The sequence below is a fragment of the Schistocerca cancellata genome, chromosome 4, assembly GCF_023864275.1.
Source record: "Schistocerca cancellata isolate TAMUIC-IGC-003103 chromosome 4, iqSchCanc2.1, whole genome shotgun sequence".
Taxonomy (NCBI): domain Eukaryota; kingdom Metazoa; phylum Arthropoda; class Insecta; order Orthoptera; family Acrididae; genus Schistocerca; species Schistocerca cancellata.
The window spans coordinates 114,782,276-114,854,364 of NC_064629.1; positions in this window are offsets into that span (position 1 = coordinate 114,782,276).

Sequence of the window (72,089 nt, forward strand, 5' to 3'; positions counted from 1 at the left end):
CTATAAAAACAACATATATTCCATAAACTGATATGTTGCGGAACACAGCTCGCTCTATTCATCCATGAGATCCAGGTTCCTGTAGACAAAGATGCCCAGGTTGATGCCGTATTCCTTGACTTCAGGAAGACATTTTACCATTTTACTCCGTTCAACATTTAGCGAACAAAAAATATCACACCAGATTTTTGACTTGATCAAGACTTCCTTGCACGTACACCTCAACACACTGACGGAACGAAATCGACAAATGTGAAAATAACTTCAGGGCTACCCCCAGGAAGCGTGATGGACCGTTACTATTTACAATATATATAAATGAGCTATTGGATAACGTCGGAAACCGTCGGGGTCTCATCCCAGATGATACGGTTGTCTGGAAGAAGTTAACGAAGTGAAGTGAACTGCAGAAAGACCTACAGAGGCTGGGAGTTGAGCCTTAACGTAACTGAATGTATCGGAGTGTGTACAAATAGGCGAAGAATTCCACCACCGTTTTACTACACCATTGGTGGCACTCACTGGAAACAATAACTACCGTCAGATACCTATGAGTAACCGTCCGGAGCGCCCTAAAGTCGAAAACAAACTGTAGGGAAAGTAGATGCTGGGCTGCGATTCATTCGAAGTATCTTAAGGAAGTGTAGCTCATTTACAAAAGACGTTGTTTACAAAACACTTGTTCAACAGATTCTTAAGTACGTCTCATCGGTTTGGGACCTTTGAGATGTTGGAATAACTGAAGAGACCCAGAAGATCCAATGAAGATGAAAATTCGAGAGAGTACGTTCCAGGAATAGCTGGGCAGCATGTTACTTCTGTACACATATGTCTCACGAAGTGATCACGACGAGAAAATCCTAGAAATTAATACTAATACGGAGGTTTACCGACAATTATTATGCCAACGAGCCATTCACAAATGGAGCAGGAAAGGGGAAGAAGGTAGCGGTACCTGCCATACATCGCAAGGTGGATTGTGGAGTATAAACGTATATATACACTATGTGATTAAAAGTATCCGGACACCTGGCTGAAAATGACCTACAAGTTTGTGGCACCCCCCATCGGTAATGCTGGAATTCAATATTTTGTTGGCCCACCCTTAGCCTTGATAAGAGCTTCCAGCCTCGCAGGCATACGTTAAGTCAGGTGCTGGAAGGTTTCTTGGGGAATAGCAGCCCATTCTTCAGGAAGTGCTTCACTGAAGAGAGGTATCGATGACGGTCGGCGAGGCTTGGCACGAAGTTGCCTTTCCAAAACATCCCAAAGGTGTTCTATAGAATTCTGGCCAGTCCATTACAGGGATGTTATTGTTGTCTAACCACTCCGCCACAGGCCCTGCATTATGAACAGGTGCTCGATCGCGTTGAAAGTCGCCATCACCGAATAGCTCTTCAACAACGGGAAGCATGAAGGCGCTTAAAATATCGATGTAGGCCTGTGCTGTGATAGTGCCACGCAAAACAACAAGAGGGCAAGACCTCTCCATGAAAAACACGACCACACCATTACACCATCGCCTCCGAATTTTACTATTGGCACTACACACGCTGGGAGATGACGCCGACCGGGTATCCCCCATATCCCACACCCTGCCATCGGATCGCCACATTGTGTGATTCGTCACTCCGCACAACGTTTTTCCACTGTGCAATCATCCAATGTTTACGCTTCTTACACCAAGCAAGGCGTCATTTGGCATTTACCGGCGTGATGTGTGGCTTATGAGCAGCCGCTCGACCATGAAATCCCATTTTCTCACCTTACGCCTAACTGTCATAGTACTTGTAGTGAATCCTGATGCAGCTTGGAATTCCTGTGTGATGGTCTGGATGGATGTCTACGTATTACTCATGACGACCCTTTTTAACTGTCAACGGTTTCTGTCAGTCAACAGACGAGGTCGGCCTTTACACTATTGTGCTGTACGTGTCCCTTCGCGTGTACACTTCATTGTCACATCGGAAACAGTGGACCTAGGGATGTTTAGGAGTGTGGAAATCTCGTGTACAGACGTATGACACATGTGACACCAGATCACCTGACCACGTTCGAAGTCCGTGAGTTCCGCAGAGCGCCCCACTCTGCTCTTTCACGATGTCTAATGACTACTGAGGTCGTTGAAATGGCCTACCTGGCAGTAGGTGGCAGCACAATGCACCTAATATGAAAAATGTATGTTTTTGGGTGTTTCCGGATACTTTTGATCACATAGTGTGGATGTACAGTTTTCCAGTAAATATTTGTGTTTCATCCATCCCTCCAACAACTAGTTCTATGTGTTGATTCCATCTCAAATCGCGCACACAAGCACTCCTAGATGTTTAACGGTTACCAGCGGCTACTCGGTGCTTATGTGTTCAGCCAATAGTGTTCCCTTCCGACTATTTAAATGCAGATACGCTTCAGAATCATTCCCTAGATCAAGCTTTTATTCTCTGCTGATTTTTCTGCACTTCATTACAATTTTTTGCGTTACCAACATCGTGTATGCAACAGCGCCATGTGCGAACTGCCTTATGGAGTTTCCGATGCTACCTATCAAGTCATTTATAAATGTTATGAATAGTTCCGGTCCTGTTCCCTGTTGCACGCCCGGACCTATTTCCCAGTCTAACCATTTTTCTCTATTGAGAACGACGAATTGATTTCTAATTACAAGGAGTCCTCAGTCAAGTGAGAACCTGGCCCGATGTTCTTCAAGCTCGAGTTTCGTTCACTAGGTGACAATTCGGAACTGCACAGAGTGCCTCCGGAAGGCAAGAAACACGTTATCATTCAGGAGGTCGCTTGTGCCTTTTGAATGTAATAAACGAATAGGACGATGCTTCATGTTCTGCGGTTATTCCACCTCATATCCTACTCATCAGGTAAGCAATGGTAAACTGACAAAAAAAAATTCTGGAACCTTGTTGGCGCTCTATCTCTGTTGGGAGCACGTGCAGCACACAAATACCAAAAACAGAGTAACGTCTTCAGGAAACATTTATGCAGTGAGCAGAGTCCAAATCCGAAGTAAGATGCTCTAAGGTCTACAGCTACATCTACATTTATACTCCGCAAGCCACCCAACGGTGCGTGGCGGAGGGTACTTTACGTGCCACTGTCATTACCTCCCTTTCCTGTTCCAGTCGCGTATGGTTCGCGGGAAGAGCGACTGCCGGAAAGCCTCCGTGCGCTCTCGAATCTCTCTAATTTTACATTCGTGATCTCCTCGGGAGGTATAAGTAGGGGGAAGCAATATATTCGGTACCTCATCCAGAAACGCACCCTCTCGAAACCTGGCGAGCAAGCTACACCGCGATGCAGAGCGCCTCTCTTGCAGAGTCTGCTTGAGTTTGCTTAACATCTCCGTAACGCTATCACGCTTACCAAATAACCCTGTGACGAAACGCGCCGCTCTTCTTTGGATGCTCTCTATCTCCTCTGTCAACTCGACGTGGTACGGATCCCACACCGATGAGCAATACAGAAGTATAGGTCGAACGAGTGTTTTGTAAGCCACATCCTTTGTTGATGGACTACATTTTCTAAGGACTCTCCCAATGAATCTCAACCTGGCACCCGCCTTACCAACAATTAATTTTATATGATCATTCCACTTCAAATCGTTCCGCACGCATACTCCCAGATATTTTACAGAAGTAACTGCTATCAGTGTTTGTTCCGCTATCAGATAATCATACAATAAAGGATCCTTCTTTCTATGTATTCCCAATACATTACATTTGTCTATGTTAAGGGTCAGTTGCCAGTCCCTGCACCAAGTGCCTATCCGCTGCAGATCTTCCTGCATTTCGCTGCAATTTTCTAATGCTGCAACTTCTCTGTATACTACAGCATCATCCGCGAAAAGCCGCATGGAACTTCCGACACAATCTACTAGGTCATTTATATATATTGTGAAAAGCAATGGTCCCATAACACTCCCCTGTGGCACGCCAGAGATCTGCCAGACAACAATCTGCTATTAACACAGCCTCTTTCTCGAATCAAAATGTTTCTCAGGCACATTCTTTTAAAATTTGGGAACAGGTCAGTAGTTACAAAATCACTTAGATTCTTCTTAAAACACTTCTAACATTGTTCAGAAACTTGTTCTCTCTTTCTTTATGAGCTTTCAACAAATTCGACAGAATCTTTCAAAAAACTTTCGGTTAGTTAAGCTGTATATTGAAACTGCACCGCAATCTATCTTCTGATCTGCCAAAGGTTTCAACTTTTCCATATACCTTTCATCGCCAGTCATGAAATACTATACACTGCACTTCTTCTGTGTTTCTGTCTGTGAAGCAAGTTTTAGAATTGTCGTCAGGTACCTCCTTTTTGTGACATGTAGTCACATTTCAGTTCAGTCAGACGTTTCTTAAGTGCTGAAAATATGGGAAGAGATTCGTTACAATCCTTCACGAGCTTAGTATGATTTTTAGTTGGTGAAAAACCTTTAAAACGATATGACGCACGGCATTCCAGAGACGAACGCACACTAATACTGATAATACATAAAACTGAATGAACAAAATTGATTCGTAGATCGAGTTGAGAATTGACTTACATTAATGTGGGAGATGCGACAACATTACAAAAACCCTTACATGTGTGTCAGACCGAGAACTTTTCGCACTGAACTCATATTATAGGCTATTTTAGTGGCCAACAAACGAGTCCCATCAACGTTTTAATTCCTGTTTATTACCTAAGGATTTACGGTACGTCTTCCATCAAAAAGTTTTCTGTGCCAGGACCTGCTGAAAAGTAAAGCCTCCGTATTTTTTATTTGAAAACTCTTAAAGCTTTTTAGCATCCTACATCTTTATTCTTATCATCTACATATTTGCAGCCCTCTGAGGGCTCCGAATTGTTGCTTGTAACATGGCAGTGTCTAACATAACTATGTCAGTGCGTGAGAAACAGCGTGTTGTAATCGAGTTTCGACTTCGAATAGTTCGTCTACACATGGAGAAACCTCACCTGCAGCATAATCTCATTCACAGCAAGAGTTACGATTTTTACAACAATCCGACGCCATGCGTTCATTGTGATCGATCATTCTGCGTACAGTTCCGACTTGGCCACATCCGATTTTCATCTTTATAGTCATGCAGTGGTGCACGCGGAGATGATCCTGTGGTTCTGTTTACAAAGTGAAACACTCTACAGTGGCGATGTCAACAAACTGTTCTCTCGATGGGAGAAATCTGTCTGCCGTCGGGGTGACTATGTTTTGGAGTAAATATGTAGACATGAAGAATAAAGACATCGAATTTTAACAACGTTTGTTTTATTTATAGGGCTCCTGGCAGTTTGAAATCTTGAAAGATTCAAATTTTTTATTGTTCTTAATCTACGGAATTTACCCTTTCCATTGATGTATAATACGTATATATTATTGAATTATATCTGGTTTATTCATTCATTTAAACATAACACCATACTGACTTAACCATGTAGATTTAACAGTTCTCAGACTGAAATTTGTTTTTTTTTTCACCCGCCCCCACCTCAAAGAAGGTGACGAAGGAAAGCCATAAACAGAAAATGTAACTATCAATAAACTGGAGTGCATAGGTCATGTACAAGGCATTCAGGCGAAAGAAACTGGAAGATGCCACAGGATTAGAAGATAGTAAAAGAGTTACAGAATCACTCGTAGATAAAATCAAAAAATATTATGGCATGGCCATTAGCAAAGATGTCAGTAGCGTAGAATACGTTAGAAAATCCGTATGGGCAGTTAGTTTCGTTTCACCTCTCTTCCACAGACGATAAACTCATTCATGGCCTGTGCCCTCCAGGAAGTGGTTCATGGTGCAAGTACAACAGAGCACAGCAAAATGGAGAGAAATCTATTTACAGACCAGCTATACATAGTCGAGGTCTTGAAAAAAACTTTCAAACATTTGTCAGGTCTAAGACCACTGAAGAAATGTTTTCGTGGCCGCACTCGGAATCCTAACGGGTCAGTCAGCAGCACAATCTGGGCCAGAATTCTCAAGGCAGTGTTTTTGTCAATTAGCACACTGCATTTTGGGGTCTTTGATGCAATGCCAACGTTCAATAAACGAAACGTTGCAAGGTGTGAAGCCCAGGAACGACTGCTACAAACTGTTGGTCGTTTCACTGTGAAAGAAATGTTAAATTTAGATAAAGAAAAAGTTTGGGCATCGGAGAGAGCTGTTACAGACCTTGAAACAAAGGCAAGACAGTGCATACGAGCACGACAAAGGGAATTTTAAGATGAAATGGAAGAAGATGGAGACAATCCTTCATATGGACTGGGATGCACTGAAAACTTTAATTGCTGTTTCTCGTCAGTTGTGTTTTTTAAGAGTAAAGTGTAATTTTTCTCAGCTTATAATAGCCAGAATTTGTTCAAAATTACAGAGTATACTTATTGGAGTATTCTTCATATGTTTGCACATCTTTTTTCTGTCATGAATCTCAAAGAAGTTACTTAGACCGAAAAGTGAAGACTGTTTCTTTTTTTATTTTTATGTCCACTTGTTACAAAAATAATTATTATCTCTAAGCTAATCAATAATTTTTGAAATCCCCCCTGTTAAAGTGACTGGAAATGTGTAACATGCAAGTCATATTTTTTAAAATTTTTATTCCCAATAGTTTATGAGGAATGATAAATTTTATAAGAATAAATCTTACATTGTTTAAAGTAGAGATTTTGTAGTCTGTCCGGATACAGTTAAATATCTATAAGAGTTCTCACATAAGAAATTTGGAGGCATTACTTTTCAGCACGCCCTCGTACAACTATGTTGAACACTTCAATTTATATTAACAAAACTGATGTTTCTTGTGTAGTTTATAAGGGGCAGTCAAATGTAGTCTATCCGGATACAGTTAAATATCTATGAGTTCTCACATAAGAAATTTGGAGGCATTACTTTTCAGCACGCCCTCGTACAAGTATGTTGAACACTTCAATTTATATTAACAAAACTGATGTTTCTTGTATAGTTTATAAGGGGCAGTCAAATGAAAAAGAGACAGATGAAAAGAAAAGTAAGCAAACTTTATTATTTCAAAAATTTATCACCATAACTGTTAATACTTTTATCCCACTGTGAGACAAGGTGATCAATGCCTTCATGGAAAATGTTTGTGATGCCTACGAAAGCAAGACTGCACCCAGCGGCACACCTCTTTATCCGAAGCAGATGGACGGCCCACATGCTGCCAAGTTTGTTTCAACTACGCTGCTCTCTTTGTAATTTCTATATTTTTGGAACCCTGAGGAAAGACATTCACGGCTGACGATTTTCTTCGGAAGAAGAGGGTACTACAATCATGGTTCCATTGGCAAACGCCTACATTTTTCCATGAGAGCATCGACCGTCTTGTCTCACAGTGGGATTAATGCATTAACAGATATGGCGATTACTTTTAAAATAATAAACAATTTTCTATATTTTCCCATTTGCCTCGTTTTCATTCGCCTACCACTTAAGTATATGTACACTCATTCACTACAAATAACTGATCACTTACTATCTGACAAAAAATGAGGCGTCAAATACCCTCTCCATTTACACGATAAGGACAGAAATATTTAGTATTACGAACTTAGCGGTAAGAGAGTTGAGTTTTAATAAAGGCAATGAGGAATTCAGCAGCTGGACCATTCTCAGCTTAGCCGCGTCAGAGTCATCTGATGTAAAAGTAAAGCCATTCGTTACTTCCTGAGGACAGCCATACGTTCCTCTTGTGGAGGTGGTTAGTTAACGGGTACGGCCGTTCTCATGTAAGTGTCTCCTCTTTTACGGCTCGAGAAAAACGTGAGAAGACGTACCTCCCGTGAGGTTTAATGTAGCGAGCCTTGAAGACGAAAGCGTCAGGACAGGAACTAATGTCGGGGCCAACGATGCACAGTTACAACGAGTTTTAAGCGCACACGAGGATGCGTTCACAACGTATCCTGTTCATACATGGAATACTAAGTGAAGTGCGACGAAAGGCTGGTATTAGATCTGCTCAGAGCAGCATAGTTTTTTTTTCGGCACTTTGTAAATAGCAGACAGTATACAGTGACAGATTTGGCGGATATAACTTTTATTTCTCTTTACTTATCCATTATTAATCTACGGAGAATACGTCCTGAATGACATTTCGCTCTGCATCGGAGTGTGCGCTAATCTGAAACGTGTGGGGAGGTTAAAACTGTGTGTCGAACCAAGACTCGAAGCCAGGATCTTTGTTTTTCGCGGGCAAGTGCTCTACCGACTTTTTTTTCTTAACCCGGGATCTCCTGCTTACTTTTTTAAAAAGGAAATGGCATTGCACGGTCGTAATTTTTTAAAATTTTTTTCATTCTTACCTTTTCTCGGTCGCTGTGGAGTCGGTGGGTGGGGGGGCGGCAGAGTGGTGGGAAGGGGTCGATATCTCAGGCCTGGTCACGGTGTCCCCCGCACACCCCCGCCCCCACTGCCGGGACTTAGCTTGCGACAGAAGGAAGGGTAAACAAAAGATTTTTTATTTTCATTTTTTGGATCTGTTTATATTTAAGGCGAAAAGCTGAGCAAGTCGATGATGAAATGGAAATGTTAAGAAACAAACCATGGAAACCCCTCCAGGGAAGAGAAAGGCTGCAGTGCTTAGAGATCCCTGCCGCGTCACACATGCGGCGTTGGATCTGTCGGCACAGAGGGTCACGGAAAGCACTGCCTGAGTAACTCGAAAATTACTGTTGATACTTACGGTCTGTGAACAATTTTGGTATGCCTTTCTTGCAAATAATTCCAGAAGCCCAAGACGTCTTTGGTGTCATTCGAAAATAGGTAATGAACCGCGTGTAGTTTGATCCATGTGACTGCATTGGCTTTTGCACGAGAGTAGTATATATCGCCCGGGAAAAGAAGGTCTTGTGGATCAATATGTGCAGGGGTCACTCGGAGAAAGTAGGCAAGAATTTTTGGAACCAGGTGCCAGATGCCGCCCATCTCTCCACAGAAAAGACGATGTGCATCCGTGTCCGGTACTCCTCAGGCAGTGCAGTTGGGTGAGTCTGCCTTGTTGATCCGATGAAGTCTTGATTGTATCACCTATTTGCAGTTGACTGTTACATACCACGTGGACTGAACATCGGTGTCCTTATCGTTTTCCACACGACCTTCCATCACACGTGTGGCTTCGACTCTATGAAGTTCGAGGGTCGACTCCTTTGGAGGACACGATAAACGTTCCACATCGTCATATGACGCAACGCCAGTTCAACGGGGCGAACTTAGCGAAATTCGACGTAAAATAACGCATATGGTGTTCATTGGGGATGGGGGAGGAGGAGGGGGGAGGGAACGTTTCGTGACTGAGGGTGCGAGAGAAGGTGGCTTACGCGACTCCAGGAAGGGGCTCGTCAGACTTTGTGGGCAAGTCCTCAACAGCTTGAGTTGCGTTTTCAGGAAAAGGGGCACAGTCTTTTCATGGTCATGAACGAGCCCGAGCCCCCCTCGATTATACGGGAGGGTGAGGGATCCGTAATTGATGTTGAATAGCCCGCCAGTGGTTATGCAAGATCCGAAAGCTGCTAATAAACGTTGTCCAATTGTGGGCGGCAAAGGTAAGACCTGGGCCCGGTACGGGAGACGTGAAGCCAGGTATGTGTTGACAAGGTGTGGCACTGAATGAAGGCCGGCCGACGTGGCCGAGTGGTTCTAGGCGCTACAGTCTGGAACCGCGCGACCGTTACGGTCGCAGGTTCGAATCCTGCCTCGGGCATGGATGTGTGTGATGTCCTTAGGTTAGTTAGGTTTAAGTAGTTCTAAGTTCTAGGGGACTGATGACCTCAGACGTTAAGTCCCATTGTGCTCAGAGCTATTTGAACCCAACTGAATGATGTCCATGGCTCGGAACCGTTGCTAGACGATGAGAGCACTGACGTGCTGCAAAAGACACGGATAGTTAAGGGCCACTGCGTATCGCAGGTCGCTACTGAATTCGACGTCTAGGCACTTCATTGGGTCACAAAGTAGGAGGTGGGCGACACATGCCTGATAAAATCCTGTCCCCACATCCATAGTGACCGATTTTTCGACATCAAGGGTGCTACCTGTGGCCATACTGTACATATATGATCAGTCCACTGCATTTGAGACATCGGCACCATTTTGGAGCACAGTCAAAATGGTTCAAATGGCTCTGAGCACTATGGGGCTTAACATCTATGGTCATCAGTCCACTAGAACTTAGAACTACTTAAACCTAACTAACCTAAGGACAGCACACAGCACCCAGCCATCACGAGGCAGAGAAAAATCCCTGACCCCGCCGGGAATCGAACCCGGGAACCCGGGCGTGGGAAGCGAGAACGCTACCGCACGACCACGAGATGCGGGCCTGGAGCACAGTCAGTGTGGGCTGTACATCAAAACGTAACTTCACATAAAATCAAGCCCATAATCTTCTGACGAAGGGCGCATAACACAGGTTCTAGCGCCAGTGCATAAAGGATTGTTGCTAATGGGCATCCCTGCCACACTGGACATGCAATGGGAATAGGTCCCATGAGGCAGCTGTTGATCAAGACTTTGGAGGTCGCCCTTCGTAGGAGGCGTATGACCACGGTAATAAAGGGCTGTGGATATCCCATTTTTAGGAGAGTGTTCGTCAAGTAAGTGTGGTCGACTCGGTCGAAGGCGTGACTAAAGTCCAGGAATGCCAGAGCTGATAAATTGTCCGTCTTCACCAGGGCTGTCACATTGCTATACCTATACTAACGTGCTTGGATATTATTTGATCATTCTAACGACGGGTGTTCATATGAGATGACGCTAGACAGTGTCTGACGAATTCGTGCCACCAAGAGGGGAGTGAATCTTTTCGATTCTCAATTTAGAAGCGTTAAGGGGTGATAGTCTTGAGTGTTCTCCATCTTTCGGTTTAGTTATAGGGATGATCATCCATTCAACGAAGGTAGCACGAATTGACGTCTTCGGGCAAAGCAGGTCTTGACAGATAGATCATCAATTTGGTGCAAGTAAATAATGGATCTTTTGATAAAACTCCGAAGGTAGTCTGCCCAGACCCAGTGATCTATAAGTCTCGCCTTTATTGATGGCGTCAAGCACTTTCTCCTCAGTATCGTGCGTCATCAAAACGTCAGCCATGGTGGGAGTTAGCATACCATACATCTGCTGTGTGACTTACATCATTGTCAGTCAGCCAGGGTCTTCAGCCGAATGGAACGTGGTTTAGTGTTCGTAGAGGGCTGTACTGATATCGCGCTTTGTAGAAAATTGCCCACCGTCGTTCGCATCAACGATAGTGATTAGTGCTCGTTGGCGTCCTCGGCGTTCTATGCTAACATGATACATGGGTGGCCTGTCCACCTTGAACCTATCAGATGTCCGTGCACGAACGACTGGACCCTCTAACTGTCAGCTCACGTGTGGCACGATCTGTCCTTTGTCGCTGTTTACCGCTGTCTGTCTCTCTGGTGAGGGTGACATCGAAGTGTAGTCACGTAAGACGTTGTAATAAAAGTCGAGTGACCGCCGGTTCCATGCGGCAGCATCACGAGTATACGCAATCAAGGCAATGACCGATTTGGCACAAGCAGTCAACCATTCTAGCGCTCCGATTTGCTCCTATGTGGCAGACGCGAGTGCCAGCCAGCCTCGATGTCGATTTTGCAGTTGTAGTAAGTCTGATGAGTAGCTTTAAGCAACCAGGGCTTCAGCTTCCCCACAACTGCTGGTGGTGAAGGGTGACAACGCTTATGTAGGCAATATGGTTCGTAAAGGCTGTTGGACACAGATCTGCATCGCGAAACACGGGTGTAATGAGATGAAACACGTATATACTATAAGTGCAGCTGGATGAATGACACGTATAATTGGTGCACCTGGTACGATCCCGCTTTAGATGTCTCAGGTATCCAACAGTCTAAGATCCTGAACAAGAGCCACTAGTTCGACACATGGAGAATGTCGCAGGAGCTGGTCCTTTGACGCTAGAGCGCTGTTAATGTCGCCGCCAAGACCGATCTCGTCATTTCTGAGCTGAAAAAGAGAAGCCTCTTCTACCGTAAACAGTCACGCACGGACTTGGTAGCATGTGAAGCCAGGAGAGTAGACATTAATAAGTCAAACCCCTAGCCCTGTGAGCGCCACACCTCTGGCGTTGGGCAGATAGAACATATCATCAACTGTAGTCACTCGCCGAGGAGTATCGCGAAGCCGCTGCCGGTGGTTGAAGCGTGGGACGTAAATGCGTTATAACCCCGTATGTCGGGGATGGCTTCTGTGCTGACCTCTTTAGAGGTTGGCTACATCGTCGTCATCTGGGTGTATCATGTCTTGTAACAACTTTAACTTATAACAGGTGCATATGTTGTTGATAGTGGTGGTCGAAATTCCATATGCCTGATTTCCATCTCCTCAGTGAAAGGTTACCATCAGCCACTATGGTGCAAAAGCAGCCCGTAAGCTGTGGCGCTACAGCTGCTTCCTACTACTGCGGTCGTTGTCCCTATGTAGCATGGGGCGTGCTCTCATGCTTTTCATCATCAGCTGTCGACATATCGGCCCCTTCGGTATCGTTCGCCCATGAAGTATGGACGGAAGATGGTTGTGGGGAGGTTTCGAGCGTGACGTCATATTGCAAAGTCGAGGGTAAGACTTACAGGGTGTCGCCTGCAGAAGTCAGCAATTGGGGTGGAGATGTCAGGTGCAGTGGCCTCTACGGCAACTGAGGGTTGTGTATCCTCGGCTTGCACACTGCTCTTGGCTGCCGCAAGAGGTCCATCTTCCATGTCTGATTTTCGCAAGAGACAATCATCGGAGGATGTACGACGTCGCTCATTATGCTTAAGTGGCGCGTGTTGCTTAAGAACATGTGACTCAGAAACGGATTGTGGATGGTGGGTTGCAATCCCATCTCCCTCCGAAAGGAAAGCAGAGCTCGGAACAGTCTTCGCATCTACATCCATGGCATCAAAAGCCGGGGCCGGCAGTGACTCCTAACGGATGGCTTTTGGCTGTTGCTTTCCCTCCAGCACGTCATTGTTCAAATCTGTCCTTGACGTGGCGTCAGAATGTGCCTTCGTCAGGCGAAGATACTGGCCGCACTGCTGCAGTATGGGCGAGGGGAGAGTCGTGGCAACATGATCCTGCGACTGATCGCCCAATGGGGGCTGCATAAGTCGTTATTGAAGACATACTGATCTGAATTGGCCTTCCTGACTGTTGTGTTGGCTGAAGAGCCAACACCGTTTTACGAGGGGTGGCCGAAATGCACGCGTTTTAGCTCACGCAGGCTGGCGTGAGGAGGGAAGGACTATATTGACGTGAGGTCTGAAACATGACAAGGAATTAGAATTCAGAAAGCGGACGTAATTAGTTTGATACTTAACTTTAATCCATTAATGAAGAACGTCGCTCTTGACGGTACATGATTCACAATATTATCTGTTCAGAATTCATTCTAATTACTGAATATGGCGCCTTGCTAGGTCGTAGCAAATGACGTAGCTGAAGGCTATGCTAAACTGTCGTCTCTGCAAATGAGAGCGTCTGTAGTCAGTGAACCATCGCTAGCAAATTCGGCTGTACAACTGGGGTGAGTGCTAGGGAGTCTCTCAAGACCTGCCGTGTGGCGGCGCTCGGTCTGCAATCACTGATAGTGGCGACACGCGGGTCCGACGTATACTAACGGACCGCGGCCGATTTAAAGGCTACCACCTAGCAAGTGTGGTGTCTGGCGGTGACACCACACTGACCACATCTGGATCACGTGTTTGACTGTCTGTCATATGTTATTGTTGTTCGGCAGCCACCAACGTTGATGTACGACGGCATGTATTTAGATATCTCCATCTTAATTTCCTGACTCCATTAAGGACCAAATATGTTGTTAAAATAATCCATTTTTCGGCTACGAGGCGGAACACTGTCCTGCATGGTGGTAAGGAAGCAATGACAACGTCAGGTGGCATTTCAAAGGGAAACTTGAAGATGCACAGAGAGTGTAATCTAAGCCCCAAGTGATGGACGGTGACTGCTCCTATGTGTCCGTCGGTGTGTTGAACTTGAGGCCGCTGGCAAATCTTGACACTAAGTCACGACAGTGGTGTCTCTCGCCCTTTTGACGTATACGACACCACCGGTGATAAAAAGGTGGATGTCCACTACGTCCTTGGAGTCGAGGTGAGCTTCGTTGCGAACGAAGCATTCAATTTCAAAAGCCCTCGGTCGTATATAGTCCGATCGAAAACGGAACTTGATCGGGCATTTTCGATACATGTGAGCGATGATGCGTTTATCAACCGTCGTAGTACTAAGCGGCGGCGAAAATGTAAACAGACTGATCGCAATCGGGAAACTGTGGACGGGATGCAAACAACACGTCCGCGCTACTAACCTGCCAAAAGCATACTGACTGAGCTACCCAGACACGACACACGATCTCTTTCCGGACCCCATCTGTCCCTCGCAACTTAATATCCGGCTGTACCTCTCTCTGCCATCCTAACTTCACAGACATCCTAATGCATACCTTGTGAGACTGGCACCCATGGAAGAAAGGGTATTGAGGAGAAATGGCTTAGTCATAGCCTAAGTCATTGCTTCCAGAGTGAATTTTCAGTCTGCAGTGGAAAAAAACGTGGTGGATGAGAACTATATACTGGATTGGCAAAGGCGAAGGCTCGAGGTTCAAGTCCTGTTCTAGCACACAATTTTAATCTGCCAGAAAGTTTCCTATGAAACTAAAGAAGTTGTAAACTAACAGAGGGAGTTCATTGTTAAAATGTTGTACTTGTGTTCGGGGACACATTGTTTCAGACCAGATCAACTAAGCCAAATTGAGGTATTCTGCGGTTTCCATAACTTACCATGAGATAGTGTTGAGATACAGGGTGTTTCAAAAATGACCGGTATATTTGAAACGGCAATAAAAACTAAACGAGCAGCGATAGAAATACACCGTTTGTTGCAATATGCTTGGGACAACAGTACATTTTCAGGCGGACAAACTTTCGAAATTACAGTAGTTACAATTTTCAACAACAGATGGCGCTGCAAGTGATGTGAAAGATATAGAAGACAACGCAGTCTGTGGGTGCGCCATTCTGTACGTCGTCTTTCTGCTGTAAGCGTGTGCTGTTCACAACGTGCAAGTGTGCTGTGGACAACATGGTTTATTCCTTAGAACAGAGGATTTTTCTGGTGTTGGAATTCCACCGCCTAGAACACAGTGTTGTTGCAACAAGACGAAGTTTTCAACGGAGGTTTAATGTAACCAAAGGACCGAAAAGCGATACAATAAAGGATCTGTTTGAAAAATTTCAACGGACTGGGAATGTGACGGATGAACGTGCTGGAAAGGTAGGGCGACCGCGTACGGCAACCACAGAGGGCAATGCGCAGCTAGTGCAGTAGGTGATCCAACAGCGGCCTCGGGTTTCCGTTCGCCGTGTTGCAGCTGCGGTCCAAATGACGCCAAAGTCCACGTATCGTCTCATGCGCCAGAGTTTACACCTCTATCCATACAAAATTCAAACGCGGCAACCCCTCAGCACCGCTACCATTGCTGCACGAGAGACATTCGCTAATGATATAGTGCACAGGATTGATGGCGGCGATATGCATGTGGGCAGCATTTGGTTTACTGGCGAAACTTATTTTTACCTGGACGGCTTCGTCAATAAACAGAACTGGCGCATATGGGGAACCGAAAAGCCCCATGTTGCAGTTCCATCGTCCCTGCATCCTCAAAAAGTACTGGTCTGGGCCGCCATTTCTTCCAAAGGAATCATTGGCCCATTTTTCAGATCCGAAACGATTACTGCATCACGCTATCTGGACATTCTTCGTGAATTTGTGGCGGTACAAACTGCCTTAGACGACACTGCGAACACCTCGTGGTTTATGCAAGATGGTGCCCGGCCACATTGCACGGCCGACGTCTTTAATTTCCTGAATGAATATTTCGATGATCGTGTGATTGCTTTGGGCTATCCGAAACATACAGGAGGCGGCGTGGATTGGCCTCCCTATTCGCCAGACATGAACCCCTGTGACTTCTTTCTGTGGGGACACTTGAAAGACCAGGTGTACCGCCAGAATCCAGAAACAATTGAACAGCTGAAGCAGTACATCTCATCTGCATGTGAAGCCATTCCGCCAGACACGTTGTCAAAGGTTTCGGGTAATTTCATTCAGAGACTACGCCATATTATTGCTATGCATGGTGGATATGTGGAAAATATCGTACTACAGAGTTTCCCAGACCGCAGCGCCATCTGTTGTTGAAAATTGTAACTACTGTAATTTCGAAAGTTTGTCTGCCTGAAAATGTACGGTTGTCCCAAGCATATTGCAACAAACGGTGTATTTCTATCGCTGCTCGTTTAGTTTTTATTGCCGTTTCAAATATACCGGTCATTTTTGAAACACCCTGAAGATCCCTCGACAAGCACACAAGTAATTCGTCCTCTAACCATTGTCACCACTGAGATAATACTTCACCTTCGACTCGTGCGTAACAGTAACGTGGGAGTTTATGTTAAGAGTTTAGAAACTTAAAAGCACAGAAACAGTACTCAGATTACTCACATAATAAGTCGAGGTGCCACTTGAACACAGAAAGCACTGATTTTTCTGTGAAACGGTCTTTTCTAGTATCTCTACACCTAGCGTTACTCCAGCAACAGCAGTTTCTCACTTCACCGAGATATGCATGCCATGTCAGAACAAGCATTCTGTATTTGATAGAGCCAATTCTGAAAGACTTAAAAGGAAAATCTGGAAGGCGAAGTTTTATTGTAGTTTTTTTTTTGTTTTTTTTTACACGCTGACAGACTAGCTTCAACAGGAAATGTAGACTTGGGAGCAGTGGGAGCAGTGCTGTGAATTTACTGATCTACCATTCAAGACGCAGCCGTTTTGAATTATCGATAGAACACCAGAGGGATGAGGACTGCAGGAATATCACCTTGTGTACACTAGCATTTTGACTGGAAAGGAGAAATTGCTTTACAGGTCCGATTTTGAGAGGAATATTTTTCTTCAGACGTACGAACTTTTCCAGGGGGAAGCACCCATAAGTGTAGGTAAGCAGTTGCTAGATAGAAATGATTTCTTCAACAAAACAGAGGTAGTTTTACATTCTACAGGAAATATAACATTATAGTAAGATGTCCACCTCTGTAGCTCAGTGTCGCAGTCTGCCCGTGGCAGACCCTGTGCACGGACCGGCCAGCAACATCGCGCTGGGTAAACTAAGCGCCTTACTGTTGTAGTCAGCAGGTACTCAACTGAAGGAGTTGATGCAGAATGCTATAATGTCGCAACAAACAGAAAAACATTCCTTGACATTCATGTTTGACCATAAATTTAGATAACCAAATTATTCCAATACTGAATCTTGGCCCGAGAAATCAATTACAGCGTCTTTGAAGATGTAGTAGGCAGTCATGTTTTTCTTGCGAACTGTGTAGTGTACATAAAGCTGATCAGTACCGAATTATATAATAAAATAGTTGAATCACATGGGGGCAAGATGATAGTTAAACATAGAGATGAGAAGAAGAGTGAACTTAATATGACCCACGGAGGACTTCGTCTCTGTACTATCACAAAGTTCAAACATCAATTTGAAGCGACTGTTGAGCAAATCAGTGCAGTGGTTTCCCCACATGACAAGTTGAAAAACAATGTCGCTGAAAAGTGGTCGTCTGCAGAAACATATGCCATCGTGCTTACACATATGTGGTTACCGTGCATCGTCATGTATGACAATGAGCCACTATCCTGCGCTAGTTGCATTACAACCAGCCACGACCGCGCACAGTGCATTCAACGCAGAGTTGCCCAGCTTCCAGCTAACGGAGGTATAAGATCCACCATGATGACACTGTGCCGTTAATCGATGCAGCAGCAGCAAGTGATCACTACTTCGGCACTGGGACTCCAGATGAGACTGAAAACGAGCCGTCCTTGGATAAGAATGCACTCATAGCAATAATGTGTGATTCCATAGAGATAACTCTGCCTAAGGAATGTGAGAAGCAGGACACGAAAACAAGCATAGCTACGCGAGAGCAACAGCACGCAGAAAAGAAGAAAGAATCCAGTACTGTTTCTGACGAAGACCACAACCGAAACCAAGAACCGTACTCTGCCATAAGGAAATATGAAAATATGAAGGAAAGTCCGTTTCCTGAGAAGGACAAGCGGTGCGTAGCCCATCAAGGCATCGATCAGATGCCTGACCTCCTAAGGGAGGAAGCTAAAAGAGTCGGAAACAAACAGATCGAGCAAACATCTGATAATGACAACATGGAAACGACCGCAGAAACGAAGTTCAGTTCGAAGTAAGTTCTTTCATTTTAAGTCCAGCTAGGAAAGAATTTAAATAAAGGGAAATTTTCAGTCCTACCCTACTTAAAGACGATAATTCTTTCTGAAAGACTGCGGCAACAAAGAAACTATCCAAAGCAACGTCTTCAAAGGTGCAGGCAGACGAAACAAAAGAAACCAACGAGGAGGCAGAAATAGTATAGATCCCTGTACATGAAGCATTAGTAAGCCAATACCCGTGATGAGGAGAGAGAAAAACACTGCTAGAGAACAGTAACCAAAAATGGAGGCACGAAACCGCCTTCACAGTGACAAATATTCAAAAATGTTCAAATGCGCGTGAGTTCTTAAGGGGCTCCGGAAAGGCTCAAAATCATGAAAATTTTAATTTTTACTTTTTTGCGTTTTCTGAATCTGCAGACTATTACCTTTTAATAGATATATAATTTATTCAATTCGGAAGACTACAACTATTTTTAAATTTTTTTTGAAATGTGTTCTACATGGGCGTGACCCACTGTGGCGCTGTTAAACTGCTGTCAAATGGTGTTATTATTAACGTCCGTGTTCATCAGGTACATTTTAGTGATGTGAGATAAAGTGTGCGTTGTGGCTAACCTATTTGCAGAGACTTAGCAGCACCTGAACTGTTGAAAAAGTGTATTCACGGAAAAACTCAAAACCCCAATGAAAGTGTAAATAGTGTTATATGGTCGAGAATCCCCAAGACTGTATTTGTTGGAATAGAAACACTTCACTTTGGTGTGTATGATGCTGTTGCGACTTTCAATGATGGCAACATTGTAAGGTGCAAGGTATTTAGAAATATGGGAATGAAGATAGGTTCTAACATGGTACGAGCGATGCTTGCTTTAGACAAGGAACGCCTTCGGGCTGCAGACAGGGCTGTAAAGAGTCTAGAAATACAAGCAAGAGTAAACAGGAGGAGGAACAAGAGGAAGCTGGAGGAGGAGTTTGCAGAGGATGGAGATAATCCATCCTATGGACCTGGAATGCACTAAAAAGTTAATCCAATCTTTGTCGCTCGATTCCCAAAACTTTTATTTTCTCATACTAATTACATGTTTTCTAAGGATCTTCCAAACTTATTTGTTTCAAACTTTCAGTAAATGTTACACAGTACCTTATGCATAATTTAACACAGCCTTTTTCCAAAGAACTGTATATTTTTGAATATATAAATAAAAAATTGCAAAAAAATGTTGTGAATTTTCATTACAATTGAAAAAAAATCATCTGTAACAACTGAACTAAAATTTTGTAAAATCCCTGTGTTAAGTTGTAGCCCATATTCCAATAAATAATCTGTAAAAAGTTCAACTTCCTACCTCAGATACTTTGTGAGGAAAGATGTAATTTATAAGCGTTATTTTAACATTGCAAGTATAGGGCGTTCCGGAGCCCCTTAAGGGACCAAACTGCAGAGGTCATCAGCCCCTAGACTTACACAGTACTTAAACTGACTTAACTAACCCATGCTAAGAACAACACACACACCCATGCCCGAGGGAGGACTCGAACCTCCGGCGGGAGGGGTCGCGCAATCACTGACAGGGCGCCTCTAACCTCGCAGCCACTCCGTGCTGCTGCCTCGGGCATGGATGTGTGTGATGTCCTTAGGTTAGTTAGGTTTAAGAAGTTCTAAGTTCTAGGGGACTGATGACCTCAGAAGTTAAGTCCCATAGTGCTCAGAGCCATTTGAACCACTAGCGGAACTCTGACGACACAATAGTACGTCACGGACTTCCCGCATCCACATGAGTTACCTCTCACGTTACAGTATAGTGGCGCCATTTTTCAAAGGATTAGTGCAGGTCCACAATGGCATGTGTACCAATGAAGTATCTGCATGATGTTGAGGAACTCCCACCAAGATCCGCTGATCTGTTCCTAAGAGAACATATGCAGCGCCATCTCAGACGTCAACTCTGCCCCAATGCCAATATCCAGGACGTCAAGGACTAGTTACAACAGCTGTGGGAGACGTTGCCCCAGGATAAGATGCAATGGATTTATGAAATCCACCCCAGATGAAGCCGTGCGTGTATCTAGGTCAGACAGGGTATAAAGGCGTACTGACAAGTCGTATCGTACTGCTAAGTTCTTTCTAAATTTGACTCGATTTTGTAATTACCGAATTAGCATCGCATACCCTCTTTATCCACTAAGCTACATTTCGTTTTCTCCTCCCCTTCCGTGTGCTTCACCTTTTTCTCAGGCTACGATCAGCTAAAATCTCCAGAAAAGAGAAGGAACAAGGTGAGAGACATGTGTGGTGGATCAATGGGAAGTCCAAGCCAGGTAGTGATCTTGTCTCAAAGTCACCACCCTCCCTTCTGGAACAATTGTGTGTGGTATTCAAGGTCACTATGTAACCTGAACATCACACGCGTAAACACCCGCCCCCCCAAATCACCAGTTGTGAAAGTTCAAAACAGATAATGCCGTAAGAAAACGTCACCCACACCTCCCGGGTAATTGTGTGGCTAAAAAAAGGCAGGAAAATAACGGTTGGCCTCCACCTCACTCCACCATCTCCCTGCTGATCCAAGCCCATAGGAATCAAGTTCCCCTCCTTCTCTCCCATTTATTCGTTTTCCAATTGTGAGTACCTCGTTATTCCAGTGAAAGGATCAGGTGCAAGTGCGATTCGGTTGGGAACAGAGCAGCACACTTCTTTTTTCTTTCAAAATAATAAGTAATACGTTTTCTAGTTTACTAACAACATTCTTTTTACTAAAAAAATCTGTATTATTTTTAATGTTTTTTTTTCTTTTGTAACAAAATCTTGGTTTTAATAACAAAAGGAGGGTCAGCATTTGTAGAAATCTTGTGTTGCATTTGTGCCCTCGCTCTGACAACTACTCTTCATTGATTTGAGCCAGTACTGCAATTTTACTGCTTGTATTTATGAGTCCACAGGCCTTTAATACTAGCACTGATGATAGTCACTCAATGATTGAAAGCGATTTGCAACAGAAATAAAGATTTCTACTTTAACGACCAATGCTGACCCTCCTTTTCTTAGTGACTCTGGTTCTGTCTGTGGTAGTGGTGCACGCAAATCCTGATGGAGTCCCCATTCAAAAAAAATTTGGTTATTAACAGTATGTACATATACGAGTGGCGTTCAATAAGTAATTCAACAATTTTTTCTAAAACCGGGTTGGTTTTGATCAGAATTACAATACACAATATTATTCCAGACTCATTTAGCTACATAACCTCATTTTTCCACATAATCTCAGTTCAATGCGTCGCCCTTTCGCCGAGTTACTGAGAGATGTATATACTCATGGTACCACTCTACTGGTCGACTTCGGAACCAACGTCTTGCTGAATCAATAACCTCCGCATCGTCCACCTACTGCTTACCGTGGAGTGCATTCTTCGCTGAGCGAAAGAGATGGAAGTCGGAAGGAGCGAGACGTGAGTTGTAGTGTGGATGAGGAAGAACAGCCCAATGAAGATTCGTGAACTACTCTCGGGTGGCACACTTGAGTGAGGCCTTTTGTTGTCACGGAGAAGGAGAAGTTCGTTAGTAGTTTTGTGGTGACGAACGCTCTGAAGTCGTTTCTTCAGTGTCCTGCTTCCTGACTGTATCAAGTGGGGCGAGGAGAGAGGGGGCAATGGGTCGAACAGGTCTACGTTACCTTGTTGCAGTGATGAGAGACGCCTCGCTCAACGACTCCCCGTGGTTTTGTTAACTACCAGGTCTGTGTGGACGTGCCTCAGGTGCCTGTGAATATCTGCGATTCTCTGACTTTCCGACAAAACAAACTCAGTGACAACCATTTGCTTGGAACACACCTCCGTAACAGACGCTATTTTGAAGACTATGTATAGTCCCGCCACCTATCGTAATTCCATGAAACTATAGGAGCTGAACCGAGAATATTCCACGATGTTGCAAAAAAATTCCGCATTTCTTCAACCGAAACTGGCCGAGAAGAAAGTGTGTTACATTAGTTTTTGAACGCCTCACGTAGTCTTTTTTGTGGAATACATTTTATGTTTGTTAACTTTTTTGTACTTTAACAATTAATAGAAACTTCATACACATGTTGAAAGAAACTTTTTTATACTAACACTGCCAGTTATTTTGTACAGAGATAGTTATCTAGATGTGTACTACGGGATACCATGTTTTACGCTGATGCAAGTGAAAAGGTATCTATACACCACGTTTCCCAAGACAGTCTTTAAGAAGAATGTTTATGTCAATCATTGTTTTCGATGCATTTTGTTTTTTAAATAATTAATGGCTCTGAGCACTATGCGACTTAACTTCTGAGGTCATCAGTCGCCTAGAACTTAGAACTAATTAAACCTAACTAACCTAAGGACATCACACACATCCATGCCCGAGGCAGGATTCGAACCTGCGACCGGAGCGGTCACGCGGTTCCAGACTGAAGCGCCTTTAACCGCACGGCCACACCGGCCGGCAAAAATAATTAATGCTTCTTTATACAGCTGTTTCATCTATATTCAGCAGTCATACCAATTTTATACAGTCTTTTTGCCTCATACAGACTTGCTATAACACTGACTCAGTACATAGGATCTTCTATTATATACCTGGGAAACAAGGCATCAGTCATAATTTATTTATTTATTTAACCTGGCAAGATTACGGTCATCAGACCCTCTCTTACATCTAACCAGGCATTCTATATACACTCCTGGAAATGGAAAAAAGAACACATTGACACCGGTGTGTCAGACCCACCATACTTGCTCCGGACACTGCGAGAGGGCTGTACAAGCAATGATCACACGCACGGCACAGCGGACACACCAGGAACCGCGGTGTTGGCCGTCGAATGGCGCTAGCTGCGCAGCATTTGTGCACCGCCGCCGTCAGTGTCAGCCAGTTTGCCGTGGTATACGGAGCTCCATCGCAGTCTTTAACACTGGTAGCATGCCGCGACAGCGTGGACGTGAACCGTATGTGCAGTTGACGGACTTTGAGCGAGGACGTATAGTGGGCATGCGGGAGGCCGGGTGGACGTACCGCCGAATTGCTCAACACGTGGGGCGTGAGGTCTCCACAGTACATCGATGTTGTCGCCAGTGGTCGGCGGAAGGTGCACGTGCCCGTCGACCTGGGACCGGACCGCAGCGACGCACGGATGCACGCCAAGACCGTAGGATCCTACGCAGTGCCGTAGGGGACCGCACCGCCACTTCCCAGCAAATTAGGGACACTGTTGCTCCTGGGGTATCGGCGAGGACCATTCGCAACCGTCTCCATGAAGCTGGGCTACGGTCCCGCACACCGTTAGGCCGTCTTCCGCTCACGCCCCAACATCGTGCAGCCCGCCTCCAGTGGTGTCGCGACAGGCGTGAATGGAGGGACGAATGGAGACGTGTCGTCTTCAGCGATGAGAGTCGCTTCTGCCTTGGTGCCAATGATGGTCGTATGCGTGTTTGGCGCCGTGCAGGTGAGCGCCACAATCAGGACTGCATACGACCGAGGCACACACGGCCAACACCCGGCATCATGGTGTGGGGAGCGATCTCCTACACTGGCCGTACACCACTGGTGATCGTCGAGGGGACACTGAATAGTGCACGGTACATCCAAACCGTCATCGAACCCATCGTTCTACCATTCCTAGACCGGCAAGGGAACTTGCTGTTCCAACAGGACAATGCACGTCCGCATGTATCCCGTGCCACCCAACGTGCTCTAGAAGGTGTAAGTCAACTACCCTGGCCAGCAAGATCTCCGGATCTGTCCCCCATTGAGCATGTTTGGGACTGGATGAAGCGTCGTCTCACGCGGTCTGCACGTCCAGCACGAACGCTGGTCCAACTGAGGCGCCAGGTGGAAATGGCATGGCAAGCCGTTCCACAGGACTACATCCAGCATCTCTACGATCGTCTCCATGGGAGAATAGCAGCCTGCATTGCTGCGAAAGGTGGATATACACTGTACTAGTGCCGACATTGTGCATGCTCTGTTGCCTGTGTCTATGTGCCTGTGGTTCTGTCAGTGTGATCATGTGATGTATCTGACCCCAGGAATGTGTCAATAAAGTTTCCCCTTCCTGGGACAATGAATTCACGGTGTTCTTATTTCAATTTCCAGGAGTGTATTTAGGTTTCATATGTTTTAGTGCGCATGTTAATCTACATCCAGCAGAAAAAAGTTCAATAAACAGTCAGAAAGGTACAATTGGAAAAATACTTACACATACAGTTTATATTCGTAGATGATAAGTATAGCAAAAACACTACACAACAAAAAAACTTTTTTCATGCGCAGAGATAAAACATGGTGGACCTAACTAATATGCACTTGCTGAATCTGAAAATGCAGTTAGATTTTCGCCATCACCCTCCAATTTTTTGTTACCGAGGTTTTTAAATGCCTACACCTAAAAACAGAGACTAGGGTGGTCTACACTAAATTTAGACAATATATAACGTACTTAATGTTGATGGTGGAGGGTTGAGTCTTTTTGATGACAACTTCCTTCTGTGGCATATATATCCTTCACGCTTCAAAAACCAACAGTAGTCACGGAACACTGAAGGGTTACATCTACTTTTATAGCGGCTTTCCATTCACAAAATGTCCTGATGGAACCTTTCTCCGTGTTCGTCACTAACCGCTCCCAAATTGGTAGGGAAGAAATCTAAATGAGAATGAAGGAAGTGTATTTTTAGTGACATTCTGCATCCAAGATTTTTATAGTTCTCTAAAAGAGTTCCCACTAATATGTCACCGTTTTCTGCTCTTGTATTCCCTAGGAAACCTTCAACGACATCCTTAAAAGAACGCCAGGCTGCAAGTTCTAACGGACTTAATTTTTCTTCGAAGTTCTTATCATGCATTAACTTCGTAATTTGTGGCCCAATAAAAATCCCCTCTTTCAATTTGGCGTCACTTAATTCAGGGAACACTTAATCTAGATACATGAAACCCTTAGCATTTGTGTCCATTACCTTGACAAAATTCTTCATAAGGCCGAGCTTAATATGCAGCCGAGGAAGGAAAATATTTTGAGAATCCACCAAAGGTACATACTGTATTTCACATTTTCTCGCCCTGGAGCCAATTTCTCTCGTGGTGGCCACTGCTTTAACTGCATAATGTTTATCTGTTGCACGGCTGTCCCAAAGACAAAGGAAGCAGCAATACTTCGTGAAACCACTTTGGAGACCAGTCAGTAAACCAATCACCTTAAGTTCACCACGTATTTTCCAGTTTCTTCCTTATACTTAATAGCTTCAAGTACCTCTGACAAATTTACGTAGTTCTCTTTCATAGTCACAGAGTACCCTACAGATACAGATGGAAACGTATTACCATTATGCAATAGTACAGCCTTCAGTCTTGGAAGTCTCAATAAACAAGCGCCACTCAGCAGCATCGTATGGTATGTTTAACTGTTTCATTAATCCTACTACATCACTACAAGCACAAACGTTGCCCACCATACGGTAATATGTCATCAGATCTTTATTACGTTGCCTAAAGTGAGTAATTCTTGTTTCCTCATGAAGTAAGTTCCATTCCTTAAGACGTGAAGATAAAATATCTGTGTGCTACTTGGGTAAGTATAAATCAGGAACTAGGTTATTCAAGTCTGCTTGTGTGATTAAATGTGGTCTTTGTTCTGGAAAGTGCTCCTCTTCAGTTGATTGACATTGTGCTTCCTCAGCATTTGTAGATTCATGATCAGAATTAGGAACTCCTTCCTACACTAATGGAGGAGTTGGAACTGGCAGGCCTTCATCGTGGGGAACACGTCTAATTGCTGAGGGCAGGTTAGGGTACTCTATACTCTTCTTATTCTTTGATGAAAAGCCAGTTACATTAGTCAAACAGAAGTAGCAATCATCAACATGACTTTGAGGCACTCGCCAGATCATTGATATGCCAAATGGTAAGTGCCCTTTTTTCCTTCCAGCAATTATGTTAGTTTACAATTGCACCTAGTGCAAGTTATGTGAGGTGCCCAGTCTCTATCCCGATCTCCCAGTTGGCATTTGAAGTATAAATGATACGACGTCTTCAGTAAATTAGAAATTAGTCGTCTTTGTTTCCTTGCCGTGAATTCACCACATATATAACAAAATGAATCGGGATGGTTTGTACATCCACTTTTTGATATCTTCATATTGTATTTTCAGTGCCTACAAAACACTTTTCTGTCGAATGAACTTAGCCAGATCAATTCCTGGAAAGGAAAAGAGAAATTCAGAGACTTGAGATAATGTAGAAGGAAGTGTAAGCAAACGTATGCGACTGGAGCGTTTAAATACACAATGTAAAATACACTAATGTTACATATTACATTTAAAAACTAGTTCACATTGGAGTTAAGAATAAAAAAAGGTCACTGCACTAACTTTTATCACACTCATTTCAAACACTGAGCACTTAAAAATTATTCAGTAAATTCAACTATGTTATATAACTTGCTGGTCACAATTTTTAATTCTGACGTGATGGAGACTTCCTGATTTTATGTCACATTAGAATATAGACTTAAGTTTTATATGTACTTCGTCTGTACCAAAACCACTGTTGAATAGTGTAATTAGACAATTTTGAATATACAGTAGCGTAGTTGTTTCTGCGGCTACTAGATGGCGCTCGTAGCAACACCATGTTTACTTGCCCACACCTTCTAACGTGGGCACCTCAGTCTTGTTGCAACCCTTGTTCACTAAAGTACGAGCAGCCCTTAGCGGCTCGCCATCTTACGTAAGACTATTCATGACGTCGCCTTTCCGGCTTAGATCTTTTTTAATATGTGACTTGTAAGTAATGGATCTTTTTCCAGTCAGTACAAACTTTAAATTTATTATTGTATTATATACTCAATATGTTTTAGAACAGTTAGTCTAATTCTGAAGACGACGCTCATAGTAGCGTCGAAACCTGGTCAATTTTGACTTAATATTTGTGACCGAAGGCTTATTTGTTCTAATATAATTCTGACAAGGTCACTGAACCTTAGCAGCTATGTTCAAAGTAATTAGACATTATAATAAAGACAGATTTTACATAGGAGTACTAGCTGCAGTGGGTATGAGGGAAACTGATGGTAAATGGAGGGGAAAGGTAGGGACGTGATGAGGCACAGTTAAGAAAATATAAGGGAAAAGAAGATGGCCGGTACGATTAGCAGCAAGTGAAGAAAAAACTATACATACACGCACAATAAACTCAGACGTGTAGTGTCTTAGACATAGAATCTGGCCACCGGCCGCCCACCGAAGAGACTAAGTCTGAGACGTTTACTTCATGTGGCTAAGGAAACCAGTCGATCTTCGGAATTCCAAGTCCAAACGTATGCACGGTCAAGCAACTCTGTAGGATTCGGAAGTGTGTGGAGGAACTATTGTTTCCTTCTCAAGCTGTTAAAATCCTGTATCAACTCGTGGTCCAGTGGTAAACGTCAGACAATGTGGGCACAATGTCGCAAGTTGAAAGTGTGCTGAAATTATCAGTGTGATCGAATCTCAAAGAACATTCGCTTTTCTTTTTAATCCCCATGTATTAGTAAAAACTTCCAGAAACAAACCCATAAAACATTTCGTCGCTCCGTCAACATCAGAACAGCTTACACTCGGCAGTTTCCTCATCACACCGGACACACTTCAGCCGCCACCCCCCACCCGCTACCGGTCAGCTGCCGTCAGGTTACCGCGGCACGGCGTTATCAGTGTATTTATCAATTTCTTACTTGATATACTAATACTTATCTTCAGTTATGTGTTGTACATCGCAAGCCTGAAACTTATGAAAAATTTTTGAGCACTGCAAAATAGAATCACAGGCGGAAGAAGGTCTAAAATTTGAAATTTATTGTTCGATTTGGGTTTAATAGAGGGGTGGGGGCAGGGTAGGCAACTCGAAACTTCTTTTATTACGTATGGATCGAGTGCTTTTGGTCAAAACATGTAAGATAGAAATTTTCTGGATGCAAGAAAGTTTGTTCTGACACGACAGATTTTACGCATCTAGGATGTCTGTATATGTGGTGAACTCCGACCATTTAACTGTTGTGTGATATTTTCAGTGAATAGGCTAGGTTTAAAAGTAGAGTGTAAGAGTATAAATCAAAGAAACAAGAAACAAAGGGGTGACTAACACTGCAGTTTCGCTCAAACGTCATCAGCTCGGTCCAATTCGTTCTCTGAGGATTCCTATGCAGTATTGTTACTGGCAATGGATTATGATGCCTTTATGTTACCTTCTTAAAGACAAATTAATTGATAAGACCCAAGAAAGACATATCCTCTAGCAAAAGGCAGTGTGAAGTATTACTTTGCATCCGGTGGCTCAAAAAGTGTGTCTTGCACTGCGAAATTCTCCCCAAGGTGTATCCATTGCTGCTGGTATTTGTTTCCAACAGCGGGCACTCCTTTCGGTCACAGTGAAAGGAAAGCGACAGACGAAACTGCATCATTCGTCGCTATTAGACAATAATGAACACTGTTGATTTCACAGACGAAACTGTCCGGGAGTTTGTTTCGGAAGTCATCTCACATGCAGTTATTCTTCTGATCTTGTGCTCTCCCGTGTTTACCTTTCCCGCACTTTAACAACCACCAGGAAATTTTTTTTTCCTGTGGAAATGCACTTAAAACCTGGTTAATTCAAAACCAGCAGTCTTCTGTAAGCATGGAACCGGTAAACTACCTGAGCACTTTAAGATTTTTTAGATAATGTTAAGGTATATATGGTTGATGATTTGCTCCTCAGTGATGTTTACTGTTGTGTAAACTAGTGGAAAACGCTATTAAAACAAGACTGTACTAATACAAACTAAATACAACTTATATAGTTCGAGTCTTACATAGAAGATCACAGCAAGCAGCCAGTGCTGTTTATTTATTTAAATAGCGCCGTTACCGGCTAGTTCACGTTAAGCTACATTTTACCTTAGCTTTCGCTATTTGTTTTCCCAGCTGATGAAATTCTCCTGGAGTGCTGGTGCCCTGTTGTTATCTTCTATGTAAGAGTCAACCTATATTTTGTACACAGGCACGGGCTCGAAATGTCAGTTTTCGCCAAAACAGCAAAAATACAACATACCACAATAACCTTAGGATGAAAGAATAATTTAATAAACCACAAGCATGCCTCTCTCAGCGTGAAATAGCAGAATATTATTCAATTTGGACTTCGAAATGGTCTCTATTTATTTGCTATCCTGTGTCATCTCAAACTAGTATGGAAAGGGGCATTTCACGAATAGCATTTTGTATTCACAAAAACCAAAAATTATATCGGTAGTAATAGAAAACACGAGATTTGTTGCAATTTCCAAGTAGAACGATTTCCCTCGACTCAGAACTGGTAACTTTGTGTGAAACATCAAGTGAAAATCACTTAGATAATTCAATGGAAACTACTTGAAATATAAAGCGAATTTATCAGGGTAATTCTGTGCTATCAAGGAGGTAACTCGTCAGTCACTAAGTTGCCAGACATATTCTCCATTGTTGCCAAGATTCAGTTATACTACCATCAGGAAGAATACCGGCCGATCTGTTCCTTGAGCGGGTTGGGAAGTGACTATAGCTTGCGTCTCAAAGATGCAGCTACCGAGGGGCTGGATGCCCAGTGTATATGACAGCGAGTCTTATTCGCAATTCTACAAGTAGTTTTAGGGACTAGAGCACAGTTACTAATATTATTCGCATGCACCGACTGCAAAATAAACATCATATATCAATAACTGTCACCGTTATTTGTGTTCCTCTGTCTTAAGCATACTGAAAACTAAAAAGCTCATTCACTAGATATGATTCCTTGTTTCGAAGCATACTGTAAACATTATCAGTAGGCAACACATTTTTTTTATGATTATAGAGTTAGAAAATCATTGGCACTATCCCCAAAAGAGAGGCACACAGCTGGAGACACAACATTACAGCATTGATTACAAAATGTGAACAAATGGTTCAAATGGCTCTGAGAACTACGGGACTTAACTTCTGAGGTCATCAGTCCCCTAGAACTTAGAACTACTTAAACCTAACTAACCTAAGGACACCACACACATCCATGCCCGAGGCAGGGTTCGAACCTGCGACCGTAGCTGTCGCGCGGTTCCAGACTGTAGCGCCTAGAAGCGCTCGGCCACTCCAGCCGGCTAAATGTGAACACTCACAGGCAGATTTATAGTCTATGAATAATATAAAGTTTTCAATTAAGAAACTGTGAAGTACGAGGGGCTTTCAACACATTTTTTCTGAATGCAGGCTGGTTTTATTCCGGATTACAATACTCCATATTATTTCCCACTCATTAGGCAACAAAATTCTATTTTTCAACATAATTTCCGTTCAGTGCGACAGGCTTTCGCTGCCTCACTGAATGGGCCTATACGCCCGCATGGTACCACTACCAAGGATTTGCTGCATTAACATCATCCACGTACTGCTTCCGGTGGAGTGCAACATTCGTTGGGCCAAACTCCTGTATGCCGGGAGGTGCGAGGCTCTAAGGTGAATTGAGGAAGAACAGCCCAATGATGTTTTGTGAGCTCCTTTCGGGTGCACAGACTTGTGTGAGACCTTGCATTGCCATGAAGAAGGAGAAGTTCGGTTGCATTTATGTGGCGACGAACTCGCTGAAGTTCTTTCTTCAGTTTCTTGAAGGTAGTTCTATAAAGTTCAGAACTGATGAGGGTGGACATCAAACAGAATAACCCCTTCAGAGTCCCTGAAGGCTGCTGCCATGAGTTTACCGGCTGAGGGTATGGCTTTGAACTTTTTCTTCCTAGGAGAGGTGGTGTCCCGTAATTCCATGGACTGCTGTTTTGTTTCCGGTTCGAAGCGATCAACGTATGCTTCTTGTCTGTGACAATATTCGGCAAAACGTTGCCAGGATGAGTCTCGAAACATGCAAGCAATCCCGCAGAAATGGCCCTTCATTGTTCTTTGTAGTCTTCTGTTAGGCGGCGAGGAACACAGCCAGTACATACAGGGTGTTTCGAAAATGACCGGTATATTTGAAACGGCAATAAAAACTAAACGAGCAGCGATAGAAATACACCGTTTGTTGCAATATGCTTGGGACAACAGTACATTTTCAGGCAGACAAACTTTCGAAACTACAGTAGTTACAATTGTCAACAACAGATGGCGCTGCGGTATGGGAAACTCTATAGTACGATATTTTCCACATATCCACCATGCGTAGCAACAATATGGCGTAGTCTCTGAATGAAATTACCCGAAACCTTTGACAACGTGTCTGGCGGAATGGCTTCACATGCAGATGAGATGTACTGCTTCAGCTGTTCAATTGTTTCTGGATTCTGGCGGTACATCTGGTCTTTCAAGTGTCCCCACAGAAAGAAGTCACAGGGGTTCATGTCTGGCGAATAGGGAGGCCAATCCACGCCGCCTCCTGTATGTTTCGCATAGCCCAAAGCAATCACACGATCATCGGAATATTCATTCAGGAAATTAAAGACGTCGGCCGTGCGATGTGGCCGGGCACCATCTTGCATAAATCACGAGGTGTTCGCAGTGTCGTCTAAGGCAGTTTGTACCGCCACAAATTCACGAAGAATGTCCAGATAGCGTGATGCAGTAATCGTTTCGGATCTGAAAAATGGGCCAATGATTTCTTTGGAAGAAATGGCGGCCCAGACCAGTACTTTTTGAGGATGCAGGGACGATGGGACTGCAACATGGGGCTTTTCGGTTCCCCATATGCGCCAGTTCTGTTTATTGACGAAGCCGTCCAGGTAAAAATAAGTTTCGTCAGTAAACCAAATGCTGCCCACATGCATATCGCCGCCATCAATCCTGTGCACTATATCATTAGCGAATGTCTCTCGTGCAGCAATGGTAGCGGCGCTGAGGGTTTGCCGCGTTTGAATTTTGTATGGATAGAGGTGTAAACTCTGGCGCATGAGACGATACGTGGACTTTGGCGTCATTTGGACCGCAGCTGCAACACGGCGAACGGAAACCCGAGGCCGCTGTTGGATCACCTGCTGGACTAGCTGCGCGTTGCCCTCTGTGGTTGCCGTACGCGGTCGCCCTACCTTTCCAGCACGTTCATCCGTCACGTTCCCAGTCCGTTGAAATTTTTCAAACAGATCCTTTATTGTATCGCTTTTCGGTCCTTTGGTTACATTAAACCTCCGTTGAAAACTTCGTCTTGTTGCAACAACACTGTGTTCTAGGCGGTGGAATTCCAACACCAGAAAAATCCTCTGTTCTAAGGAATAAACCATGTTGTCCACAGCACACTTGCACGTTGTGAACAGCACACGCTTACAGCAGAAAGACGACGTACAGAATGGCGCACCCACAGACTGCGTCGTCTTATATGTCTTTCACATCACTTGCAGCGCCATCTGTTGTTGAAAATTGTAACTACTGTAATTTCGAAAGTTTGTCCGCCTGAAAATGTACTGTTGTCCCAAGCATATTACAACAAACGGTGTATTTCTATCGCTGCTCGTTTAGTTTTTATTGCCGTTTCAAATATACCGGTCATTTTTGAAACACCCTGTACTTTTAAGTACCTAAACTGGAGGACGAGTGTGTCAGTACAACCAACAGAGACGTCCAGTTGTGCAGCGAGGTGTTTGATTGTGATGCGTCGACCACCTCGAATGAGAGTGTCCACACGTTCCAAGACTGCAGGGGTTACAGCTCTGTGCGGCCGGCCAGCACTCACGAGACTGAACAGATTTGTTGGACCTGGCGATGATGACAGACGCCTCGCCCAACGACTCACCATGCTTTTTTCACTGCCAACTCTCCGTAGACATTCTGCCAGCGTGTGGGAATATCTACGATGCTCTGGTTTTCCGCTACAGCAAACTCAGTGACAGTTCTCTGTTTGGGACTTACCGCCGTTACAGACGCCACTTTGAAGGCTACGTGTGGTGCCGTTACCTATCGGAACTTCATGAAACTACACGCGCTGAAGCGGGAATATTCCACAGTGTCCCACAATTGCATTTTTTCAACAGAAACTGGTTTAGAAAAAAATATGTGTTGCATTACTTATTGAACGCTCCTCGTATTTTAATGTGGCGGGAAGTTACAAAATTAATGTATATTCAACCCATTGCCTGCCTAATAAGTTTATTAAATTCTTGGAAGATATATTAAGTCCAGAATGTATTTAACATATACAGTGCACTCTTGAGGGTCTGGCTTACAACGAGCACAGTGTTGAACAGTGCCCAACGCCGTAGCGGTGCATATTTATGTTGGTTGACAGACGGACATTGTAGAGGAAGCTAAGATATAAACAGACAGACATCATCTTGCCTTCAGTTGAAACTTCCGAGCTAAGAGGCCGTGGTCGATGTATAAAATTTCCACCTAACGTTTCGTCTCCATATGCGGGAGACATCTTCTGAGGTCGTCCGGCTACTGCCACTGAGACTCCAGGTACTCTCTCATTTATGGAGCGCATAGAGGGCACCACCATTCGTCACGTGATGCCGACGGTATGCCTATCTTTGGAAGGCGTCGTCATTCTGGATTAAGAGTAATCAATTGTCATTCTGCTGGCGCAACGCTGACATCCATATTTTGTCCTACTTTAAAACTTACTCTTTCCTATTAAAATTATTATGGTGTTTGTGAATCTTACAGCTTCGGCATGTAAGAAGTGTAAACACCCGCTTAGCCGAACATAAAAGAAACTGTCGCTTAGGACACATCGAAAAATCGGCTGTAGCTGAGCATGTTTTTCGAGATGGGAACCACGAGATTAAATTTAATGAGACAAGCGTTCTAGTACGAACATCCCATTATCATGCGCGCATGTATAGAGAAGCAATAGAGATTCACAAACACCATAATAATTTTAATAGGAAAGAGTAAGTTTTAAAGTAGGATAAAATATGGATGTCGACGTTGCGCCAGCAGAATGACAATCGATTACTCTTAATCGAGAATGATGACGCCTTCCAAAGATAGGCATACCGTCGGCATCACGTGACAAATGGTGGTGCCCTCTATGCGCTCCATAAATGCGAGAGTACCTGGAGTCTCAGTGGCAGTAGCCGGACGACCTCAGAAGATGTCTCCCGCACATGGAGACGAAATGTTAGGTGGAAATTTTATACATCGACCATGGTCTCTCTGCCCGGAAGTTTCAACTAAAGACAACACCGGCCTTGAAAGCCTACATTTTATGATTAGACATCATCTTGGTTCTGCATCAAATGGTTCAAATGGCTCTGAGCACTATGGGACTTAACATCTGAGGTCGTCAGTCCCCTAGAACATAGATCTACTTACACCTAACTAACCTAAGGACATCACACACATCCATGCCCGAGGCAGGATTCGAACCTGCGACTGTAGCAGTCGTGTGGATCCGGACTGAAGCGCCTAGAACCGCTCGACCACCGCGGCCGGCGGTTCTGCATCAAGTGTAGAGACATCACTATCAGCATTCTTCGATCAGTTAAAGTTAGACTCTGTTCATAGATTCGATAGAGCAAATGGAACCAGTGTCACAAATAATTAGTAGCCAGAATGTTAACTGTTGATTGACTGTCCACTCTAGTTTGATCCCAAGAAAAGATGAGCTTTCTCGTAGGTAATCTGACGAGATTCAAAAATTAACGCAGAACACAATCAAGAGCTAATCAGCTTTTCTGCACTCAATAGTAGTGCACAAGTAAATAATTTTTCTGGGAAGTATATAAAATTCATTATCTCCTTTCATACCATAGCACTTGTTTTCGTATGATGTGAGAAAATAAATATTTCAGTGTTCTGAGGCATAATAACACACCAGATCCTATCGTAGTTCCCATCAGAAACCTCGAAAACAAATAGGAAGTGCTCATTCTCTCATCCAATAGTCTGTTTCCTTTCATGCAGCCCCAATGCTCGAAGATTCTTAAGGAATTGTGAGCACCGAGTTTTTCAGCAGAATAAGCCAGATGTCATTTAACTAATTATGGCATGGAGAACATAGACCAGAGGCGATTGAAGATCTTTGCACGCTTCTGCATTCAGCACTAACTGCCAGCTGCCACAACACTACCGAGAATTCACACGGCAGGCCACATAACTATCACTGCAGTTCAGATATCACTCAGTATGTCGTCAGATGATGGACTGAAAGTCAAATTAACATCGTCTTCTGAGTAATATTCAACACAAAAAGGGGGTTTAGTTAATGTGGGAAAGTACTGTAGCAATTAAACTTCGGCAATTCCCGTTTCAGTTGTTTAACAACCACGAGGACCCGTTAGTGTGACCCTCTCAGGAACTAAATTACGATAAAACAGCAAGAACTCCAAGAAATTGCTAGAGACACTGCGCTTCACTCAGGTTAGTTAGCCTCTCATTATAATTTTGCATTCTCTCTGTCTTAAGCGTACTGCAAATAGAAATACCCATCCATAAGGCGCTTTTCCCTGCTCGTGGCAAAACATCAGCAGCAACTATATCGTAATCACTGTGAGTAGATTCTGTATGGTCAGAGCGGTACGGGTGTTCAGTGAATATGGTGGTGTTACGCTGTCCAAGTGCTCTGAATGATATTAGTGGTGGTGCACTTAAAGTAACACTAACTACCCAAGATGGTAGCATCATTACTTCTTATGTTAAACAACTCTAATTAACCTGCTCCACAAGTTAGTATACACTGTGCACTGATACACGACTGGTCGGCTAAAAACAGCTGTCCCGTTACAGCGCCTAACGTTTCCCTCAGAGAAGCAGAGAATGGAACCAATGGAACCACTCAATGGCTTTGCTCGTCAGCGTCATACATGCGTTTTCACAGCGTTTATTGAGTCAGTATGACCACTGAAACAACAGATCACTATTTCGGTTTAATACAGTAGCGATGGGTTCAGGTCTGAAATCAAATTATTATGTATCTGCCTCTTTCAGCGCCTCATGTAAATACCATGATTCTACGTCACATATTTAGAGGAGATCATTTTCGATTAGTATAAAAATTTGTTCAGTTGTTATTTTGGATCTTTGTCGTACGATTAATTGCTATCCATTGATCAGAGTGTGCCTGTCTAGACGATGTTTTACAGTTGTGGGGAGCTTCTTAAATGTCTTTCTGTAGTTAGTGGGTAGGTGGCTGTCAAGAGCGAACTTCGAGAGGCGTTATATAAGCCATCTGTCCGTCCTCTCTTTTGTTTTATTCCTTTGACGGAACACTTTAATCAAAATCCGTGATTTGTGTTATTATTAAGGAAAATCGAAAGTATTTAATAAAGTAATTTCCTTAGTAATACAATCGAAAGTCATTACAATGCGACACAAAAGTCAACAAAATTAGTCTTCTTATCTGATTTCGTAAATTATCGTTATTGCAGTCTAATATAATTTTCTCTGTAAAGTCACACGGCGTTGAAAGCTAACATCACAGAAGAGCATCTGTACAGACTTATCATATATCTTACATTGACCTGTAAACAATTACGAAAATGAGACTGGTCGCTAATTACAGGTTACTGTTCATCTCCCCTCTTAAGAATGAATGACACGACTACGTACTGCGGCTTTAAGTTTGTTCTCTAAAGTAAATGATTATTCAAAAGTACCCAAACAAAGTCAGCGACCTATCATAGAAGTCTTTATAGGAATAACAATTAGTACATAACAGCGATATAGTATCATTGAATTTAATCGACAATTACTTCTACTTGTTTTCATATCCCTCCGTGCAAAAGTAAGGAAAATTTAACTTTTTTTCCTATCGATTAAAATATTTTCTTAATTTGGATAACTTAATTCCATGCGACTTACATTTCTCAAGTTCTCTCTCGTTTCCCCTCATCACGAAGTTCAAGTTACACTGTACAAATTGCCAATATTATTCGAGTAATTTTTATTGCGAGCAAGTTTTGTTTTATATCGTATCATTCAATAGAAGATCTGTTTTATTTGCTCATTTCAGTTGTCGCAACATAAATTTATCGTCACGAAGAACCAGTGACTAGTTCAACACGTTTGCCACAATCGCTGTGGTCTGGAGCTGGTATAAATCACATGATGCATTCATTGTCGAAGACCATAGCACGCTAATTGGACATTTGAGTCCCAAGTTGGCTGCTATGTTTTACCCGGGGGCCACCTGCTTCTCCACAGCCACAGCCCAGCGAGTTCTTTCCGTAAACGCCTACATACTCCAAATATAGTGTCCGCTCAGTGTATATCAGGCTATTCCTAGTCCGGCCGTGTACAGTCGTCCTCGGTGCTGACAGCAGTTAAAGCTGATCTCTGCGGTATTCAGTAGCTGTGTGCGACCCAGGGACTGCCTCATCCTCTCTTGCGTTCTTTTGATACAACTGTTCACCACCAGTTCGCTCAATGAACCTGAATTTACTCATCCAGCGGAATTCAAGTGAAAAAAGCTCAGATACCAAAATTTTATTTACTTATCCTTCGGTGTTGAGGTGCAACGTAGTTTTTACGAAGTTGTTTGTGTACGATAACCAAGTTTACACATAATGATGCCGGCAAAAAGCACAAAACAATGTGTAAAAACGCATCAATTACGCAAAACAGGTGCTGTGAAAAAGTGCAGCACATTTTCAAGTACATTAGACCAGTATTTAGCAAGGTAATGACTATTTAGTATTCTATTAACTAAGCTCCAACTGCGTACTTTAAAGGACATCAAGTGCACTTAAGCACCTGAGACATAGTTTACTTCTCTCCAAAATCACCGTGAGTTCCCCCAAAGAGGAAATGTATTTTTTTTTTTTTTTTGTTCATCTACGATCTCTTGACTCCAGATAGAACTCTCTGTAGTCATTTTCCACGCTGTCCATCCATATTCGAGTTCTAATTGAAGACTTTCATGTGAGACAGCCGATACTACAAGATGGAACGTTTCTCGTTTTCTGATACTCACGTATCTGAAGTGGTGGGTGGCCCATGTAGATATCCAGACATACCTAAGAAGCTCGTATGGACTAAGGTTTTGAGTGGGTTGCCCGAAATCTAAGAGAGTTATTTGCGTTAAAGGTATCAGTTCCTCCTGAAAGACATGTTGTGCCAACCGTACTGGGAAAGCTTTTTAACATGCCAGGTGGTCCAAGTTGAGGAATACCTCAGACGAATGGCAGGATGGTTCCTTTGAAAGATTACGACTGATTCCTTCTTCTGGTGTTTCTCCAACACATCTTTAGCACCACCTACGAATATCTACACTTCAGGGAGACGTGAAACTTTAACAGATCTTGCCGGCGTGAGTGGCCGAGCGGTTCTAGACGCTACAGTCTGGAACCGCGCGACCGCTACGGTCGCAGGTTCGAATCCTGCCTCGGGCATGGATGTGTGTAATGTCCTTAGGTTAGTTAGGTTTAAGTAGTTCTAAGTTCTAGGGGACTGATGATCTCGGAAGTTAAGTCCCATAGTGCTCAGAGCCATTTGAACCATCTTTTTAACAGGTATTCCTTTCCGTTTCTCTCCCTGGCTGCATGAAACGAAGTGTTGTACACGGTTTCCATAGTAGAGGAAGACGTTATCCTTAACATTTCTTGAAAGCACTAATTTACAGACAAGCCAGAGAGGAAGAGAAACTTTCGCTTGCAACAGTCTGTAAGTGTGACTGGCATCTCATCGCACGTTCACCTAACACACAACATTTGGCTCCTCCATTTCGAGCTTATGAAACAAGAAGAGCAAGGAAACATTTCCCTGAAACATGGCAGTTATAGCACGTGTGAAGCAGTGGTTGTATTCCGTTTATATTTTACAACCTTCATTGTGCTTCATTTAGTTGTCATACTAATCATCGTGAAGGGAACTTTTAGAGAGGTTTGCATTAGTTTATAATCAGCCTAAGCACGTTTCGTCATTGTGTATGTAGTAACACAAAGCCTTGAAGGTTTTCACGAACCCTTAAATGTATTACGTAGATTAGTTAAATTACATAGGTGGTACTACCGCACACCAAATAATGTAATGTTTTTCTGCTTTTTGTCACTTGCTAGAGAGAAACCTAGATTAGATCGTAAAAAAGAAAAATTTTAAACTTAAGTTTAGTATTAGTGATTTCATAGCTTTAGTTGATAAAATTATTGTGTACGAGTCTCATCCAGTTCTAAGCTAATATCGTTTGATGTTACTAGCATATTTACAAATGTCCCTAGCAAGAGTGTGCAAACATATACTTTGCACAAATTTGAAGTAAATCATGTAGAATTACAAGACATAGTAATTGTTACTCAGATGTGCGTAAAACGGAATTATTTCTAGTTTCAGAACACGTATTATGAATAGTCTTTACTATCTTTAATTTTCATTTACAGCTTCGAACAAGTTTTCTTTCATTAAGAACCACTGAGTTCCAAATTTAAATACTAGCTTAGGTATCTGGATGATGTTCTGTGTTTGTGGCCTGGCATAATTAGGGAGTTAGATACATTGCTATAACAATTAAACTCAAAAAATGTAAAAAATTAGTTCACAATGGAGACAAGAGGCTGACCTGCAAAATTTTTGGACCTTTATATAGACACAGAGAGTAGTCTGCTATCGGCGTCTTTCATACTATGTATTCACACGTAGGTGTATCGATAAGCACTTGCATGTCTCAAAGAACATTTTGCTAGCGTTCCGTCTGCTAGAGTAGCTTCGTCTTTGGTGGACAACCGAGCAGGCATGTATCAAATACTCTTCTTAAACTCTGGGACTGGTTAGCCAATAGTATTGCTGTGCATGGAGATCGGTCAGCGAACGCTTGCATGCCTTGTGAGACGAAGGCACAACTTCTCTTTCCCGCCTGCTGCCGTGAACACAATCGGCTTCCCTGCTGACTGGATGTGCCGAACTATTTACACTATGGACACAATGAAACTATATCGTCCAGGATTTTGGACTGCGCAGCCTTTACATGGTTACCCATTCCGTTGTTTTCAAATTTATTCACCTGAAATATTTTTGAATAGCACTTCATGTGGGCCATGTTAGTTCTTTTTCGGTTTCGCAACTTGGTTGAAACAGATGAGAATCGATATCGTTTTACCATTGGTTCATCTGAGTATCCAAATAGTTTATCTCACTGCTCCTTCACTCATTACTTAGTATTATTAATACTAGCATGTAAAACATGAGGTCCTGTAATCTTTTTCTGCGTAATACACGAGTGCTTATTCCGCTGTCACATAATTTGCGACTTTTACGAAATTATTTTCCATTCTGATCTGTTACGGGGAAGGTATCTTCCATCTCCGCCATGTTAAATTGAGCGATTTCAATCTACCTCTTGTCTGGAATTACTAACAATAAAACATACATATACAGCATTTGCTATCAAGTCGATTTTTTAAGGATATAAAATTGTTATTTTTAAAAAATATTTAATAATGACATTATTTTCAGGCAATTTTTTTAAAAAATGTGTCATCGAGTCTTTTATATCACCGTTAGATAGATTAAAATGTCACCTCATGCACACGTATTAAGATATTTGACTGTTAGAGTTTCATTGCTCTGGTATAAATGTTTTCAGAGAAAAGGTACATTAGGCAAGAAAAAACACAAGTTATAGGAAACTGAGTTAAAAGTTTTATTGCACTTAAAGTGTCTTTAATACATTCCTGCAATTTTTAGATTTTAAAAACTAACTTACAGCTTCTGAAAGTAAGTTAATATAAGAATCCATACTACTAAGAGAAACGATTATCAACTTCTCGTGTATTTATAATGCTTGCGTTCATTTTTTTCTTTCTGCGAGTTCCTCTAGACCTTTTCTTGGAAACCTTGGCGGTCGATTTCGATATTTATTTGCATACAAACAGAAAGAACATGTGTTATACTAGTACTACAGGAATCAACAGAGAGGAAGACCAGAACGGTGTAGCCAACAGCTCAAAGCAGATGAAAACATGTCCACGGCCTATCATAGAAAGGTAAGTCACTCAGGAAAACGTGGGTGCGTCTTACTCAGCAAGCAGCCATGTAAACTGACATTTGGGAACTATAAATAATAATTTGGTCTAAAAAATTATTATGTTCACACAAAGCACAATTCAAAATTTCATAATGACCAACAAAAATTAATTCTTTTCATAATTTTCAAGGTACCTTGTGCCATTAAACCCTCATATGTGCTTCGTTAAGCACTTCTTTCAGGAGATATTTAGATTCATTCTTACTATACTTCGCAAAGAGAGAACGACTTGCTCTCAGTAAAGCAAGTATTTTGTTTTTCAGTGCAATATTCAGCTCGCGTGATAAGAATATGTCGCAGTGTAACTTGCAAAGCATCTGTTTCCGGTGACGAAGGCGTCGATGTTTAGCTACCAAACGAGCTTAATTGAATTCATTAGGTGTTGTAGGAAAAAGAGTGTACATATATCTGCCTTACACGAATTACCTCATTCCCATGAACTGATAGCCATTGACCAGATGAGATTTATTGAAAAAGTTATAGTTCCAAGTTATCTTGGATTAAGTTATGTTAAATCCCCATGTCATTACTCTTTTAACCCATGAGAAAGTCCTGGTCACTACAGCATATATCATAAAAAGTAGATTTGCGTTGACGTTTCCTTATGGACCAGATTTTATTAAAAGGGGAATGTTTAAGGGCATTAAAATCCGTATCATAGCGTCTCATTAATTCACCAGTTAAAGTTTAAACGTATGGACCGGTTTTCAACATTAGCACAAATACTTTTTCAGTTTTGATAGAAGAGCCACAGCTAGAGATGCGGTAAGCTCTGCAAGCCCCCAGCACCCACACAGTCATAAACATGAAGCTCTCCATTTCAAGATCTATCGCCTCATACCAGTTCCACTATTTCAATCTGCCCCAAATCGAATTACAGACTGTTAAATTTATCGCTTCCAGTAACGACTATAGCTCTGCCATGATTGATAAAATTCTACAAAAAAAGAAAATGCACATTACACCACTTCTGTATGCTGGTAAACAGGCTCAATTGAGTAGTGAAATTGGTGCAATGTCCAATGTGTTGTCAAAATTTCAGATAACCTAGCAAAAAAGTTAAAATCTCGCAATTATAAACTGTATTTTACAACAACAATAAAATATCAAATTTTTTTGCAATATAAAAGACAAATCGTAGCCTTTGGCACAGAGTGTTGTGCATAAAATCACATGGAAGCACTGTGAAAAGGTGTATGTTGGCGAGTCAGGCAGCGCTGTGGCATTTAGGCTGTGAGAACATGAAAGAAGCTGGAGACTAAGAATGACAGATTCAACGTTTGCGCAACATCTTTTGATAGAAAAACACCCATATGACGCAGATAGCGAAGTTTACCATATTGTTGAGAAAAGCGGAAATATGAATCTTCTGGAAATATTAGAAATCAGTAAATATATAAATGACCAATCTCAATTTCATTTTCCTCCTCCGTTAAACTCAATTTCAATCATACAAATATTAAATAAGAATTGTAAATTCAACTCCACATTTCATGTGTTGTCAAATGCAGTGACACCCACAAAAAACTAGTTTACATTTATAATTAAATGTGACTATTTCTCTGTGTCATAGAATGTTATATTTTGCTCTGTAAACACTCTATACGTCATCATTTTTTCATCTTTTTTGTCGTGTCTGTAAGCAATATCTGTGTAGGTCGCACACCATTTTATCTGTATTTGCGTCTTTCAGTTGTCACGTACGAAGTCCTAAGAACCAAAAAACTTGTTCGTGACCAAATAAGTATTGTGCAGAATATTAAGAAGTGTTTCCTATTTAACACTAGGAAAACGAAGGTTGCCAGTGTGGTCTAGAACAGCTGCATCCAATAAGTTTGGATGACTTTTGCCGCCGCCTGAGTATAAACTGAAGGACACATTCAACCGTGAGGAGACCAGACGTAGAGCTGTACAACATAGTCTAAAGAAAGGGTCTGTAACACTACTACTCGTAGTAAACTAGTTTGAATCAGGAACAGGTATTGACAACCAAGTAGAAAAAAAATCTTATGGGATACATAATAATATTTCACGTGTTCCAACGTTTGGTAGAGGAGATTATTTTTATTAAATTAAAGTTAATGTCCAGTCGAAGTGGAAGGCATTACTACTGCTATTTCTACATTAAACAATGTCGGATGAAAGAGCAAGCGGCGGTGCTGTGAAGAAACTGTCGCACCAATCCTCTGAAGTAAACCAGAACAACCAAACATAAAGTAGAGAAGGAGGGCTTTTCGAGATTTAAACCTCGCCACCTCACCTAACCTTAAACAACGCTCTGCGGAGGATAAAAGAAATTGAATGACATGGATATTGTATATGTCTCGTCGGGTTTGGAGCAGTTGACAAGATACACATGTATATGGTAATCTCCTGGTGAAGAAACTCAAAGCCAATCTTAAGAAATCACTTCTCGTCAATTTAGAGCTGTTACTATATTGCATAAAGCGCCTTTAACATTCGTGTGTGACTGATCTGATGAACAACTCTTACGTCTCAACACTAAGAAATTTGTACAGTCGTTCTTATGGCAGCTGGCAGGCAGGCTGTTGCTTCCTTAATTAAAAGAGATGAGAAAGAAGTTTCGTAATTAGTGCCAGTCTTTCGTATGACCTAGGTCAGAAAGTGTGCGGCACTCATTAGAGAGCACACCCGCGTAATTCTCGACTGGAGCTTCCAGTCTGCAGCCATGGCCACCTAACAGTATCCAAGTGGAGACTTCTCCCAGAGAAACCATCCGTACATTGTCAAGGGGATGTATAAAGCATTTGTAGACTTTGCCGCGTAAATGTACTCAGAGAAACTGATAACTTAAAGTAATCCTTCAGCTTATTTATACTAATCTACACTACTGGCCATTAAAATTGCTACACCGCGAAGATGACGTGCTACAGACGCGAAATTTAACCGGCAGGAAGAAGATGCTGTGATATGCAAATGATTAACTTTTCGAGCATTCACACAAGTTTGGCGCCGGTGGCGACACCTACAACGTGCTGACATGAGGAAAGTTTCCAACCGATTTCTCATACACATACAGCAGTTGACCGGCATTTGCCTGGTGAAACGTTGTTGTGATGACTCGTGTAAGGAGGAGAAATGCGTACCATCACGTTTCCGACTTTGATAAAGGTCGGATTGTAGCCTATCGCGATTGCGGTTTATCGTATCGCTACATTGCTGCTCGCGTTGGTCGAGATCCAATGACTGTTAGCAGAATATGAAATCGGTGGGTTCAGGAGGGTAACACGGAACGCCGTGCTGGATCCCAACGGCCTCGTATCACTAGCAGTCGAGATGACAGGCATCTTATCCGCATGGCTGTAACGGATCGTGCAGCCACTTCTCGATCCCTGAGTCAACAGATGCGGACGTTTACAAGACAACAACCATCTGCATGAACATTTCGACGACATTTGCAGCAGTATGGACTATCAGTTTGGAGACCTAGGCTGCGGTTACCCTTGACGCTGCATCACAGACAGGGGCGCCTGCGATGGTGTATTCAAAGACAAACCTGGGTGCACGAACGGCAAAACGTCACTTTTTCGAATGAATCCAGGTTCTGTTTACAGCATCGTGATGGTCGCATCCGTCATTTCCCTGCAACCTGGCCGTCCCGATCACCTGATCTTAGTCCGTGTGACTTCTGGCTGTGGGGCTTTCTGAAAGATATTGTGTTCAGTGTCTCGATTGCTAACTTAGCTGCACTGAAGGCACGCATTGCTCAACACATTCTGAACGTGGCCCCGGAAACACTTCGATCAGTTGTGGAACATACTTTTTCTCGTTTTCACCTTGTTGCAGAAAACGGTGGACAGCATATTGAACATGTTTTGCGCCAGTCACACTGAAATTAATTATCCGATTTGATTTTGATTGATGCTTTTTATGCGGTTTTTAGCCTCAGGACAATTAAAAACCGAGGTGAGTGATGGTTTTTATGAGGTTTTTGGCCTCAGGACAATTAAAAACAGATTTTTCCCATCCGATGTGATATGACCTTGCTGTGACGGATGGGCTTACGTAACTAACAGTTTCACTCCTGCACCCTCATGAACACTGAGTAGCACAGTTTGTTTAACGTCAGACGTACACCTTAGGCATTCTAGTACGATTAATTTGTCATTTGTAACGACCACTATTAAATTATGATGCTTACAGCGCCATCTGTTGCTACATTTTGTAACTATTTATTTTTCTTCTGCCATACGTTTTCCCCCTTCTCCGGTAATATTCCGTTGCAATTTGACGTCATTCTGACCAGTAAGGTTATTTCTACAGCAGTTTGAAATTTTAATTATAATCACCCTGTGTATCTACTGGAGCGCCATCTTATAATATCTAAATACATATTTAATATAGAAAGAGGAAACGTTATTACCAAAAATCTCGAAAACTTCATGACAGATTAGTTTCATATTTTTACATGATACTCTAATGAACGATCGGATGGGCATGCTATGTATATTTTCCATATATATAAATGTATACATAACAGTGGTACGTTATTAGCAGAAATCTCAAATAGTTATTGACCAATTTACTTCAGATTCTTACAGCACACTCTAATAAACATTCATATGGTTATAGACTATATATTGTTTCCAAATAACAGTGCACAGGTTCTCTGTTGAAAAAAACTACAAGAAATAAAGCTTTGTGCTTTGCTCTTCTGTGAATACGTGCGATTTTGTTTTCTTTCTCGCAGTCGGTTTTAAATACGATAGTAGGTCCTTTAAACCATTAGTAAAATTGTTTCTTCCATACGTATCCATTCTCAAAGCAACAATTTTATACGCAACTATGTGTTGTAATGTTGTCTATCTCGCAGTCGATTTCCACAGAGAAAAGAAAAGTTGTATTTGTGGTTTATCAGCTTATGATTAGACTACTGCTACGGAATCTCAATTTCCAATTACAATAAACAAGGCTCAAGAACAGAGAGAGGGAGACGAGGAGATGGAAAGAGAGGGGGCAGGTGGAGGTGGGCAGGGAAAGGGGGAGGAACAGATGGACGAAGAGACGTGGGAGAAGGAGATTAGGACATATAGCGAACTGTCACACACATTCAGTAATTGCGAAGAATTGCTGGGTTCCCCTGTGGCAAATAAAAAATGAACACCCCTAAAATGTAACGTACATATACAGTACTTGCATGAGGTTTTAACAGAAATGGTAATGATTGAAAGCGCCGTTCTGGAAACATATACTAAGCCTCGGAAGCTGAGTCAATTTTTAAGTTCGTAACAGAGCGGTCTGTTATTTCTGGCATTGTCAACATGACAGGGCGCCACTTACGAAAATAATATATAATGTTAGCTGCATACTGTATGACTGATGGTGGCTGGAGCATGCATCTAAAACTGTTGTCAAAGTCATCATATGGTGTGTGGCGGAGGGGTCATATATTTTCGGCCCTTACTACTCCGTTTGCGGACGTAACGCGGGAAGAAACGTTATAGGTACCCTATCATATAACATCAGCTTCGTGACATATACACTACTGGCCATTAAAATTGCTACACCAAGAAGAAATGCAGATGATAAACGGGTATTCATTGGACAAATATATTATACTTGAACTGACATGTGATTACACTTTCACGCAATTTGGGTGCATAGATCCTGAGAAATCAGTACCCAGAACAACCACCTCTGGCCGTCCAGCCTTGATAGGCGTGGGCATTAAGTCAAACAGAGCTTGGATGGCGTGTACAGGTACAGCTGCCCACGCGGCTTCAACACGATACCACAGTTCATCAAGATCAGTGGCTGGCGTATTGTGACGAGCCAGTTGCTCGGCCACCATTGACCAGACATTTTCAGTTGGTGAGAGATCTGGAGAATGTGCTGACCAGGGAAGCAGTCGAACATTTTCTGTATCCAGAAAGGCCCGTACAGGACCTGCAACATGCGGTCGTGCATTATCCTGCTGAAATGTAGGGTTTCGTAGGGATCGAATGAAGGGTAGAGCCACGGGTCGTAACACATCTGAAATGTAACGTCCACTGTTCAAAGTGCCGTCAATGCGAACAAGAGGTGACCGAGACGTGTAACCAATGGCACCGCATACCACCACGCCGGGTGATACGCCAGTGTGGTGATGACGAATACACGCTTCCAATGTGCGTTCACCGCGGTGTCACCAAACACGGATGAGACCATCATGATGCTGTACACAGAACCTAGATTCATCCGAAAAAAATGACGTTTTGTCATTCGTGCACTCAGGTTCGTCGTTGAGTACACCATCGCAGGCGCTCCTGTCTGTCGTGCAGCGTCAAGGGTAACCGCAGCCATGGTCTCCGAGCTGATAGTCTATGCTGCTCCAAACGTCGTCGAACTGTTCGTGCAGATGGTTGTTGTCTTGCAACCGTCCCAATCTGTTGACTCAGGGATCGAGACGTGGCTGCACGATCCGTTACAGCCATACGGATATGATGCCTGTCATCTCGACTGCTAGTGATACGAGGCCGTTGGGATCCAGTACGGCGTTCCATACTACTCTCGTGAACCCACCGATTCCATATTCTGCTAACAGTCATTGGATCTCGACCAACGCGGGCAGTAATGCCGCGATACCATAAACCGCAATCGCGATAGGCTACAATCCGACCTTTATCAAAGTCAGAAACGTGATGGTACATATTTCTCCTCCTTACACGAGGCATCACATCAACGTTTCACCAGGCAACGCCGGTCAACTGCAGTTTGTGTATGAGAAATCGGCTGGAAACGTTCCTCATGTCAGCATGTTGTAGGTGTCGCCACCGGCGCCAACCTTGTGACCTGTATTCTCATGTTGTTATCTTTCATGCGACATTGCCGTGGTGCCACTTTTTATACGGAACAATGTTCGTCCACATACGGCACAAATGTCTATGAAATGTCTGAGTGATGTTGGGGTACTACTGGGGCCAGAAAGCTTCCCAAGTTTGACCACCGTAGAACACATATGGGACCATTATCCGGGATATAAAGTACCGTTTACAACAATTGTGATTCACTTTGCCTCAGGAGAGAATATAACGACCTTATAACAGCCTTCACAAGTGTATCAGTTTATACATCCCGGTCAGAGCGTCGTGAATGACATACTGATAAATGGGCTCATACACCCACACTACTTGTAAGTTTGACTCGATTTTGTAATCGCTGAAATAATAACACATACCCTCTAAACCTGTGATGTTCCAATTCGTTTCCTCCTTCCCTTCTAGGTGCTCCCCTTTCTTTTGTAGAACAACGTGTGTTGGCGGAAGTAGTGTGTTATTTGATTCATTTTTGAACTTGACCTCTCAGAGTTTTGTGAGGAATGCATTCCGCGGCGGAGGAAGTGTTTCTTGTCACTGCTCCAATAGCATGTCTGATTTTTGTGATAGTATCGCGTGAATAAATTAACCTGTTCCGACATGTATAGTTCTCCTCTGAATCTGTCTTCCTCTTCTGTAGATAAAACTCGGTAAAGATCGATTCACACGGGATGTCACGGACCGGAACGGAATGGGACAACAGCGAAAGGGTTTCTCCTGAAAAAAGTTTGGAGGTTGACGTTGCTGGCACCGTCTGGTAACAACCTAAGTTAATCTATTCTCGCCTCGTCATTCATGTTACAGCAGTAGATTTTCGGGTTTTATGACCTCTTAATCTTTATTTGACTATTTCCGTTGTTTTGATAGCGCTTTGCGACGGTTACACGAAACCTTGGATGCTTTTCCTATGAGTGGTCTTCCGCGAAAGAGGCAAATATCTGAAAACGAGAAATGGTTCATATTTTACAAAATCTGGACGAAGGAGAAGACTATAACATGCGTTAATAAGGACATAAATAGAGGAATCTCTGAAGCAGAGAAGTACTTTTTTTTCTTTTTGACGTTATTTGGTTCTTAGAAAGAAAAATAAACAGAATGGATATGGTATAGAGGTTCTGTGTATTGATTTCTAAATAATGTTAAATTTTTTTGTGTGTTCATCTTCTTGGTCAAGTAAATGTTGATGTTTTGAAGTGTAGATGTTTGGATGACATACTTCCTATTCTTTTACTTCTCCGCAGTTTGGAAAATTTGCCGTACAAACCTCCTTAAAAATTTCCATTATGAATGTAGCTTAACAAATCCTATTATTGCCGGCTCCTTAATTTTGCTACTATTTACCGACTTATTATAATACAGATGGCATCTCACAACCTCACTTCTTAGTTTAGTAATGGACTAAGCCAGTGACATTATGTTAACAATTCGTCTAGCGTAGTAATGTCACCTTCCGTTTCGTGCCCTGACGTACAGTGTGATTCGCCCTTAAGAGTCTCAGATTGATGAAAAACCCTTAAGAATTGGTCCAAAGAGGATTTTGTAAGTGTTCAATTTTGAGCATGAATTCCACTTGCTTAGTCATGTCAAAGTAGCCCTATATTCAGCGTATAACCGTAGTGGAGCAGATGTGGAAGTCCCGCGTCGCCGTTACAGGCTATATCCTAGCGGAGGTGGTTTGCCATTGCTTTCCTACGAGCTGTTATGAAGTGTTAGGTGTCTGTCTGTGCCGTGTGGGTGACTGATGAGTGCTTGTAGAGTTTTTTATTTCATTTTATTTTTCACGTCTTGTTGCATAGGACCAAAATGAGGAGTCTCCATGTTCATAGAATGTGTCAGCACATGAAATTACAACAGAAAAGTGATAATAGATAAAATAAGATGTTTATAGAGCCTAAAAAAACGACAAGATATAATTTTATATAAACACAAATGACGATATGACACAGGTTCAAATGGTTCAAATGGCTCTGAGCACTGTGGGAGTTAACATCTGAGGTTATCAGCCCCCTAGACTTAGAACTACCTAAACCTAACTAACCTAAGCACATCACACACATCCATGCCCAAGGCAGGATTCGAACCTGTGACTGTAGCAGCAGCGCGGTTCCGGACTGAAGCGCCTAGAACCGCTCGGTCACAGCGGCGGGCTGCGACATAGGAATTACCTAAATTTTTCACGGAACTTCTCGACAGAATAGGAGTGACACTTCAGTTTGGATTTGAAAGCACGTGGATTACTGCTAAGAATTTTGAAGTTTGTGGTATTTATTGAAAACGGATGCACCAGAATACTGCATACTTTTTTGCACAAGAGTCAAGGAGGAGCGATCCAAACGCAGGTCGAGATTTCTGCCTAGTATTAACTAAGTGAAAGCTGCTAATTCTTTGGAGTAGGCTGATATAGTTAACAAGAAACGACATCAAAGAATATACAGGGTGAGTCACATAATAAGTAATACCCTTTTACTTCGTGAACAGTTACACATATCGAAACGCGGTTTTTCGGCAAATGTTAGAGCGTCGACGGCACGCAGTTTTTTGTTTGGTTAATGTTTTTAGCGCTTGGATCAACGGAGACATTGAAACAAGTACGTTTTTTTAAACGGAACCCTACACTTCTTATATCTGCATTCGACAGCTCTTGAGTAAAAAATTACGGTGATATAGCGTTTGTTGATGTTGACGTTGAAGCCTGCTATAAAAAATTCTATAAATGTCCAAGAATGTGAGAGCACTGTGGCCGGAAACGGCATTTGCGGTGCAAACACTGCCAAGTAGGCTTCTGGGACCAGGTTGCGAAGTTGTGTACCGTGAAGGTAGGTCTGCACTACGAGAATAAAACGTTATTTCCCCTTCAACCTGCTGACGACTTAGCTGCGGATTCACCTACAGGTGTTGTATATGAAATCTACCGTATCACAAAGGACTTAGGAAAACTATTTTATATTTGTGTATCCCCCAGATTTTTTCATTCTAAAAAAAATCTTATACGCTGCAAAAGGCAATTACTGTATTACATATCTAAATGTTAGAAGAAAGATTTGACTTTTCTTACGCTGTACGTTGCTGTGTGCTTCTTAAGAGGTAAAATACATGCTGTCGGACAAGTTTCTCTACCTACACTGCTCTAAAAAATATCATATGGGATACATTCTTTGGACCATAAATTTTATTAAAAACACTTTGCTGACCACCTGCCAGCTTCGCGCAAAACACGCTGTCGACTTATTTGACATTGCAATGCAATTTAGTACACACGTAAATAAAGTAAACAATTTAGTAACAATGATTTGGAAACCGCCAAAAAAATAAGTTTATCCTTTATTTAATCATGTTGTCAAACTGTTGACTATGGACTGAAAGGCACATTTGCAATCGCCGTTCGAAAGAACAATGAGCAGCTGTAATTATTATGGATGATATGGTAGAGCGTGTGATTCGATGACACATACACTCTGGTGTAGTTGGGGCTTCGTCATCGACTACATCTTTGAGTAGGAGTCAAATTGGGTGACCTCGCAAGCCATTTGACAGCAGAATTTCGTCCTTTCCAACATCCAAGAAAGTTCTCATTCAGTATTTACGTTGCAACACGGGACAAGTGAACTGGACAACCGTCATGTTGCAGCCATATATACTGTCCAATACGCAGTGATACCTCTTCTAGAAGAACCGGCAGAATGTTCGTCAGAAAGTGTGCGTACGATTGTCCATTTACGGTTTCTGCGATGAAGTAAGGTCCCAAAATGTAATTTCCTATGATGCCGCACCGTACGTTTACCCTCCAAGGCCGTTGATGTTGCACCTGACGAAATCAGTGTGGATTTTCGGCTGTTCAAATGGTTCAAATGGCTCTGAGCACTATGGGACTTAACATCTGTGGTCATCAGTCCCCTAGAACTTAGAACTACTTAAACCTAACTAACCTAAGGACATCACACACATCCATGCCCGAGGCAGGATTTGAACCTGCGACCGTAGCGGTCGCGCGGTTCCAGACTGTAGCGCCTAGAACCACTCGGCCACCACAGCCGGCTGGGAAGAGTTACCCCAATATATAATGCCATACCTCAGAAGGTAATGAAAGTAAGCGACGTACATTACTTTTCGTGTCGAAATATTACATACTTCAGATACTGGTCTAATAGTAAAAATGGCAGCATTAAGTCTTTAAACAGGATCCAAAACATGGGCTTTCCACAACAGAACAACACACAGGACACCTAGAAATTTGAACTTTTCAGCTTAGCTAATCAGATGCCCATTCTGTGCAATTACAATGTCAGGTTTTGTTGAAATGTGTGTCGCAAACTCTAAAAACTGAGTATTACTGTGATTTAGCGTTAGTTAATTATATACAAGCCATGAACTTATGTCTCGAAATGCATTATTTGAAACAGTGGAGTGTTGCACACATTTATTGTCAAGCTAGTGTCATCGGCAAACATAAATATTTTAGTATCACCTGTAATACTAGAAGGAATATCTTTTATATAAATAAGGAACAGGAGTGCCATCAGCGCTGATCCCTGAGGCAGCGCCCATTTAACCATGCCCCACTCGGACCACACACCATAGCCATTCTCAATACTGTAGAGAACGGCCTTTTGCTGTCTGTTTCTTATGTAAGAGACTAACCTATTGTGAGGTACTCCCCGTATTCTACAATGGTCCAACTTCTGGAGCAATATTTTGTGATTAACATATACAAACGCCTCAGTTAATCAAAAAATATGTCTAGCGTTGGAAACCTTTTGTTTAATCAATCCAGTATCGCACAGACAAAAGGTAATACAACATTTTCAGTTACTAAACCATTTCTAAAACAAAAGTGTAAATCTGACAGCAAATTGTGTGGAATGAAATGATCAACTATCCATAAATACACAGCCTTTTCAGTAGCTTTAGCAAACACTGTTGGCATGGAAATAGGTCTATAATTGTCTACAATATGCCTTTCTCACTCTTCATAAGACGCGGTGTAGCCGCGCGGTCTGAGGCGTCTTATCACGGTCCTGGCGGCTCTCCGTGTAGGAAGTTCGAGTCCTCTACATCTACATCTACATCCATACTCCGCAAGTCACCTGAGGGTGTGTGTGTGTGAGTTGTCTATAGCGTAAGTCAGTCTAAGTTAAATTAAGTAGTGCGTAAGCTTAGGGACCGATGCCCTTAGCAGTTTGGTCCCATAAGACCTTACCACAAATTTCTAAATTTCCATGAATGGATGCAGGTAATCAGACAGGATGTTTACGTACGTGTCACCTGTCAGTGTCGCATCTAGACGTATCAAGGGTCCCATATCACTCCAGCTGCACACGTCCCACACCATTACAGAGCCTCCACCAGCTTGAACAGTCCCCTGCTGACATGCAGCGTCCATGGATTCATGAGATTATCTCCATACCCGTACACGTCCATCCGCTCGATACAATCTGAAGAGAGATTCTTCCGATCGTGCAACATGTTCCCAGTCACCAACAGTCGAGAGTCGGTATTGACGGGCCCAGGCGAGGCGTAAAGTTTTGTGTCGTGCAGTCATCAAGAGTACACGAGTGGGCCTTCGGCTCCGAAAGCCTATATCGATGATGTTTTGTTAAATGGTTCGCACGCTGACACTTGTTGATGGCCCAGCATTCAAATCTGCAGCAATTTGCGGTAGGGTTGCACTTCTGTCACACTGAACGATTCTCTACAGTCGTCGTTGGTCCCGTTCTTGCAGGATCTTTTACCGGCCCCAGCGATGTCGGAGATCTGATGTATCACCTGATTCCTGACATTCACGTTAAATTGGTGAAATGTTCGCACGGGAAAATCCCCACTTCATCGCCACTTTGGAGATGCTGCGTGCAATCGCTCGTGCACCGACTATATCACCACGTTCAAACTCACTTAACTCTTCATAACCTCCCACTGTAGCAACAGTAACCGATCTAACAACTGCGACAGACATTTGCTGTCTTATATAGGAGTTGCCGACCGCAGCGCCGTATTCAGAATGTTTACGTATCTCTGTAGTTGAATACGCATGCCTATGACAGTTTCTTTGGCGCTTCAGTGTTGTAGAGTTTGCAGTGGGCTACTACAGCTCGATTCTACTTGATTGGGAAGTAGCTAATCCGGTCACGTAAACTGACATACGGCCGGGAAAGCGGTGTCCTCATCACATGCTTCTGCATACCCGCACCCAGTGACACCTGTGGGCTGAGGATGACACGGTGGCCAGTCGGTACCGTTGGGCATTCATGTTCTGTACGGTCGGAGTTTAGTTTTACTATGATGTGTTGGCAGAAGAGCCAACACCGTGTTGCTAGAGGAGGCCGAAATGCACGCGTTTAAGCTCACGCAGGCTGGCGTGAGGTCTGGCACAGGACAATGTAATTGAGTCTAGTAAATAAAGTACGAAGTTGATGTAATACTTAACTTTAATCCATAATTCGTGTACATCGCTCTTGAAGATACATAAGTACAATCTCAATATAAACTGGTAATGGCGCCTTGCTAGGTCGTAGCAAATGACGTAGCTGAAGGCTTTGCTAACTATCGTCTCGGCAAATGAGAGCGTATTGGTCAGTGTAGCATCGCTAGCAAAGTCGGCTGTACAACTGGGGCGAGTGCTAGGAAGTGTCTCTAGACCTGCCGTGTGGCGGCGCTCGGTCTGCAATCACTGACAGTGGCGACACGCGGGTCCGTCGTATACCAGCGGACCGCGGCCGATTTAAAGGCTACCACCTAGCAAGTGTGGTGTCTGGCGGTGACACCACATACTATAGCTCGATTGTGACTACTTCTAACATTTTAATTTCATTCCCAGTTTGTTCTACATGGTATCCTTATCACACAAGTCAGCCACCCAGGCTGCCTGTTACTGCTAGTACCCGGTCTGAAAGTTCTAATGGAAAGCATCTTTCAAAGAGCATGAGAAATGTGTTAAGGAAAGTATTGTATTCGTCATCTACGTTGTCAGTACCACAAACATCCTGCCACTCTTGTTCTTTAACGAAGTTTAAAAACTCTTTGTTGCCGTTGGATTAGCATTTCTACATAGTTTGTAATTATACGAAACTTTTTTTGAGTACAAAAGCCAGTTAGTGTTAAAATTTGTGCTTCATGGTTTCAAAGGCCATTCACCTATTTACTAACAGAATGTCTATCTAGTAATAAACGGTTAGATTTGTGTTGTTATGGAAGAAGGGAAATGAGAGGGTGAATCTCGGTGCCGAGACACAGCCTATTCCTCTCGAATATTACGAAAGCGGCGCTCGAGCTTAACGGTTTCGAATTTAATCCAGGATATTGGCGCGAAGATTAGTAATCAGAAGCTTTACGCCAGCAAACTCATCGTCTCCTCCCCTTGCCAGCCAACTGCTGGCAGCGCGAATTTTCCACCACCGGAAGCACTAAGGGTTATCTGAGACTGGAATGTGCCTTTTCCATTACCAACTTTATGTAGTCGTACCATTTAACATCGTCCCGTCGGAAACTCCTTGATACCTCAAGGTAATGACGAACTATAGAGTCGCTTGTGGAGTATATAATAGATATTTATTCCAATGATTGATCATTATTTTTAGTATTAGCTGCCATCCACAGCTTGCTGGAAGCTAGGCTCAAGCAGTCATAATACGTTCTTTTCTAACATCTCATCGCGTTTGATTCCGTAGCAAAAAACGAAACAGGAGATTCTGCCTTGGAGTCAATGATAGGCGCTTGATGGTTCGACTAGGAAGCTCCAATTGCGAGGCCGCGACAAACAGGATAATGTAAGACAATGAGTTTAGCGAAAGGAAAGAACCTCATAATATCCCCTTACAGTGTTGGTGGCGAACATCTGGGGTACGTCGTACCGCTTAAATATTTAGATGTCATACCGATGTTATTCAATCTGTATATGGAGCAAGCAGTAAAGGAAACAAAAGAAAAATTCGGAGTAGGTATTAAAATCCACGGAGAAGAAATAAAAACTTTAAGGTTCGCCGATGACATTGTAATTCTGACAGAGACAGCAAAGGACTTGGAAGAGCAGTTGAACGGAATGGATGGTGTCTTGAAGGGAGGATATAAGATGAACATCAACAAAAACAAAACGAGAATAATGGAATGTAGTCGAATTAAGTTGGGTGATGTTGAGAGTATTAGATTAGGAAATGAGACACTTAAAGTAGTAAAGGAGTTTTGCTATTTGGGGAGCAAAATAACTGATGATGGTCGAAGTAGAGAGGATATAAAATGTAGACTGGCAATGGCAAGGAAAGCGTTTCTGAAGAAGAGAAATTTGTTAACATCGAGTATAGATTTAAGTGTCAGGAAGTCATTTCTGAAAGTATTTGTATGGAGTGTAGCCATGTATGGAAGTGAAACATGGACGATAAATAATTTAGGCAAGAAGAGAATAGAAGCTTTCGAAATGTGGTGCTACAGAAGAATGCTGAAGATTAGATTGGTATATCACATAACTAATGAGGAAGTATTGAATAGGATTGGGGAGAAGAGAGGTTTGTGGCACAACTTGACCAGAAGAAGGGATCGGTTGGTAGGACATGTTCTGAGGCATCAAGGGATCACCAATTTAGTATTGGAGGGCAGCGTGGAGGGTAAAAATCGTAGAGGGAGACCAAGAGATGAATACACTAAGCAGATTCAGAAGGATGTAGGCTGCAGTACGTACTGGGAAATGAAGAAGCTTGCACAGGATAGAGTAGCATGGAGAGCTGCATCAAACCAGTCTCAGGACTGAAGACCACAACAACAACAACAACTAAGAAATGATACGAAGAGCGACCAACAAATAACATCAGTATTTGGGAAGACGAAGGGTAGATTTAGATTTCTGGGAATGATTCTGGGGAAGTGCAGTGCATCTTCAAAGAAAATCACATACTAAACACTAGTGCAGCCAATTCTAGAGTACAGTTTGGAGTCGTTATCAAGTAGACATAGCAGCAGACATCGAATGAATTCAAGTCACGAAGCGTTTATAGATCGAAATGAGTATGGCTGAAATACGATACAGTCAAATAGCTCCGTAGTACGCCGGCCGAAGTGGCCGTGCGGTTCTAGGCGCTGCAGTCTTGAACCGCGAGACCACTACGGTCGCAGGTTCGAATCCTGCCTCGGGCATAGGTGTGCGTGATGTCCTTAGGTTAGTTAGGTTTAACTAGTTCTAAGTTCTAGGGGACTAATGACCTCAGGAGTTGAGTCCCATAGTGCTCAGAGCCCCAGCTCCGTAGTACGCATCTGGCGATGAAAGGCAAAAGGACCCATACAGGATGTCCCAGAATTCCAATTACAGGCTTCTTGTGGTTGTAAATGGGACTTAGCAGATAAAGTTTTGAAAAGGAATCCACGTTCGTAAATGTACCTCACGCGTGTAAAATAAGTTTGAAGATCGGATCACTTTCAAATCTCCCGCTTAACGGTACACACGCGGTAGAGACATTGAGCTCTACAGGTGTCCATGACACGGGCAATGTTTCGAGTACTCAGAGTCGGTTTGTATTCAACGTGACGAAGAACATGCTCTTCGCAGTGGACAGTGCAGCGCATAAGTGTAGCACCACAGTACACCCTCCCAGATGCGAACCTAGCAGCCATTGTTGTAGTCGAACCAAACTGATATGTGATGTCATATTTCCAAGAGCGACTGACGACGGATAGAGATTTGAAAGTGATCCGTTCTCCAAGTTTTTTATATCCAAACGATAAATTTCTGGACATGGTTTCGTTAGCAACACTCTATCTAAGAAGTCCCTTCTACAATTCCCAGAAGCCTGTAACCGCAATTGTGAAAGACGTCGTATAAGGCAGGTAGGTACAAATATTCGATACATTCGACTAACGCTGACCTTTGTTTTAAGTCAGCACCATGAAACTGAAGTTCCTAAGAGTGCTGAATATCGTCTTCCAGATTCTGTAATGTTGTAGCAGCAGCACTAAAATGGGCCAATAGTTAAACGATATTTTAAATGATTCATCGTGGCCATTTTCCATGCACACACCTATGTGAAACATGTTCTTGAAAAATCGTAAATATACTTGAGAAATTCTTGCTAAAATATACTCACTGGCATTTAAATTAGGTGTAGCTGATGTGCTGAAGTTAGTGCGAATGGATAGTTGGGCATGTTATATGACTAGACGTGTTGGCAACGGACAGAGAGGTCCTCTCTGAGGATGTTTACATACACACTAGGAGCCTTGATCACAATGTCGTTGGAGCAACATTGGCCACTAAAGGGATAAAACTAGAAAATTAAACAGAAAATCCTATATATTCAGTTATTACATTTCTGAGAGAGGAGCTATACTGCTCGCAATTAAGAAAGGATAGCAAATTATTGTGCGTATACAGAATAGCAGGAAGAATATATGATTAAATATGACGTAAGTTATTTGGGGTTGTACAGGATGAGGAATTTTCTGTAGAGCTGCCGCTCTGGTATCAACAGAGGATATAACGAGGTGGCACATCAAGTCACACTGAGCTTGGTGAAGGATACAGGTATGCCATTGCACGATGCTTCACTCTATGCCAAAATTCATCAATCGTAGTAGTTAGCGAGTGGTGACGAGATGTTTTCAGTGGGAGAGAGACGTGGAGAAGGTGCTGGCCAGACAACAGGCGAACACCACATGTATTGAAGTATGTTAAGAACGCCACAGGGAATACGCGGTCTTGCGTTACCTTCTCGAAAGATGACATCGTGCAGATCTAGAAAACACGCAACGGCAACCTGCCTTAACGTATCAGAACTGTAGCAGCTGGCATCCGTATTACCAGCTTTGCGAAAGATAGGTGGTCGTGTTGTGTAACTAATGGCACCCCACACAATTTCATCACGTTCTGGGCCAGCATGACGTTGATGCACGCCATCTGGCAACATTCGCTCCCTTCGGAGCCTCCAAACACGTATACGTTCACCGTGATGCTACAAGCAGAGCCGGGACCCGTCTGAAAAGACGAGGTGCTGCTATTGCTTTGTCCGTGGTTTTTGTTGGGCGCACCTCTATCTGGTGCCACGTCAAGGGAAACCGGAACAGTCGTAGCCTTGCTGACAACTCAAGGTGCGTCGTCGTACTGTCCGTGTGGGCCCTCATCCGGCTGCAAGCAAACTCTTTTCCTGTCTCAAGGAACGTTACAAAGCTGTACAATCCTGCACAGCCTTTCCTCTCCTCTCCCTCTTCGCCCCAGGCCACCTTACTTAAATTCTATTGGAAATATTTACGAATTTTTGGAAACTGTCCCGAACAATCACCACGTAATATTGACGCGCTTGAACAGACATGGATTATGATGGATCCCCAACGCTCTGATCTCGTAGAGGCCATGTCAAGACGCATTGCTCCCGTGAGAGCGAAATGAGTAGCTACAGGCCACTAGGTAGATGTCAGTGATAAAATAGCTCCCGAGTGTGTGTCGTAACAAGGATGAAAAAAATCACCCTCGTTCCAAAGCCTTCTTTAACAGAAAGGGGGCAATTGTTGGTTGTTAACTGTGAAATACTTAAATAAGATACTTCGTGGATCACCGAGAGAACCCACCAATCCAGCCTGACATAACCCGTCATTCGCCGCCGTCTTGACCTGCTGTTCGCATATAAAGACTGAGGTCAGTGCTTTCTCCAGCGACAAAGTAGATCACGTTAATGGAAGACAATCTGTCCACTACACGAAAAGATTTTTCAGGGTCCAAATGGAAGGCAGAAACCAAGGTGATTGAGGGATACGTTTCTATCACTCCTGTCGCGTAGTTACGCACCTCGACGGTGCTAGGAGGGCTATACCGAATTTTACCGACCGAGAATATTTTTGAGGTTTTGGGAATCGGATACAGTGGAATGTTGGCGATACGTACTTTTGGAAGAAACAGTACGCTGGATGCTGCATACTTCCAGGAATCGACTTCAATCTGGCACTCAAACATCCTATGAAGGGACATAACAAGAACCAAATGTGGAAACATATACACATAATATCACGTCATGTAGCTAAATACTTCCCTCGTTTTTAGAAGGAGATGGAGCAGGGAAAAGGGTTTCGCTTTATTTATGTTCTTGAAATTCGTGCCATAAATTCCTAGTGCCAACTCACTGGATTTCTTCTCAGCATCTACAACGAACGTCCATGCCAGAGCTGCTTCTCTGGCATGTAACCCTGCAGAAAGGACAATGCATATCCATGTCCTCTAGTGTAGTGTGTTACTTCGTCCTGCTGGTGAGTGAATAGAGCACAGTCTGCACTAGGGTTATGACACCAGTGGGGTAAGTACCACTTGAATAACAGTTGTCAACAGCGCTTGGCAGAACCGGAGGGTCACCCATCCAGATGCTAACCAAATCCGAGAGCACTTAACTACGATAACCTGAAGAGTATCGGCGCCACCACAGCGACAAGGCCCTTGGTGAGATTTTTTAAAAAAGAAAGTTATTCTGTTTACTTATTTATTTATTTCTAGTATGTGATGCGTCACTGCTCCACAAAACAAAACAAAAGAAGATTAATTGATCATTTCTCAAGTTAAAAGGCGTTATCTACGAAAATTATCTTAAGCATAGGACTAAGAACACCATAAAAGCTTCATCGCAAGTAACAAAATATTGACACGATTTTTTTTTTTTTACGAAAGAATGGAAAAACTGGTGGCAGCCAACCTTCGGAAAGATAGGTGTGGGTCCTCAAGAAATGTAGGAACAGGGGTTAAGTTGGGTTGAGTTGGGGGAAGAGACCAAACAGCGAGGTCACCGGTCTCATCGGATTAGGGAAGGATGGGGAAGGAAGTCGGCCGTGCCCTGTCAAAGGAACCATTCCAGTATTTGCCTGAAGCGATTTAGGTAAATCACGGAAAACCTAAATCGGGATGGCATGACACGGGATTGAACCATCGTCCTCCTGAATGTGAGTCCAGCGTACTAACCAAAACGCCACCTCGCTCGGTAAAGGAACAGGCGAAACGACACTGACCATAGTCTTATCTTTGAAGATAGGTTGAAGAAAGGCAAGCCTACACTTACAGCATTTTTAAATTTAGAAAAAGCTTTTGTCAGTCTTAAATGGAGTACACTCTGAACTTTTGGAAGTAGCAGGGAGAAAATACAAAGAGCAGAATGTAATTTACAAACTGTATAGAAACCAGACTGAAATTATAAGAGTCGTGGACACGAAAAGGAAGAAGTAGTAGATAAGCAAGTGAGACAGAGCCATAGCCTATCCAAGATGTTATCCAAACTGTACATGGAGCATGTAATGGAACAAACCAAGGAGGAATACTGGAGTGGAGTTAATGTTCGGGAAGAAGAAATAAAACTGTTGACTTGCATATATTCTATGAGACCAAGACGCTGCTGTGTTTTATTACATTGTTTATTACAATAAGCCTATTTGGGTGTGATTTTCATCTTCAGGTTATATATGGACCGTACATAGTTTGATGCAATATCTCAAATTTTGAAGTAGATAATTTAACGTGTTATAGAATTACGGTTTGATAAGTACATCAGGTGATCTTGATACCCATATGACATCGACGTCGCAGTTGCTATCACAGTACTGTATAAGTTTGCTCGATGCTGGTGAAGTAGCAACTGAGACATCGATGTCATATAGATATCGAGACCATCTGATATATGTAGCAAACCGTAATTCTATAATACATTAAATTGTCCACTTCAAAATTTGAAATATGATACCAAACTGTGTACACCTACATCTACATGGTTACTCTGCAATTCACACTTAAGTGCGTGGCAGAGGGTTCATCGAACCATTTTCATACTACTTCTCTACCATTCCACTCTCGAATGGCGCGTGGGAAAAAGAACACATAAATCTTTCCGTTCGAGCTCTGATTTCTCTTATTTTATTATGATGATCATTTCCCCCTTACGTTGTTAGGTGTCAACAAAATATTTTCGCATTCGGAAGATGAAGTAGGTGATTGAAATTTCGTAAATAGGTTTCGCCGCAAAGAAAACCGCCTTTGTTTCAGTGACTGCCACCCCAGTTCATTATCAGTGACCCTCTCACCCCTATTGCGCCATAACACGAAACGGGCTGCCCTTCTTTGCACTTTTTCGATGTCCTCCGTCAATCCTAACTGGTAAAGATACCACATCGCGCAGCAATATTCCAGCAGATGACGGACAAGTGCTATGTAGGCTGTCTCTTTAGTGGGTTTGTCGCATCTTCTACGTGTCCTGCCAACAAAGCGCAGTCTTTCTTTCGCCTTCACCACAATATTATCTATGTGGTCTTTCCAATTTAAGTTGCTCGTAATTATAATTCCTAGGTATTCAGTCGAATTGACAGCACTTAGATTTGTGCGATTTATCGTATACCCAAAATTTATCAGATTTCTTTTAGTACCCATATGGATGACCTCGCACTTTACTGCCAATTGCCATTTTTCGCACCATATAGAAATTCTCTCTAGATCATTTTGTAATTGGAATTGATCGTCTGATGATTTTACTAGACGGTAAATTACAGCATCATCTGCAAACATTCTAAGGGGGCTGCTCAGATTATCACCTAGATCATTTATGTAAATCAGCAACAGCAGAGGTATAACACAGGTACATTCCACAGGTAACCTGAAGATGGAAATCACGCCGAAACAGGCCTATTATAATAAGCAATATAATCGGACGCAGCAGCGTCTTGGTCTCACAGCATATATACTGTCCTTTCATATCATACACGACGCAGCTGGCCCAAATGAGTACAAAAACGTTTTGAGGTTTGTCGATGACGTTGTACGAGTGGCGTTCAAAAAGTAATGCAACACATTTATTTTCTCCCTCCACCATAAATCATCGTTAAAAATATTCATTTGTTTTCTCAGCCAATTTCGTGGAATATTCCCCGCTTCACCCTGTATTTTCATGGAGTTCCGATACATGGCGGCGCTATATGTAGTGTTCAGAATGACGCCTGTAACGGAGGTGCCTTCTAAGCAGAGTGTTGCTTTTGGCGGAAAACGAGAGCATCGCAGATATTCATACGAGCTTGCAAAATGTCTACGGAGATCTGGCAGCGAACAAAAGCACGGTGAGTCATTGGGCGAGACGGCTGTACCATCGTAACAGGTCGCGCAAATCTGTCGGCCAGCCGCACACAGCTGTCACTCGTGCAATGATCGAACGCGCGGACACCCTCTTTCGAGGTGATCGACGGGTCATAATCAAACTCCCCGTTGCGCAACTGGACGTCTGTGTTGGTAGTACTGACACACTCGTCCACCAGTTGGAGTACTCAAGCGTGTGTGCACTTTGGGTTCCTCGCCGCCTAACAGAAGACCATAAAGAGCATCTGTTTGGCTCGATGAAGCATGCGCTCCAGGGGAAGCAGTATGTGGAAGATGGGGAAGTTATTGATGCAGCAACACGTTGTCTCCGACGTCGACCAGTACAATGCTACCTTGAGGGCATATAGTAAGGTGGCGTAAGGCGTCGCATTCAACGGAGATTATGTTGAGAATCAGGTTTTTTCTTCCGAAAGTGTGGGAAAACTACCACGTATTGGAAACCTAAGGAAAACCAACCTGCTTTTAGAAAAAATGTGTTGCATTACTTACTGAAAAAAAAATCGTAATTCTGTCTCAGCCGGCCGCTGTGGCCGAGCGGTTCTAGGCGCTTCAGTCCGGAACCGCTCTGCTGCTACGGCCGCAGGTTCGAATCCGGTCTCGGGCATGGATGTGTGTGATGTCCTTAGATTAGTTAGGCTTCAGTAGTTCAAAGTCTAGGGGACTGATGACCTCAGATGTTAAGTCCCATAGTGCTTAGAGCCATTTGAACCATATTTGAATTCTGTCTAAGACGGCAAAGGACATGAAAGAACGGCTGAAAGGAGTGGATAGTGTCTTGAGAAAGAGATTATAATGTGAACACCAGCAAAAAAAAAACCTAATGCAATTGAATGCAGTCTTAATTTATTCAGATGATCCTGGAGAACTAAATTAAAAAATGAGACACTTACAGCACCATCAAAGTTTTGTTATTTGGCCAGCAAAATAACTTAAAATTGCCGACATGGAGAGGATATAAAATGCAGACTGGCAATAACAAGTAAAACAATGTTGAGAAACAGGAATTTGTTACATGTAATATGAATTTAGGTGGTAGGAGGCCTTTTCAGAAAATATTTGTCTGGAGTGTAGCTTTTACGGAAGTGGAACGGGACGATAAGCATTTCAGATAAGAAGACAATAGAAGCATGTGAAACGTGCTGCTGCAGAATAGTGCTGAAGAGTGGATGGATTGATTGTATAACTAATGATGGTTCAAATGGCTCTGAGCACTACGGGACTTAACATCTGAGGTCATCAGTCTCCAAGATTTAGAACTACTTAAACCTAAATAACCTAAGGCATCACACACATCCATACCCGAAGCAGGATTCGAACCTGCGAGCGCAGCAGTCGTGCGGTTCCGGACTGAAGCGCCTAGAACTGCTCGGCCACCGCGGCCGGGGTATAACTAATGAGGAAGTCCTAAATCGAATTCGGGCGTAAAGAGATGTATGGCGCAACTTCACTAAAAGAAGGGATCGGTTGATAGGATACGTCCTGATACATCAATCAATCGTCAGTTTGGTAATGGAGGGAAGTATGTGGCGTAAAATGTTGCACAGGGAGACCTAGGCATGGCGATAGCCAACAGGCTTAAACGGATACAGGATGCAGTAGTTATTTAGAGATAAGGTGGCTTGCTCAGACAGATTGGCAAGGAGAGCCCCATCACATCAGTCTTCGGACTGAACGGCTCAAGACCAAAGTTTTTACAGAGGCCGATATATCACCCTACTCTGTTAGTATAACCGCGTCTGCCTGTCAGCATGCTGACGGTATTAACAACTCTCAACAAACAAATCTGAGAGGTACGGTCCATGATCCCGCGGTAATTAGAAGTTAAAGCCCATACTTTCAACGTTTTAATAGTAAAAAGGACAAAGAGTCTTATTTTCAATTGATGTTTGCCTTACAAAGTTTCTGTACGGCAGTGAATTGCATAATGAGGCATTTGTAAGTAATCGGCGTTGCGTAATCGTTATCGACAATTCCTGTCAACTGAATTCGATGTTCAATATTGCATGCTTTTTATGTGACGTCCCCATCTGAACGAGAAATCTTTATTTTTTACGTAATTTCCGTGAAGGAATGAAAAGGGCGTTAAATGTGAAACCGACAGAATATTCAACGAGTAGTCAAAGTAAACAATCGCTTCGTTCTATGTCACATTACACCAATTTTGTTGACATCTAATTAACGATTGGCAATTTCAGATGAGTTTTGAAGTCTGAAAAGTGAATTCTGACTACATGATCGTTCGCAGTTATAAACGCTTATGGGGGATGTATAAGCCATGCGTTGCAGAAGCAAGTTAATCCCATTGTGTTTAAACCTCCAACGCGTAGAGACAGTGCATCTGATCCTACTAGTTTCCTGCAATTTCCTTGCGAACAACACTATAAATCAGCCATGCAACAGGATCTTACAGCTGACGTATGTCCATAGCAGTTATGTTAACGTATACACAAGAACCATAACTGTACCACTGGTGCAACATTTTGTTCATGGAATGCGAGACGAACATTGAATCTGCCGAACTAGAAAATGAAATCGCTTGTGATCACGAAGTAAGGAAACAATAATTTACTGGTCACTTGTGTCATTTACGCTTCACCCTTTGGAGAGTTATTCTTATAGTTAATTAGGTAAATTAAGATTCTACACAAACAGCAAACACCATTTTCTTCTCAGTGTGTATTGTGAAATCTATGAACATCACTGATCACCGGACTGCAGTCATTGAAAGTGAGGAGGTATGATCAAACACTCTCAGCGTCAGGATTTCAAAAAGAAAATACTTCTAATGCAAACATAGACAGTAAAGTAGGCAAATTACGTAAACTAAACAAACATCAGGACTCCTATGACGGAAATTTTGTAGTGATTTTCGCAGCGACCAGTCTAAAAATCATTGCGTCTCAACGGCGGTAACAACATTGTCAAAATTTTCAGCAGAGTCGAATGATAGACGAAATTTTGGCAGTGTACTGCATGTAATTCCATTTGGGGAACTGCTACGGAGACCTGAGATAATGACGGTAGATTCATTTTTCGGCAGATGAAGCTCTACCGGAGTTGGACAGAAATTATTTACCATCATCAGTGGAACGCACCTTATTAAATCTGGGTGTAACTGACAATCAGATGCAGCCCTCTAATATTGGATCTCCGCTATGCTGACGTGTGGTCTCGGCGCTGCATCCTACGTACTACGGATATTCTGGGGTGGCTATTAGGAACTTGCAAGCCGAGTGTAAATTCCAGAAAGAGTTAATTATGAATATTTTAAACGAATTACAAAATTTAGGGTTCTGTAACACTTCAACCTCACAGTCCTTTCAGTCTAATCGGAAACTTAGTTGTTTTCCTGTATCTGACAGAAAACAATCAATTTCAACGATGTACATCGGTTTTTAGAATCAGTACAGCCTTCAAAGAATATTTTAAATCGATTCTAAACTTTCTTACCAAGAAAATAATGAACACAGATCCGAAAAGTATTGAAACATATTTACAGTAAGACATTCTGAAGTGACGACATAATTCGGCTATCAATTTCGCTAATAAATCCCTCGACCATTTATCCAATTTCTTTTAGTCGCAGCTCGTTCAAAGAGTTTTTCCGTTCTCTAAAATATTTTTCACAATAGTCATTTATTGAAATTATGTATCCGAGGAGTATTTATGCTTTTGCTTATGCAATTGTCCTCATCCTAGTTTATAAAGTAATTTAACATTGATGACTCGGTATATGACTTCATGTATCGTTAACTGACATCTTCCGTTTGTTGGGGGAGGACAAAATCAATTTGCTGATACCGTCGTAGGTTCGAATTCTGCCTCGGGCATGGATGTGTGTGATGTCCTTAGGTTAGTTAGGTTTAAGTAGTTCTAAGTCTGGGGGAAAGATGACATCAAATGTTAAATCCCATTGTGCTTAGAGCCATCTGAACCATTTTTGAACAAAATCAATTTAACTATCAAGTTTATAGATTGACTACTGTCTGCGAAAACTTTGAAATTAAAAATCTTCTGAAAGTGATAACCAAAACGTACATCTTCGTTTTACGAGACTGTGGATAACGCTGGTACGTTAGTGTTGCAATTTTGAATCAAGTGAGGAAGTAGTGTGATAAAAATATCTGACTCGTCTTCGGGAGTGTCAGGGTTCAAATTCCTGTCCGACCCTCCCGATCTATTTTGTTCGTGGTTCCCCAGATCACTTCACGTGAATGCTGGAGTTGTTTCTACGACGAGGTTAGGGACATCTTCATTTCATCATCTTTTTCCAACTTGTCTCCCTTGGCCTTTCTTCATTCCTTCATTCCATTCATTTCCCTTCCCTTCCTTCCTGCTTTTCTCCTTTTCAGACTACGTTACGAGATAAATATATGAAGGATTCCATTTTAAATTTCAATAAAGTTTTCGTATTTTATCGGATTTCACTGAAAATTTAGACGATCGTTAAGTAAAGTGCAAAAATCAATAATGTTACAACATATACAACCTTTGAGGCTTGGAACAGAATAATTAAGGGTGGATTAGCTACGATATTGTGTAGTCATCAGCGCCTCACGTCTCTTTTGACAAAAATATTTCGACCCTGAACCAAACAAGCAGTTCTAGTTGCTAATTTTGTCCGTAAGTTGTCATTCCTAGAGTCTCATTATTTAGACAATTAGTTTCGATTCACTTCAGTATTTACTGCGTATAGAAAGTACGAGATTAGTTAAATACAGAATCAGTTAAAGAGCGGAATACTGGAAAGTGTATAGCGTCGCTTCATGGAGCATTAGCAAACTCAACTTGTGAAGGTATTCGCTGGCGCATAAGCTGCTGACCAGCTGGTAACTTGATGCTAAACGAACTTTGGGTACGAATGACACACTTAACGGGTTCTCACTGCTCGGTTAGTCGTAAACGTGTGCCACCGGAGTCATAACAACGTGGGCGGCTCTTCTTGCCTGCGGTTAGCCACAGCCTGGGCTTACCAACGCACACATCTGCGGTTGGAATTGCACAATTGGTTTATCGTGCATTTGTAAATCGATGCCATTCACAGCGGTTAAAATCCGCTCGCTGCTATTCGTGTGAACAAATGTGTCTCCGCCGGTGTACAGTGGTTGATTGGCAGTAAACATTCGCTGAAAAACTCATAACGCTATCAACGAAGATTTAATACCTGAGTTAGCAGCATACAGAAATTCACCGTTACGGTGTGTGCTTTTTAGCTGTGGCTGACGAGGTCGATTTATCACAGTGCAAAACATGAAACAAATACGCTTCATTGTAAATCTTCTAGAGTGAAATCTCACAGAGCTGTGACCCAAAAAATGTACTAAAATACACGCAGTGAGATGCAGCAGTGGCATGCTTCTGCACTGGTACACAAGGAACAGCCGCAACTCAGCGCTCTTCAGTCACACTATCTGTGGTTTCTCTGAATCAATTTAGACTAATGCCGTCACTGGCCATTAAAATTGCTACACCAAGAAGAAATGCAGATGATAAACGGGTATTCATTGGACAAATATATTATACTAGCAATGACATGTGATTACATTTTCACGCAGTTTGGGTGCATAGATTCTGAGAAATCATTACCCAGAAGAACCAACTCTAGCCGTAATAACAGCCTTGATACGCCTGGGCAACGAGTCAAACAGAGCTTTGATGGCGTGTACAGGTACAACTGCCAACACAGCTTCAACACGATACCACAGTTCATCAACAACAGTGACTGGCGTAATGTGACGAGCCAGTTGCTCGGCCACCATTGACCAGACGTTTTCAGTTGGTGAGAGATCTGGAGAATGTGCTGGCCAGAGCAGCAATCGAACACTTTCTGTATCCAGAGAGGCCCGTACAGGACCTGCAACATGCGGTCGTGCATTATCCTGCTGAAATGTAGGGTTTCGCTGGGATCAAATGAAGGGTAGAGCCACGTGTCGTAATACATCTGAAATAAAACGTCCACTGTTCAAAGTGCCGTCAATGCCAAGAAGAGGTGACCGAGACGTGTAACCAATGGCAACCCATACCATCACGCCGGGTGATACGCCAGTGTGGCGATGACGAATACACGCTTCCAATGTGCGTTCACCGCGACGTCGCCAAACACGGATGCGACCATCATGATGCTGTAAACAGAACCTGGATTCATCCGAAAAAAATTACGTTTTGCCATTCGTGTACCCATGTTCGTCGTTGAGTACACCATCGCAGGCGCTCCTGCGTGTGATGTAGCGTCAAGGGTAACCGCAGCCGTGGTCTCCGAGCTGACAGTCCATGCTGCTGCAAACGTCGTCGAACTGTTCGTGCAGATGGTTGTTGTCTTGCAAACGGCCCCATCTGTTGACTCAGGGATCGAGACGTGGCTGCACGATCCGCTACAGCCACACGGATAAGATGACTTTCATCTCGACTGCTAGTGATACAAGGCCGTTGGGATCCAGCACGGCGTTCCGTATTACCCTCCTGAACCCACCGATTCCATATTCTGCTAACAGTCATTGGATCTCGAACAACGCGAGCACCAATGTAGCGATGCGATAAACCGCAATCGCGATAGGCTACAATCCGACCTTTATCAAAGTCGGAAACGTGATGTTACGCATTTCTCCTCCTTACACGAGGCATCACAACAACGTTTCACCAGGCAATGGCGGTCAACTGTTGTTTGTGTATGAGAAATCGGTTGGAAACTTTCCTCATGTCAGCACGTTGTAGGTTTCGCCACCGGCGCCAACCTTTTGTGAATGCTCTGAAAAGCTAATCATTTGCATATCACAGCATCTTCTTCCTGCCGGTTAAATTTCGCGTCTGTAGCACGTCATCTTCGTGATGTAGCAATTTTAATGGCCAGTAGTGTATATGCTAAAACCACGAAAAATGGATGCTAGTCGATAACTGTAGATACTAGGGAAGCTTGCAGGAGGCGCTGTTGTATTTGGCCACGAACGGCACCTGTGCAGTGTCTTCAATACGTTGCCAGTGTCAGTAGTGGTCAGATCAGTGATATTTGCAGTTGTGAGTGCGTTCTGTCGCAGCTAAGTGATTTCGAACATGCGCTAATTATTGGTGCTCGTATTTTGGATGGCTCTGTAACCAAAATAGCCGAAGTGTTTGGTGATTCCAGAGGCTCCGTATCCAAGATTCACAGCGCATTCAGAAAAACTGAAAAAAATACCATCCACTAAGTCACAACGAGGACGAAAGTGTGTTGACTTGTTGTGACGGACGATCGTCGAAGAGAACTGTGACGAAAAATAGGAGGACGACAACTGCTAAAGTCACTTCAGAGCTCAATGTCTCATTCGCGACACCTGTCAGCACCAAAACAGCAAAAGGGGGCTCCAGAAGCATGGAGTTACAGTGTGAGATGGAGTTCTAAATCCGCTCATCAATGGTTCAAATGCCCGTAACAGGAAAACGTGATGCTGGAGCAATAAAACCTGTACTATGGAGCAATGTTAGAAACACATTTGCTCGGATGTGCCTTTTTCACGCTGTTTCTAACTTCCGGCTGATTTATTGTCCCAAAAGTGAAACATGAGGGGGTTCGGTGCATGTGATGGTACGATGTTCCCCAATAGTGATACCGAGCGAGGTGGCGCAGTGGTTAGACACTGGACTCGCATTCGGGAGGACGACAGTTCAATCCCGCGTCCGGCCATCCTGATTTAGGTTTTCCGTGATTTCCCTAAATCGCTCCAGGAAAATGCCGGGATGGTTCCTTTCAAAGGGCACGGTCGACTTCCTTCCCCGTCCTTCCCTAATCCGATGACACCGATGACCTCGCTGTCTGGTCTCCTTCCCCGAAACAACCAACCAACCCAATAGTGATGCCCTGTTCCAGTATGAAAGAGTCACCGTTCACACTGCTCGCATAACCCAAGATTGATTTTGTGAGCACGAGGATGACGTGTGGAATCTCTCCAGGCCATCACAGTTATTAGGTCACCATATTACTGAGCCTTTGTGGTCAACGTATAAGAGAAAGGTTCATGTTCGCTACCCATCTTAGTCATCGTTATCTGAACTTGCCACTATTTTGCAGGAAGAATGGAATAAGATTCCCCTGAAAACCATACAGAACCTGTGTGCATCCTGTCTGAGACAACTGGAAGCTGTTTTAAAAGCCAACGCTTTTCCTACATGGATATGTATTGTGTTTTTGGTGCTTCCATTTCGTTGTCCACCCCCTGTTTTACGCCATTGACGTTACGTCTGTCACTGAAATATTTATCTATTCTAGCAGTACTTTAAAAGAATTTCCATATTTTTCTATCCAATTCGGTGAAACTTATAACTTACTACTGCCACTTATGTAGAAATTATTAACTAGCTCAGCTTTGTTTTTGGTTTTGGATCACCTAGTATATTCAGGACCAATCGTGGTGCTACCAAATGGCCAGTGGCGTAGTTTTGTTACTAGAGCTCGTTCTTACGATTTAGCTGTGTGCGATCGTAGACTATTTTTTTCTATAAAGTACACCATGTTCATCGGTGTTTGTGCAGACATTCAAAATTATATTTGAAGGAAAGTTTCGTTGGTGACGTGTTTTGCAAAGAATTAAAACAAAAATAGCGCGTTATTTCTCATCCGTGAAACAAAAGAAGCCCAGTTTTATGTCTACATGGGCAACGAACTTCGTCAACCAGTCACAGTAAAGGTGAACACGTCCTTAACTCCTAGTTTAGTCTGAACACCGAAGTGCTTTATTGAGCATGCCACTTCTTTGCTCCAATCCTTGAACTGACTTACTGAAGCAGTTACAAGGAGATCTACAGAGTAACGTGCACTCCGAAACTCGGTGCAACTTACAATTTGCCACACCGTTTCCCGTGTCACATGGGCCCTGTTACTGGACCGTGATCTAGCGACAGACAAACATTATGCCGTACTCCTTGTTGCTGAGTGACCTAGCTGCCTGTAAATCCCTGGTACGTGGTGTAAGTTGAAGGCACAGTAT